The sequence below is a fragment of the Benincasa hispida genome, chromosome 1 (genome assembly GCF_027475165.1).
Source record: "Benincasa hispida cultivar pf3 chromosome 1, pf3_genome.v1.1, whole genome shotgun sequence".
Lineage (NCBI taxonomy): Eukaryota > Viridiplantae > Streptophyta > Magnoliopsida > Cucurbitales > Cucurbitaceae > Benincasa > Benincasa hispida.
In genome coordinates, this window is record NC_143478.1 from 98397053 (window position 1) to 98469141 (window position 72089).

Below are 72089 nucleotides of genomic sequence, written 5' to 3' on the forward strand. Positions count from 1 at the left end.
TTTAGAATTTCCGCTCTCATATGCTAGTCGTACGTTTTCAACCTCTTTCGGTAAAATTTCCTTCAATTCCTCTTCGAAAGCACCAATCTTTTGGAAGATTGAAGTGTTTGCATTCATTTCGTTATCACCATTTTCAAGTGCACGCTCAACGAGAATTTGTCTCAGCTTTTGCATGAGCGGGTAAGTAGCACTGCATGGATCATCGATGTATGCAAAAGTGTATTCTCGGTCAACAACTTTGAGCAAATCCTTCTCACCAAATCTTGATGGGTGAAGTGTGCCATTAGAAGATGTAGTCAACACTTTTTTTGCTACTTGGCTAACTGTGCTTTTTACGGTGCTCTTCAAGTTCTCCTCCAAATGCCTCAAGTCAATTGCTTGGCAAAGAGCAACTAAAAATGTGGAAGACATGAGTTTAAGAATATCAATGGCTTCAGCTGTTTTTCTTGAGGAAATTAAACCAAGAGAGTTAACATCTTGGTTGTGCTGCTCAGCGCTCTGGACATGAGTAGTCACTGGATTTGCAAGATATTGAAGTTCAGAGCAGTACGAAGCCATGGCAATTTCAGCACCTTTGAAGCCGTAATCCAAACTAGGGTTTCTACTTGCAGAGAGATTAGAAGGCAAACCATTATTGTAGAAATCATTGACTAATTCTGAAAATTGCGCAAACATGAGCTTTCCAATTGATGCAATGGCCAAACGAGTGTTGTCCATTGAAACTCCAATCGGTGTTCCTTGGAAATTTCCTCCATGTAATGCCTTGTTTCTTGAAACATCAATCAAAGGGTTGTCATTGACTGAATTAATTTCACGTTCGATCGACTTCGTGGAGAAACGAATCACTTCAATCAAGGGACCCAACCATTGAGGAGAAGTTCTAAGAGCATAACGATCTTGTTTGGGCTTTTGGAGAGGATCCATTTCATGCAATTTCTTAGCAGTTTTCATGTAGGAGCTTCCATCTAAAATATGCTCCATGATTGCAGCTGCTTCAATTTGACCAGGGTGGTGCTTCAACTTATGGGTCAAATAATCTGTGAATTCAGGCTTTCCTTGCATTACCTCAGCAAAAATGGCAGATAGAATTTCAGACAAAACAGCCAAAATATTTGCCTCAAAGAGAACGATGGAAGCCAATCCAGAACCGACAGCAGTGCCATTGACAAGAGCAAGACCTTCCTTAGGCTGCAACTCAAAAAACCCAGAATCAATACTAGCTTGTTCAAAAGCAGCCTTTGCATCAAGGGTTTCTCCATTAGGTCCGATAGCTTTCGAATTGTGACGACCGGTGAGCAACCCTGCAATATAAGATAAAGGAACCAAATCTCCAGAAGCTGTAATTGTTCCTCGAAGTGGCAAACACGGAGTGACGTTGTGGTTCAAGAGATTAGCAATTGCTTCCAAAATCTCGAATCTAATGCCGGAATAGCCTTGAAGGAGAGTGTTGATTCTCACCAACATGGCTGCTCTCGTGGCAGAGTGAGGTAATGTATGACTTGACTCACTGCCATTCCCAAAGATGCCAGAATTCAAAAACCGAATCAACTCCTTCTGAAGAGCCTCACCTTGATTGGTTCTTCTATGAGAAGTGGCACCAAACCCAGTAGTGACACCATAACTATCAGTGCCTTTGCTCATGCTTTCCATGACCCAATCACTACTAGCTTTGACACCAGCCCTAGCAGACTCGGCGAGCTCTACGATGACATCGTTATCACGAGTGGCAATGGCGGCGACTTGAGAAATGGTGAGAGTATTTCCTCCAAGCTTCACCAAAGGCCTCCGATACTCTTCCACCATCCGCTTTACCTCATCCAAATGACTTCCCTTCATGGACTCAGCCACCACACCCCAGTTGAGTGGATCCTGACCACTCGTGCACAAGCTCTCTAACGAACCATTTTGGCAAGCCATGGCAATATGAAAAAGGAAAAGAATGGACCAAAAGGGAGAGAATAGAAAGAATGAAATAATAATGAAGAGAAGAATTGAGTAAAATGAGAGTGCTTTGGTGAGAGTCCGAGTGGGAAGCTCCTTTAATAGGAAAAGCTTTGGTGTATGATTGTGTGTTGGGTGAAGGAAATTGGTGGAAACAACACACCACTAACAAGGAAGCAAAAATATAATTGGTAGTTGGGAAATTATTAATATATTTAAATTCTCTACTTTTTTTCCAATGGTCAAAATATATCGATTACACTTTTAATATTATACACTATTTTGGTGGCTGTTTTGGGCATCGTTTGTCTTTGTTGCCTTTGGAAGACCAAAATTTTTATCCAAATAATTAAAATATTTCCTCGATTCTGTTGTCTACCAATTTGTTGTCAATCCAAAACTGATCTTAGTTCAATGGTATTAACATGCGTTCCGATTCAAGAAGTTGTCAAAGGTTCAATCTCCTATCTTTATCATTGTTGTACTCAAAAACAAAATTGTAGTCATTTATGAATTTATGGTTACGTTTATATTGTCTAATCTTCTCTTGCTTTTTATCATGTTTAAAATTAAAATTTTTAATGGTAGTTGCCAATACATTAAAATAATTATTGGTTTTTAGAACAACAAATGTGGTAGGAGAGATTTGAACCTCCAATTTTAAGAGAGGTAGTACATTTTAATGATTATTGAGCTGTACTCCCTTTACATATTGAAATAATTATAGTTAATTACTTATACATTAAAATAATAATTAAAAATATAATTTTGATCTTTTTACTATGAATTTGTTCAATTTTCGACCCTATATTTTCAAATGTCGTATTTTAGTCCATGTACTTTTAAAAGAAAGTTACATTTAATCCTTCAATGTTAATTTTGATCGAAATAGATTAAATAATAATAATAACAACTTTCATACAAAAAAAAGTATAATATGAAAATATGTTTTCAAAATTTATAGTGAAAATGTTAATAAATAATGAAAAGAAAATCAACAATATATAAACAAGTAGTAAGGACTAAATTTAAGAATTATTCAAAGTACAAGAACTAAAATTGAACCAACTTCAAACTAGAGAGACCAAAAAGACATTTTAACATAAAATAATTATGGTTTTTAAGTACAACATTGTGGAGATGGGGATCGATTGATCTTTAATACGAAAGACTATGTCAACTACTTTCTGAGTCTATGCTAAAATAATTATGGTTAAGATTTAGGGATTGGCTATTTTATTATTATTATTTTTAAATAATGTTTTGCTTCTCTGCACTTTCTTATTTAATTTAATTTTTAAATATAATATTCTCTCTTCTAATTTTATATTAAAAGAATTACCTTTTTTTCCTTTACTTTTTTTTAACAAGTATTAAAATTGGAATTAAGCTCAACATTTCTAACCTACTTAATAGCTTCAAAAAAATGTTATGTAAATTTAAAAGATGTGCCACTGCTAATCAGTATACAAAATTTGAGTAATTGAATCAAAATAATGTATTTGAAAACAGACCAAATAAAATATATTCTTAAAACAGACCGTCAAATTAATGAAAGTCTCATATTAATACGTTAGTTTCATTAGTAGTAAAGGTATAAAATCGAGTCAAAGCAATTCAGTTCCACAGTAATTGATATGTACTTTTTTGAAGTCGGAAGTTCGATCTCTCATCTCATGATTTAAAAAAAAATGTAAAAAGAGGTGAAAACACTGTAATAATCCCGTGGAAATTGATCGAATGATAGTAATTATAAAATTAATCATCATTGTAATAAAAATTAGGAATCCAATTAATTATGTTGATCACCAACCCATCTCTCTCTCTTTCACCTTTCCTTTTTCTAAGTCATGATCTATTTTTTTATTAAGGAGCTAAATGGATTGAATTAATTAAAGTTATGTGGGTGTCCAAAATGATAGGCGATTCCATTCGTTCTTTATAATCAAAACTATACATATATCTAACACCTATATGAAGCATATCGGACTTTCACTCAACTCATTAAAAATATTAATTATAAAATTGGTCTTTTATTAGTTTAAACATTTTAAATTAGTCCTTGTGCTTTTAGTTGTAACTTAGTCTCATCATTTCGAAAATTTTAATTTGGCCTATATAGTTTAGTCAAATTTCACAATTTGTCCCACCATTGCCATATCATTGTCAGCTTTTTTCACGCGATAGTTTTTCATCGGAAAATTTTCACATATAAAAAAAATGTCAAACTATTTACAGAAATAGAAAAAAAGAAACAGTGATAAACATTGAAGAGCTGTTTGGGACTTTAAATTAAAATAGGATGTCTAGAGTTCATATGTCTGTATTTGAGGTGCGGAATTGAGTTCATATGTTTTGAGTATTTGGTATAGTTTTTTGAACTCTAAATAATCTACTTTTGTGATTACTATTTTTGTTTTGAAAATTTTTTATTCAATAATTCTACCTATCTTTGTTTGAATAAAATATGGATTGCAATTTTTTCTTTTAATTTTTAAAGTTTTTCTTTCGTTCTTTCTTTATATCTTTTTTTGGTAATGAACAACAATTAACTCGTTACATTTCTTAAAGAAATATGGTTAAATAAAATGAAAAACCAAAGAGAAATAAAAAAAATTTATCATCTTCTTCTTTTTCATGTTGTTGCTCTGTGCTTTTACTCTGTCACTATTTTTTTAATTGAATCTCCTTCATCATCTTAGCGGCCAATGGAATGTCACCACATTTTTTCAATAAATTCACTTTCAATTCCTCTAAATTTGGAGGATGATCAGATAACAATTTTTCAGTTTTCACTAATTTTTCTAGGAAATGTTCTACAAAAAAATCTTCATTTTATGGTTTTTTTTTGTTATATGTTACATACTTTTCAACTACATACATATTTTGCATCTAAATATTCTTAACATTCTTTTGATACGCAAATTCAATTAAATAAAAATATATTTTACAAATTTTTATATATAAATATTGCACTTAATGTAGACAAAATACTATTATTTATATAATCAACGTAGTATTAGTTGACAATAACATAGTTTAGGACTTCATAAGAAATAAAAGAAAATATGTGAGCTAACTCAAGCGTAGTAGTGTGTGTTGTATTAGTTAATATTTCTTTTTCTTTTTTCCTTTTTTTTAAGTAAGGTGAGAAAATCAAATCTCTGACCTCGAGTTCAAATTGATAGAACAAGCCTATGTCAATTGAAATATGCTCATTTTGACGTTTAATAATTAATTCGATTCTTTTAGCTAGATTCTTGTTTAAAGGCTAATTGAACCATTGTCGTATGTACTAAATTTAGTTTTAGTCTTTTCAAAACTAAAATAATTAAGGCCTGTTGGGTAATTTTTTATTTTTGAAAATTAAGTCTATTTCTTCACAATCTCTTATAATTATTTTCACCATTATTAAGTAAGAAAATTTAATTTTTAGTCAAATTTGTAAATTTCAAAAAACATGTTTTTAAAAACCTATAATTTTTTAGTTTTCAGAATTGACTTCGTGTTTTTTTTTAAACATCGGTAGAAATTATATAACAAAGCAAGAAATTTAATAGTAAAAGAAAGTTTTTATAGACTTAATTGGAACTAAAAAAAATATATATTTTTTAATCAATACTAATCTACAAAAACTTGCATAAAAAAATGAAATGTATGTGTATACATATATAGTACTACGAATATTGTGTTCACAAACAAGATTATTATTTTCATTTGAAGCTACATAGGACCTTTTAAGTCGTGTCCTTAGACAGGAAATTTGAAAAGTAATTAAAGGAGCTTGAATATAATGTTTTTTTAAAACTACTGCATGTAAGGGTATCTTTTACTATAAATATATATATAAATGAACCAAAAACCCTTTTTGTCTTGAAAAAAACAAAGCTGGAGTCAAGGAAATTCACGTTTGAATGAAGCACATCGATATTGACACAATGAAATAGTGGGATTATTATACATATTCTTACTTTGACCTTTTTATATTATAATTTCCACACCAAACTTCCCAGCTCTCTCCTTCCTCAGCTCTTCCTTAGTCCTTACCTAACCCACCCCACTTTTCCTTTGGTCACTCAAAACACTCCCTATTTAACCACAGCCTTCTTCCTATTTCACTTCAAAACTCAGGAGCAAAATCACCGATTCAAATCCGAACCCACAGATTCTTAACTCCCTCGACACACAAACATACACCATCTTCACTCTCATCCTTGTTTGTACAAATACAATATGGCCCAAAAGGTTTGTGCTGATCACCAAAATGGTTCACTGGAGAGCTTGTGCAGCAGCCATCGGGATCCACTCAACTGGGGTCTGGCGGCTGACTCCATGAAGGGAAGTCATTTGGATGAGGTGAAGCGGATGGTGGAAGAGTATCGAAGGCCTTTGGTTAAGCTTGGAGGACAGACTCTCACCATTTCTCAAGTCGCTGCTATTGCCATTCGTGATAATAATGTTGTCGTACAACTGGCCGAGTCTGCGAGGACTGGTGTTAAAGCCAGTAGTGATTGGGTCATGGACAGCATGAGCAAAGGTACTGACAGTTATGGTGTCACTACTGGCTTCGGTGCCACTTCTCATAGAAGGACCAATCAAGGTGGAGCTCTTCAGAAGGAGCTTATTCGATTCTTGAATTCTGGCATCTTCGGGAATGACACGGAATCAAGTCACACTTTGCCTCATTCTGCCACAAGAGCAGCCATGTTGGTGAGAATCAACACTCTGCTTCAAGGTTACTCTGGCATTAGATTCGAGATTTTGGAAGCAATTGCTAATCTCTTGAACCACAACGTTACTCCATGTTTGCCACTTCGAGGAACAATTACAGCTTCTGGGGATTTGGTTCCATTGTCTTATATTGCAGGGTTGCTTACTGGTCGTCACAATTCAAAAGCTATCGGACCCAATGGAGAAACCCTTGATGCAAAGGCTGCTTTTGAACAAGCTAGTATTAATTCTGGGTTCTTTGAGTTGCAACCTAAGGAAGGTCTTGCCCTTGTCAATGGCACTGCTGTTGGTTCTGGATTGGCTTCCATTGTTCTCTTCGAGGCAAATATTTTGGCTGTTTTGTCCGAAATTTTATCTGCCATTTTTGCCGAGGTTATGCAAGGAAAGCCTGAATTCACTGATCATTTGACCCATAAGTTGAAGCATCACCCTGGTCAAATTGAAGCAGCTGCAATCATGGAGCACATTTTGGATGGAAGCTCCTACATGAAAACTGCTAAGAAATTGCATGAAATGGATCCTCTCCAAAAGCCCAAACAAGATCGTTATGCTCTTAGAACTTCTCCTCAATGGTTGGGTCCTTTGATCGAAGTGATCCGTTTCTCTACCAAGTCGATCGAGCGCGAAATTAATTCAGTCAATGACAACCCTTTGATTGATGTTTCAAGAAATATGGCATTACATGGAGGCAATTTCCAAGGAACACCGATTGGAGTTTCAATGGACAACACTCGTTTGGCCATTGCATCGATTGGAAAGCTCATGTTTGCGCAATTTTCAGAATTAGTCAATGATTTCTACAATAACGGTTTGCCTTCTAATCTTTCTGCAAGTAAAAACCCAAGTTTGGATTATGGCTTCAAGGGTGCTGAGATTGCCATGGCTTCATACTGTTCTGAACTTCAATATCTTGCCAATCCAGTGACTAGTCATGTTCAGAGTGCTGAGCAGCACAATCAAGATGTTAACTCTCTTGGTTTAATTTCCTCAAGGAAAACAGCTGAAGTCATTGATATTCTTAAACTAATGTCTTCCACATTTTTAGTTGCTCTTTGTCAAGCAATTGACTTGAGACATTTGGAGGAAAACTTGAAGAGCACGGTCAAAAACACAGTTAGTCAAGTAGCAAAAAAAGTGTTGACTACATCTTCTAATGGCGCACTTCACCCATCAAGATTTTGTGAGAAAGATCTGCTCAAAGTTGTTGATCGAGAATATACTTTTGCATACATCGATGATCCATGCAGTGCTACTTACCCACTTATGCAAAAGTTGAGGCAAATCCTTGTTGAGCGTGCACTTGAAAATGGTGATAATGAATTGAATGCAAACTCATCAATCTTCCAAAAGATTGGTGCTTTCGAAGAGGAATTGAAGGCAGTTTTACCGAAGGAAGTTGAAAATGCAAGGCTGGCATATGAGAGTGGAAATTCTAAAATTAAAAATCAGATCAAGGATTGCAGATCCTACCCATTATACAGATTTGTGAGAGAGGAGTTGGGAACAAGATTACTAACCGGCGAAAAGGTGATATCTCCAGGAGAAGAGTGCGAGAAGGTATTCACAGCTTTATGCCAAGGAAAAATGATCGACCCTATCTTCGAATGTTTGAAAGAGTGGAATGGAGCACCAATTCCTATTTCTTAATAGCCTAATTAGCTTATGCAATTCGTTGAATTGGACCATGCCCTTCAAATTGTTGAAAGATATGATAACATGATTTGTGTTTGCTATTATTATTTTTGTACTTCTAAATCATTTTTAATCATAATTGATACAATCTTATCGATGATCCTATTAAATCTAGTATTATGTTGAAACCACTTCTCAATGCTTTTTATATACTCTTCCTATATTTATGTATAACTTTTTTTTGTAAATCTTTCTCATCCTAATATAAATGGGTGCTCACCGTACATCGAAATGCACAAAGAAGGCATTGGCAGTAAAACCCTTCAAAACACTTTATAGTTCACGACCAAATTATCCCCATGTGTAACTTTTATTTTTTAAATCACCACCGTAGTATATTTCAACTTAACTTGAAGTTGATTTCAAATAATTTTAAAGATCAATTAATAATTTTAAAATGATCGTCGCATATAATTTAGGTCTACACTAAAATTTTTGGGCAATAATTAAAATCTTCTAGATTTTTTTAGAAGTAAAACCAACTTAACAAGTATTGTCATATTAAGGATCTGTTCCAGATACCAGATGGATTTAATATGCATCCCACTGTATTTGAGAATAAGTCTCGCCTATATGATTATCTTTAAAAATCATCCATACACTAATTGTCCAATATTGGTATACTTCTTCAAATGTCGGTATTTTACAAAGTAGACGATTAGAGTGAATGCATACATGATTCTCAAAGGATTTTTTGACACAAAGTCTAAATAGTTGATAAACTTAGGTATTTAATTGATATAGTTATAATTAAGTTTTACACTAAACTTTTCCAAACGAAATGTAATCGATGGTGTAATTTGATATACTTATTTCAAGGTATGAATTGGTACAATTATTAATTCAGGGTTCAAATTGATACAACTCGGAAGTATAAATTGGTATTTTTCCAAAAAAAAAAAAAAAATATCAATAATGATGCTATTGATATAGAAAAGGTCTATTATATCAGTTGGATTGCTATTTGGTATACCAATAATAGTTACTGATATATTAATTTGCATGGCGTCAGTTTAAAAATTTGCATTTTTCTCAATTAAGACACGCTTGCAATTTCTCATGTTGTCTTTGAGTTATATCTGGAACCACCCCTTTATTAAATTTGATGATTAATTAGTTAAGGATAATTACAATTAATAGCATTTTTAGGAATAATAATTAAGTGTATAACATCATTTAAAAAAACTCAAGCCTAGCTCATTTGTTACCATTTGTTCTTTGGTTTTCAATAATAATGTATTGACAACCCCCATTAATTTTTTTTATTTTTTTTATTTTTTTTTATTTCAAATATGAGAGAGCAAGAGAAGATTACAAACAATATAAAATTGAGACTAAACTATACAAAATATCCCTAAATTTTTTACTTTGAGTAAAATATATCCTTAAATTTTTTAAAGTTTAAAAAGTACCCATAAACTTTTAAAAAGAGTTAAAAAAAAATAACCTTATCATTAATTTTAGATTGAAACATAAGTATTTTGTCTCAAAAATACCCATGCACAAAAATACTCTCAAACTTTCAAAAAATAATTAAAAAATACATTTACCATTATTTTTCCTTTATTGTCTCCTCTCTCTTCTTCAATACCCTCGTTCTCTTTTTTTTTTTTTTTTTTTTTTTAATTGTTTGACATTTATGTATCGAAAAAAATAGAAATAATAAAAGTACTAATTTAAATTAATGTATAAAGATTATACTAAGAAGAAAAAGAATAATGGAAGCAACAAGGGATCTTAGAAATTAAATATTTTAGTAACAGTGGTGTATCTTGCTATTTATGATTTTGGTATATTTTAAGGGGAGATTTTTATTTGGAATATTGTAAGGTTTTTGTGAGATTTTATGGTTTACCTTAAAATTTTGGTTGTTGAGAAAATTTGTATAAAAATTAGATAAATAGGGAAAAACAATGAGAGTATATATATTTGGAAAAAAAAAAAAAAAAAAGGACATCTATATCATTTGTTTTAAAATTGATTTTTTTTCAAACTCAAGAATAAAAAAAATAGAATTATTTTTTAAGGATAATTTTTTATCTTCTTTAAAGTTTAAGGATACTTTTTATGCTTTTGAAAATCTAGGAGTATTTTTGAAGCATAATATTAACCGTTTTCATCCAAAATTAATTGTACGGTATTTTCGGACTCTTAAATTTAAGCGTATTTTATAAATTTTCAAAAGTTTGAGGAATATTTTTAAACCAAATAAAAAATTGAAAGGACACTTTTTATAATTCAATAATAAATGAGTAGAAATTGGTAGAATAAGATAAGGAAAGGAAATGTTTTAATTATTTTGATAAAAATTTTGGTCTTCCAAGGCCAACAAAGACCAACAACGCCCAAACCAGCCGCCAAAAGAAGTCTATAATATTAAAACTGTATTTTTGACCATTGAAAAAAATGAGAGAATTAAAATATATAAATAATTTCCCAACCACCAATTATATTTGCTTCCTTGTTAGTGGTGTGCTGTTTCCACCAATTTTCCTTCACCTAACACACAATCACACACCAAAGCTTTTCCTATTTAAGGTGCTTCCCACTCGGACTCTCACCAAAACACTCATTTTTACTCGATTCTTCTCTTCATTATTATTTCATTCTTTCTATTCTCTCCCTTTTGGTCCATTCTTTTCCTTCTTCATATCGCCATGGCTCGCCAAAATGGTTCATTAGAGAACTTCTGCACAATCGGTCAGGATCCACTCAACTGGGGTGTGGCAGCTGAGTCCATGAAGGGAAGTCATTTGGATGAGGTGAAGCGAATGGTGGAAGAGTATCGCAAGCCTTTGGTGAAGCTTGGAGGACAAACTCTCACCATTTCTCAAGTCGCCGCCATTGCCACTCGTGATAACGATGTCATCGTAGAACTCGCCGAGTCTGCTAGGGCTGGTGTCAAAGCTAGTAGTGATTGGGTCATGGAAAGCATGAGCAAAGGCACTGATAGTTATGGTGTCACTACTGGGTTTGGTGCCACTTCTCATAGAAGAACCAATCAAGGTGGGGCTCTTCAGAAGGAGTTGATTCGGTTTTTGAATTCTGGTATCTTTGGGAATGGCAGTGAGTCAAGTCATACATTACCTCACTCTGCCACGAGAGCAGCCATGTTGGTGAGAATCAACACTCTCCTTCAAGGCTATTCCGGCATTAGATTCGAGATTTTGGAAGCAATTGCTAATCTCTTGAACCACAACGTCACTCCGTGTTTGCCACTTCGAGGAACAATTACAGCTTCTGGAGATTTGGTTCCTTTATCTTATATTGCAGGGTTGCTCACCGGTCGTCACAATTCGAAAGCTATCGGACCTAATGGAGAAACCCTTGATGCAAAGGCTGCTTTTGAACAAGCTAGTATTGATTCTGGGTTTTTTGAGTTGCAGCCTAAGGAAGGTCTTGCTCTTGTCAATGGCACTGCTGTCGGTTCTGGATTGGCTTCCATCGTTCTCTTTGAGGCAAATATTTTGGCTGTTTTGTCTGAAATTCTATCTGCCATTTTTGCTGAGGTAATGCAAGGAAAGCCTGAATTCACAGATTATTTGACCCATAAGTTGAAGCACCACCCTGGTCAAATTGAAGCAGCTGCAATCATGGAGCATATTTTAGATGGAAGCTCCTACATGAAAACTGCTAAGAAATTGCATGAAATGGATCCTCTCCAAAAGCCCAAACAAGATCGTTATGCTCTTAGAACTTCTCCTCAATGGTTGGGTCCCTTGATTGAAGTGATTCGTTTCTCCACGAAGTCGATCGAACGTGAAATTAATTCAGTCAATGACAACCCTTTGATTGATGTTTCAAGAAACAAGGCATTACATGGAGGAAATTTCCAAGGAACACCGATTGGAGTTTCAATGGACAACACTCGTTTGGCCATTGCATCAATTGGAAAGCTCATGTTTGCGCAATTTTCAGAATTAGTCAATGATTTCTACAATAATGGTTTGCCTTCTAATCTCTCTGCAAGTAGAAACCCTAGTTTGGATTACGGCTTCAAAGGTGCTGAAATTGCCATGGCTTCGTACTGCTCTGAACTTCAATATCTTGCAAATCCAGTGACTACTCATGTCCAGAGCGCTGAGCAGCACAACCAAGATGTTAACTCTCTTGGTTTAATTTCCTCAAGAAAAACAGCTGAAGCCATTGATATTCTTAAACTCATGTCTTCCACATTTTTAGTTGCTCTTTGCCAAGCAATTGACTTGAGGCATTTGGAGGAGAACTTGAAGAGCACCGTAAAAAGCACAGTTAGCCAAGTAGCAAAAAAAGTGTTGACTACATCTTCTAATGGCACACTTCACCCATCAAGATTTGGTGAGAAGGATTTGCTCAAAGTTGTTGACCGAGAATACACTTTTGCATACATCGATGATCCATGCAGTGCTACTTACCCGCTCATGCAAAAGCTGAGACAAATTCTCGTTGAGCGTGCACTTGAAAATGGTGATAACGAAATGAATGCAAACACTTCAATCTTCCAAAAGATTGGTGCTTTCGAAGAGGAATTGAAGGAAATTTTACCGAAAGAGGTTGAAAACGTACGACTAGCATATGAGAGCGGAAATTCTAAAATTAAAAATCAGATCAAGGATTGCAGATCCTACCCATTATACAAATTTGTGAGAGAGGAGTTAGGAACACGATTGCTAACTGGCGAAAAGGTGATATCTCCAGGAGAAGAGTGCGAGAAGGTATTTACAGCTTTATGTCAAGGAAAAATGATCGACTCTATCTTTGAATGCTTGAAGGAGTGGAATGGAGCACCAATTCCTATTTGCTAATAGTCTAATTCTTATACGATTCGTTGAATTGGCCGATGTACTTCAAATGGTTGAAAGATGTAATAACATTTGTATTCGCCTTTTTTTTTTTAATAAAAAACTTTTAAATCATTTTTAATCACAACTGATACCATCTTATCGATGATCCAAGGCACGTGTTTGTACTAAAATCCTTCAAAACAATTTATAGTTCGCGGCCAAATTATCTCCCTGTGTAACTTTTATTTTTTACATAATCCCTGTAGTATATTTCAACTTCATTTGAAGTTTGTTTGAAAAAAATTCAAAGATCAACTAATAATTACAAAATGATCGTGGCATATAATTTAAGCCAGACTAAAATTTTCGGGCAATAATTGAAAATTGATGGACATTGTTATAATTAGTTAATGAAATTTTCATTTTGACTTAATTATACTATTACTAACCATTTTTAATCACAATTTTTATATAGTAAAACAATATTTAGATGTCTATTATAAATATATATGTAAATATTGATACGAGAGTAGAAATTTAAAACAGAAATGAAAAAATAATTATAAAATAATATAAAGTTTAAGAATATTTTGAGGTGAAATGATGCGAAAATTATGAAAGTTTTGGATGGTAAAGAAAAAAGAACTCACATCCATTCATTTTTAGATGAAATGATGTGAAAATTTAATCAAAAAAAAGTTTGAATGAGATTAAAATAAATATAGGTTTTTTTTTTTTTGTGTTTTCTTCAAATTCAATTTATTTAGAAACGAAAGTCTTGGGCCGAAAATAAAGCTAAAAATGGAGAAAAGTTGAAAACTAGAAAAAAAGTAACACATAAAAAGGATTAATCATTTGTTTAAAATGACATTGGTGTGTGAAATTATAGAATTGTGTGTAATCAAGACTATAAAATTTAATAAACTTGGATTGAGCTAACGTAGTGAATTTAAAAAAATAGAAAATTTTCCATATGTCAAAATTTCATCGAAATGGGGGAAATTGGAATATTCTCAAAATTTCGAAATTTCTCGAAATTAGGGGAGAAACAAAATTTCCACATCAAACTTTCGAGCCCTTCGATAACTTGATGGAAATTTTAAACCATGGATGGCAGATGGATTTAATCTAAGAATCATCCCACTACACCTGAGAATAAGTCTCGTCTATACGATTACGTTTAAAAATCATCCATGCATTAATTATCAAACATTTGTATACTTCTTTTGATGTCAGTTTTACAAAATGGATTATTAGAGTAATTGCGTGTGCGATTCTCGAAGAAAATTTTAACTTATTGTCTAAATATTTGATTATTTATGAAAGTTTAGGGATTTAATTTATATTGTTATAATCAAATTTTACACGAGATTTTCCAGATGGAACATAATCATTGGTGTAATTTGATACACTTATTTCACGTTTGAAATTGATACAATTATTTGTTGAGAGGTTGAAATTGATACAACCTTTAAAATTTATGAGGGTATAAATTAATATATTTTTTTAAAAAAATATACCGATAATGATGTTAGTAATATACCAAAAGGTCTAGTATATCAATTTTATTTACTGATATATTAATGAAAAATACTTGGATGCAATTGGGTTGCATCCAATTAAAAAGTGTCACGTGGTATTTTTTTTTATTTTTTTAAACGGTTAAAAATAGCTATTTTTCTTGTATATATGAGAAGGGATAACATGGAGATTAGACGTAGGTCTGCACCTTGTATATTAATTTGCATGGACACACTTGTTTGAAGGTTATTCTGTATTTTTCTCAATTTGTAGACACACTTGCAATTTCTCATATTAATGGTTAGGTTAATAAATAATCACCCACCTCTATATAAATTAATCAAAATTATAGTAACAATAAAATTAAATCTTCATTACAATACAAATTAAAATAGAAATGCAAATCAGTTAAAGGTTTAGGTCACCAACCCCATCTCTTTCCCTCTCATATTTTTCATATTTTTGAAAGTGATGATATAATTTTGTATAGTATTGAATGGGTTAAATTAATTAAACTTATGAGGATGTTCAAGGAAGGTGCTTCAATCATACTCCACATTTCCACCACCACACATGCATTTTATTTAACTAACAAACAAAAATATTGGACTTTCACCAAATTCTTCAACTAAACAAAACAAAACTTGGTTGACGGAGTTTAAGTCATCAGAGTTTATGTCAACAGAGGTAGTTGATAGAGCTCGAAATTGGTTGTAAGAATTGGTCGTGCGAAGGTTGCTGAAGCACAGAGTTGGTCATCGAAATGGTTTTCGGAGTTCGGATTTCATCATCGAAGTTGTCATTGGAGGTGGTTGTTGGAGCCTGCAGTTAGTTCTCGGAATGTGATAGTGGACGATGGGTGAAGCCATTGAAAACGTTGGAAGAATGGAGAGTTGAAGTGAGTCAGTAAAATATACCTAGTCACCTCCACCAACATTTAAAATTGGTGGGCGAAACAATGAGTTGGTATATTATACCAACTCAAATCAACTCATATTGGTGAGCCAAACACCCCCGTAAAATCATCTTTTGCTATAATTTTGTCTCCACCAACATCCATCTCAGTAGATGATCTTTGTTTCCTTTTTTTTTTTAATTGAATTTTTGTCCATATTTTTCACTCAGCTCACGATGATTGTTTCTACCAAATTGTTACTCTTTAAAAATTGAAAGGAGGGAAAGGGAAGTTTTCATCCCTTTTCTAACCTTTTTGTTTTATTAGTTTTTGTTGAAGCAATATGGTACGTATAGTGTGACTATAAAGGTAAAATAGATATTATTAAAAATTTTAAAGAAAAAAATGGGGAATTAAAAATAATTCTCCCCTCACCCCTTTTATTATGGTAGAGATTGGTATGGTTAATAAATAATGACCCACCCGTATATAAATTAATCAAATTATAGCTAAGAATAAAATTAAATCTTCATTGCAATACAAATTAAATTAGAAAGGGACAGTTGCAAACATCAGACCCAAAATATTAGCATATATAACATAATGTAAAAAAAATTGCAAATATGGTCAAATTTAAATAGTCTATCATTGATAGACCATATTATTGGTAGTAGTCTATAAGTGATAGATAGACTTATCTATATTTGCAATTTTTTTAAATGGTTATTATTTCTAAAAAAAAGGTACTAATTGCAATTACCTTAGAAATTCAAATCAATTAAAGTTCACCAACCCCTATCTCTCTCTCATATTTTTCAAAGTTATGATATATTTTTGTTTAGTATTCAATGGGTTGAATTAATTAAACTTATGTGGTGTTCAAGGAATGTGCTTCGATTATACATTTAAGACATGTTTGGATTGATTTTTTAAATACTTAAATAAGTATTTATAAGTAAAAAAAATGTTTATAAATATTTAAAAAAGTGAATACAAACTCACTCTTATACTATCATCCATGCATTATTTAACTAACTAACAACATACAACATATTGGACTTTCACCGAATTCTTCCATTAATTCTCTTTTTTAATTTTAATTTTTATCTTATAATTTTTGTTTATACACTCTTTTGATATTTAAAAGTTTATATTTATTGCATATTTTGGCTACTACCCAAAGTTTCCTTTTTCTATTTGTTTGATTATTTGATGGGAAATGTGATAAATGTTTGAAACTATTAAGCTAGGTTAAAATTTATAATTAATTGAAAAATTATTGGTAAGCACTAAAAATGTTTTTAGGCAAGATTGGAAATAATTAAGTTTAAGTTCATGTTCGGGAATGATGGCTGAAATAATGATTTTAAAATAATAAATTTTGGAACAATTGGCTTAGTAAATTGATTTTTAGACAATCATATTAATAATGTTTGGTTCCAAATTTTAATTTTAAAGGCATATTTCGTATATTCACTACAAGAACTTTGGGCTTTAATGTCGATAGGAAAGAATGAAACCGGATGTACAACGTCGGTTTAAAGAAACGGATCTTTAATGTCAGTTTTAAACCAACATTGAAGATAGGCTACAATGTCGATTTAAAACCGACATTAAAGGTCTCCATTTATTTTTTTTACTTTATTAAAAAATATCTCTTTCATTTCACTACCAAACCTTCCCTCTACTTTCATTTCTCTCTTAGCGAACCCTGTCTTCTCCTTGGCCATACGAATCACCAACATTGTTCCGATTGTTGTCGTCACCAGCGCTGTTTGGGTCTCTATCATCATGGGCGTTCTTTCGTTGGTTGGTCATCGTCATGAGCGTTCTTCTAGTGGTTAGTCATCTTGTGGTCATTCTTCCAGTGGAGTTAAGCTCGCCTTGGATCTGTAGATTTAGTTGAGTTCTTCCGATGGGTCCGTGGTGGAGTTCTTCTAGTGGGTCAGTCGAGTTCAGCTCGTTGTCTGTCCATTCATTTTATTTTTATTCTAATGATTAAGTCTCTTGAAATTTTGAAAAGTTGGAATTAAATTAGTTGAAGAATATATACATGGGTTGTAGTCTTGCTTGGTGTGGTTCAAGTGTATATCAAAATCATTTTCTTTCAATTATATATAAACTAATTTGGTCTTATTTAGTTGATTAAGCTTGATTGGTGTCGTTCAAGTGTTATTTCATTCATTTTATTTTTATTCTAATAATTATTCATCTTGAAATTAGTTAATGTTGGAATGAAATTAGTTAAAAATTAGTTGTCCATGTTTGAAGTGTGTGAATGCAAAGACTCTAAATGTGAACACAATAAGAGATAACTTATTTTGTTTAATTGTACAGATCAAAGTTATCAGACATGGATTTTTCACGGTGAATAATTATCGATTAAGAAAAACAATGAAAATGTATCTACTAGTGAAAGAGACAAAGTTGATGAGCATGATGTTGATGTTGATGACACGATTGGAATGTTTGAGGCCGCACACAATTATTTTAATGAAAAAATTGATAATTTTGAAGAATTGATAGATGATGCAAAGAAACCATTGTACCCAAATTGTAAACCTTTGACCAAAATATCTACATTGGTAAAGTTATATAATTTGAAAGCTAAAATTTGGATGGAGCGATAAGAGTTTCACTGAGGTTTTGGAATTAATTTATGACATATTACCTAATCCTAATGAAATTCCAACTTCTACTTACGAAGCAAAAAAGATGTTGGGTACTCTTGAAATGAAGTACGAGAAGATTCATGTATGTAGCAACGATTTTTGCTTGTTTAGAAAAAAAAAAACTCTCTACTGCAAATGTATGTCCGATTTGTGGTACGTCAAGATAGAAGCTTCATAAAAAATTAAAGGAAAGGGCTAAACATGTCCCAGCAAAAGTCATGTGGTATTTCTCCCTAATTCCAAGATTTGAAAGAATGTTTCGAAGCAAATAACATCAAATTTATTGACGTGGCATGAAAAAAAATGAAGAAGAAGAAACAAATAGTTTATTAAAACATCCCAAAGATGCCTTATCGTGGAAAAAATAGACAATTTGTGGCTAGAGTTTGGGTTAAAACATAAAAATCTTCGTCTTGCTCTTTCTACAGATGGGGTAATTATAACTTTGTATTTAGTTTTATGGTATATTGCTATGTCTATTGTTATATTTCAGTTTTGAGTTCAGTGAATTTATAGGTGGAAGACAAAGATTGTTAGCTTGCCATGCAGAGTATAACAAGCACGCATTATAATAAACAATTTTTTTTATATATATTTTTTGTAAAAACAATAACGGACATTTCCTGACTCAACACGAGACATATAATGTTGTTTTTAACTTTTTGATCAATATTAAAAATGGATTGGACAGTTTAAAAAATGAGGCATTTAAAAAAAAAGGGACAATAATTGAAAAAAAATTATAATGGAAAATCGACACTGAAGATGGTGTACAATGTCAGTTTTAAACCGACGTTGAAGATGGTGTACAATGTCAGTTTAAAACCGACATTAAAGAACTTTTATAACACGATCTTCAATGTCGGTTGTCAACCAATATTAAAGCCTTTTAATGTCAGTTTTAAACCAACATTAAAGAGCTTTTATAACACGATCTTCAATGTCGGTTGTCAACCAACATTAAAGCCTTTTAATGTCAGTTTTAAATCGACATTAAAACTCAGAATTCTTGTAGTAATTTGAAAGTATTTTTAAATTACTATATTTGGTTTCGATGATTTTAGAACTTACCTAATCCCTAAAAATTAATAACTTTATTATTTTTAAAAAAAAAAAACGATCCATACATAAGTGAATCAAATTTTAATGAAAAAAAATGTAGCCAAATTTTGTGGGAATCACCCCACTAAAAGAACTTTTCAATAGATTATTAAAAAAAAAAAATCAATTCTAATTTATTTTATATTTTTGTAAAATCAGTTTTAACATTTTTCAAACATCAAATCTTAAAATTAAGGAAAAATAACTTTTTGATCCTTAGGTTTTGAGTTTAATTTCTATTTAATTTTCTAGATTTTTGGTTAAAAATATAAAATCTTAAAACTCATGGATCAAATTGAAACAGTAACACCCTAGGCCTAGGATTCAGAAACCGAATGACCCCGACATTCAGCTATGTCATCCTTACTTGCCTTGAATGTTTCTAGAAGAGGAAGTTGTCCCTACAAACCAACACGGGTCATTTCAACATGCTTTGTCCTCACTCACATGCATCATATGAAAATTCCCAAGAGGTTACCCAACTTAAGATTGCTCTAAGCTAAGCACGCTTAACTTTGGGGTTTTTATGATTGAGCCATCGTAAAAGAAGGTACACCTTGTTGGTATAGGTAGTAACTTTCAATTCTTTTAAGCCTTTCTTAATCATACTTTCATGTCCTTAGGATCCTTCTCATTCAGATGTGATATCGGTTCATTCATGTACCCTTCCTGAACTCGGGTCGTTACATGCCCACTAGCTTCCGCTTGGTTCGTCCCCGAACCACATCTTACTAGGAGAAGTTTTGCTCTGATACCAACTATAACGACCCGACCCCCTAGGATTTAAGTTAGGCCGTTACTAAAATACATGCATACATGGCACTTAAAACGACACTCCTTTATGTTGAAATAAATGCTAAATAGATAAGGAAGTTCAAAAGTCCTTTATTAAATGCAAACGTCGAAAACAAGATTAGGGTACCCATAAATCATAAAGATTAATAAATAAATATGAAAAACAATTCTTCAAGTTCAAACATCAAAACTAACATTAAGGGAAATATGAAAAGAACTTTAAATCTCTTTATGGTGAATCCCAAAGGAGACACAAACTGGTGAATCCCGAAGGAAACACAAACTGGTGAATCCCGAAGGAAACACAAAATTTAATGGGCATCTAACTAATCAGTAAGGACAATCACACGATCTCAAAATCAAAATCACCACCGTACGAATCTATGACATACATATAATCCTCGATACCATGGCTCTACCACATACACATATACCTCAACAGTATGTTCTACAACATTCAAGTATACATTAACATCATAGTTCTACAACATACATGTATGCCTCAACATCATCAGATCACATACAATCGTATGGAAACACAAACAATCTCATACTAGCATTCAAGTATCTATGTGTATATTTAAACAATTCAGATCTCGTGGCAGAACATATTTTGGTTCAGATCATACTATAATTTATCATGCTAACATTTGCCATAACATACACTTATCATGCTAGCATACAACTAAAGCCTGGCCCATGGGCAGTTCCAGTATTAAGATTACTTACCTTAATCAAAATTCCACAGATAAAATAAGACAACCAAACGATGACCACGATTTGAAGTAACGACCCTAACATATGAATACAACCATTAAATTTCAGTCCAACAATAATTGCAAAATCTCATATTCAAGTCCACAATACCCAAAAGCTTACCCAAAGAACTTGATCAACAACCACTCCTAAGATTTGACTCCAAAATCTCCTGCTAACAGATTTTAAATCCCAATGGATGACGACTTGGAACCTTAAAGATACAAGGGTTAAGTCAAAATTAATTCAGTAATCGAAGCGTGCCCACAAACCAACAATAAGGACCATAACTCTTACCAACACTCTTGCCGAACGATATTGAATCCGCTGGACAGTCGCTGCTATGATTTTCCTAGTTCAAATCTGAAATTAAATAATGCGACTAATTTAATCCTTAATCCAACTTAGTGGGCATCCAAAGTCTTTCAAGAAACCCAACCACCAAAAGTAGATCTTACCAAAAACTAAAAGTCAAGTTGCTGGAAGACGGCGCGAAACGCGGTGGTCAGAAGGATGGATCGGCGATGTCTCAGACGGCTCTCCTGCTGGGTGCGACAGGTGGTGGAAAAACTGGCTGGACGTGCAGTGGCGAGGTCGGGTCTGGGCAGTAAGGGATGCGGCTGCGAAGTTCAGATATGAGCAGTGAGGGAGGCAGCGGCGGCGTTCGGATCTGAGCAGTAAGGGAGGCAGAGGCGGCGTTTGGACCTAGGCAGTGAAGGAGGTGGCGGCAACACATGAATGGTAGGAAGATATTTTGGGGGAAAGAGAGATCTCGTGCGTGAGGGAGAAGGGGTGGGTCTTCTTTTTATTTTAAAAAATAATAATAATAATAATAACAAAAAAAGAAAATAGTATAATTATAATTAAATCATTTCCTAATTCCACTCTATACTATTTAATTCCTTTCCTTTTCTAAAGAAAATTAATTCCTGCCATTAATTTTCAAATTGGATTTAAAAATTGAATAATTTTCACGCCAACACTTAAATTCTCGCACTTACTTCAAATCTAAAATTCCAAAAATGCCCTGGACAATTACTGAATTTCCAAATAATAAAGTTACTGAAAATTACATTATTATTAAAAAAAAATGTGCGGGGTGTTACAGAAACAAAACATAAATCTCAAAGGTAAAATTATAACGTTTTGAAACTTAGAGACTAAATTGAAACAAAACTCAAAACTTAAGAACTAAATAGAAAGTAGAGTCAAAACCTAAAAACTAAAAAGCTATTATTCCCTAAAATAAATCCATTTTAATGATGACAAAAATAAATTTTGCAATATCAAAGTCAATAATCACTCCCAAACAAACTTTGTTTCTTTAATAAAAAGGAAAAAAAAAACTTGCTATAAAAGAAATTGATAGGAGGCTGTGACCACCAAACATAAAAAGAATAGTCCCGATGAAGTTAATATTAGCAATTATTATTCTTACTTTGACCCTTTTATAATTTCCACACCAAACTTCGACAGCTATCTCCTTCCTCAATCCTTCCTTTAGTCCTTCACCTAACGCAACCCACTCTTCCCTATTTAATCATAAAGCTTCTCATTTTCTCTTCACAACTCAGCTAGAATTAAACCAATATACTCAAACCAAAACCCACACATATTCTTAATAATAATGTCCACTCTGATCATTCCAAACTTTGTTCAGATTCAAATGGCCCAAAATTGTTCAATGGTGGGCTTGTGCAGCAACCATCAGGATCCACTCAACTGGGTATGGCGGCTGACTCCATGAAGGGAAGTCATTTGGATGAGGTGAAGCAAATGGTGGAAGATTATCGAAGGCCTTTGGTGAAGCTTGGAGGAGAGAGTTGCACCATTTCTCAAGTCTCTGTCATTCTCATCGTGACAACGATGCCACAGTTCAACTGTCCAAGTCTGCGAGGGCCGGTGTTAAAGGTAGCAGCGACTGGGTTATGAAAAGCATGAGCAAAGGTATCGACAGTTATGGTTTCACTACTGGATTCAGTGCCACTTCTCATAGAAGAACCAATCAAGGTGAAGTTCTTCAAAAGGAGCTTATTCGATTCTTGAAGTCTAGCATCTTTGGAAATGGTCCTGAGTCGAGTAACATTTTACCTCATTCTGCCACAAGAACGGCCATGTTGGTGAGAATCAACACTCTCCTTCAATGCTAGTATAGTATTAGATTCGAGATTTTGGAAGCCATGGCTAATCTCTTGAACCACAACGTCACTCCGTGTTTGCCACTTCGAGGAACAATTATAGCTTCGAGATATTTGGTTCCTTTGTCTTATATTGCAGGGTTGCTCATTGGTCGAAAAATTCAAAAGTAATTGGACCCAATGGAGAAACCCTTGATGCAAAGGTTGCTTTTGAACAAGTTGGTATTGATTCTGGGTTGTTTGTATTGTAACCTAAGGAAGGTCTTGCTCTTGTAAATGGCACCACGGTCTGTTCTGGGCTGGCTTCTATTGTTCTATTCGAGGTAAATATTTTGGTTGTTTTGTCTGAAACTCTATCTGTCATTTTCGCCGAGGTGATGCAAGGAAAGTCTAAATTCACCGACCATTTGACCCATAAGTTGAAGCACCACCCTGGACAAATTGAAGTAGCTGTAATCATGGAGCACATTTTAGATGGAAGCTCCTATATGAAAACTACTAAGAAATTGCATTAAATGGACTCTCTCCAAAAACTCAAACAAGATCGTTATGCTCTTAGAACTTCTCCTCAATGGTTGGGTCCCTTGATTAAAGTGATTCATTTCTCCACGAAGTCGATCGAACGTGAAATTAATTCAGTCAATGACAACCCTTTGATTGATATTTCAAGAAACAAAGCATTGTAGGAAGGCAATTTCCAAGGAACACCAATTGGAGTTTCAATGGACAACACTCTTGGCCATTGTAACGATTGGAAAGCTCATGTTTGCGCAATTTTCGGAATTAATCAATGATTTCTACGAGAACGGTTTACCTTCTAATCTCTCTGAAAGTAGAAACTCTAGTTTGAATTATGGCTTCAAAGGCTTCGAAATTGCTATGGCTTCATACTGCTCTGAACTTCAATAACTTGCAAATCTAGTGACTAGTCATGTCTAGAGCATTGAGTAGCACAACCAAGATGTTAACTCTCTTGATTTAATTTCCTCGAGAAAAATAGCTGAAGCCATTGATATTCTTAATTTCATGTCTTCCACATTTTTAGTCGCTCTTTGCCAAGCAATTGGCTTAAGGCATTTGGAGGAAAACTTGAAGAGCACTGTTAAAAGCACAGTAAGCCAAGTAGCAAAAAAGGTGTTGACCACATCTTCTAATGGCACACTTCACCTGACAAGATTTTATGAGAAAAAGCTACTGAAAGTTATTGATAGAGAATATACCTTTACATTCATTGATGATCCATGCAGTACTACTACAAAAATTAAGGCAAGTTTTAGTTGAGCATGTACTTGAAAATGATGGTAATAATGAAGTGAACTCAAACACTTCAATATTCCAAAAGATTAGTGTGTTTGAAAAAGAATTAATGCCAATTTTACGAAAGAAGCTTGAAAAGATAAGGTTGGAGTATGAGAATGAAAATTCTAAGATTGAAAATAAATCAAGGACTGTAGATCTTATTCATTATAGAGATTTGTAAGAGAGTAGTTGGTAACAAGAATGCTAACGAGAAAAAAGGTGATATCTTCTAGAGAAGAATGTGAAAAGGTATTTACAACTTTATGTCTAGGAAAAATTGTTATGAGATATATGATAGCATTTGTATCTCATTTTTATTTTCTTATCCGATTCTTTTTAATAATTGATTTCATTTTATGTAATTTTATTGGTATTATATAGTGTTGAAATATGTTAAATTAGCCCTAAGGGCATTTTTGTCTTTTTACTATATTTGCTAAATTAGGGTTTCACATTATTCTATTTATATCTAGGGTTGGGTGTATTATAAATTGGAGATAAAAAATAATAAGTTCTTTTCTACCGTGGTTTTTCTTCCCTGAATTAGGGTTTTCCACGTAAACTCTTTGTGTTATCTTCTTTCCCTATTTCAATATGGTATCAGAGCAAGGTGATGAAACCCTAGCCCCGGTAGAAGAAACTCAGTCATCAAACTTGATAGGTGAAGGTACGCTGAATAATGAGGCTGTGATTCAAGCAGCGGTTGACCGCTATCTCCGAACCATCATCCCAGGTGGTGGAATAGCTCCAACGTCCCAACTGAACACTATTGATCGGATTCTTCCAACCGAACAGCAGGTGGTGGTGGGAGGTCACGCCTTCCAGCCGACGCACGCGATCGGGTCACAACCAATCGGACCCTCGGCTTCGCACACAACCGCCTCCGCCTCACACGTTCTCCAGCCCGCGCACGCGATCGGTCTACATCCGGTAGGTATCTCGGCGTCGCACAGAATCGCGTCTTCATCAGACGATCATGGGCTCGTTCCAGCTGCCGGGTCGGGTCAGATCGGCACGATTTCTTCCGCTTCGCAGCCGATCGCCGAGCCGTTCGTCCAATACCCACCATCACAGTAGTCTGGGAGCAGCACTGGTCACGGGTTGCCGAACTTTGCCGCTGGTGGAGTTCCGGCAGTAGCTTCTTCACAGTATCATGGTGGACCGCCTCTTCCTCATGTATATCCGGTTCAGCCCCAGTTTCGAATGGGTGAGTCCATTGAAGAAAATCCCATGGTATTTAGACAGGAAAATTCTAGATCTGAATCTCATGGCGAACTCCAACAACAATTAGCTAGTCTTCAGCAACAGATGGTCGCCCTGGGAGCCCGATTGAATGGCCATGGTTCTTCCCCGATGTATTCAGAAAATACGGTATCAATGTTTCCTACTCCAACTTCTAATCTTTTATCTAGAACAATTGGAAATTCTGCAGGAATGATCACGGGAGAGAAGTTGAATGGGCAAAATTACTTCTCTTGGTCCCAAACCATTAAAATGGTTCTTGAGGGACGCCATAAGTTTGGATATTTAACTGGAGAGATACCACGATCGAATCTTGGGGATCCTCAAGAGCGTGTCTGGAAGGTAGAGGATTCTTTGCTCCGCTCAATGTTAATTAGTAGTATGGAACCACAAATCGGGAAACCCTTACTCTATTCAGCCACTGCCCGAGATATTTGGGATGCAGTCCGAAGGTTATATTCGAGGCGTCAGAACGCATCCTGCCTGTATACTCTACGTAAACAGGTTCACGAATGAAAACAAGGGAGCATGGATGTAACGTCATACTTCAGCAAGATGTCATTGTTATGGCAAGAAATGGATCTATGTCGGGAGATCATCTGGACCTGCCCACAAGATGGAATTCAATACTCCAAGATAGAAGAGGTTGAGCGTGTGTATGATTTTCTTGCTGGGCTACACCCCAAATTTGATACAGTTCGCAGTAGAATACTGAGGCAGAAACCAATTCCATCTCTCATGGAGGTATGTTCAGAAGTTAGATTGGAAGAAGATAGATCGAGTGCAATGAATGGGCCAAGTGTTACTACTATAGAGTCAGCTGCCTTCGGGGTGAAGTCCGCTGGAGCTGATGGTGACAAGCAGAATAGTAAAACAACCCCAGTTTGTGAGCATTGTAAAAAACAGTGGCATACGAAGGATTAGTGCTGGAATTTGCATGGTCGTCCTCCAAATGGTAAACGTCGACCTCCGAATGACAAGTCGAAATCTGGTCGTGCTCTAGTGGGTGAATCAGTTGAGGGGACTGCACAACCTCAGGCACACTTGACTAATCCTGGGGATTCAGGTACCGTAGGAATCGGAACAGTTGCTCAATCAGGTAACCATCAATCCTTGAGTTTCCTTGCTGAGGGGAATGAGTTATGGATTCTAGATTCAAGAGCAACTGATCACTTGACTGGCTCATCCGACCGATTTCTCTTATACTATCCAAGTGCTAGAAATGAGAGGATTCGAATTGCGGATGGGTCCTTCGCTCCTGTTGCTGGAAAAGGCAGACTGTCACCATTTCATGGATTAACTCTGCAAAATGTCTTACATGTGCCCAAAATTTCTTACAATTTATTATCAATAAGCAAAATAACAAAAGATTTGAACTGTAGAGTTGTCTTCTCACTAGATACTGCTTTGTTTCAGGACTTGAGCTCGGGGAGGACGATTGGCACTGCCCGATATGACAGAGGCCTATATTTCCTTTCTACAGATGTTTCCTCCAGAAGCTTGTTTAGGACTAGTCTTTTATCTTCATTTGCTATATCTGAAACAGATTATTTATTGTGGCATTTTCGTCTTGGACATCCTAGTTTTCAATATATGCGGTATTTGTTTCCTCATTTATTCCATAATGTGAATGTTTCTTCATTATCTTGTGATGTCTGTATACGTGCTAAACAACCTCGCGTGTCATTTGTTTCTCAACCCTATAAGCCTACCCAGTCTTTCCACCTGGTTCATAGTGATGTTTGGGGTCCCTCGAGCATCACTACCCCGTCTGGTAAACGGTAGTTTGTAACTTTCATTGATGACCATACCCGACTTACATGGGTATATCTCCTTGCTGATAAGTCCGAGGTTTTATCTACCTTCAAACAGTTCTATACCACTGTATTAACACAGTTTAACACAAAGATTGTCATTCTCCGAAGTGACAATGGTCGTGAATTTGTCAACCACACCTTCCAGGAATTCCTAGTGTCAAAAGGGTCATCCATCAAAACTCGTGTGCCTATACTCCACAACAAAATGGGGTAGCTGAACGGAAAAATCGCCATCTTATTGAAGTTGCTCGTTCCTTGATAATTCCAGCGTCTTTTCCTTCGTACCTATGGGGAGATACGATTCTTACCGCAGCTCATCTAATTATAGAATGCCTTCCCGAGTTCTAAAGTTTCAAACCCCTCTTGAGTGCTTCAAAGAGTCATATCAGTCTACCCGTCTTATTCCTGAGGTTCCTCTTCGTGTGTTTGGGTGTACAGCCTTTGTTCATACTCATGGTCCACACCGGACTAAGTTTGCTCCACGAGCTAAAACATGTGTGTTTGTCGGGTATCCCCTTCATCAGTGAGGTTATAAATGCTTTCATCCATCTTCCAGAAAATATTTTGTCACTATGGATGTCACATTCCTTGAAGACAAACCGTTCTTTCCCGTTAGTCATCTTCAGAGGGAGACCACGAATGAAGAGACTAACAATTCCACGTATTCCATACCCATTAGCCTCAACCTTGAGCCTAGTCCCAATATTCAGCTTAGTCCCACTATTCCTGGACCTAGTCTACCTAGTCTTGAACCTAATTCTGCTCCTGTTGTTCCTGTGTCGGTTCTTCCTACTAAATAAGTGCCCTGGATAACGTATTATAGGAGGAATCTCAGAAAGAAAATTCAGGAAACCTCTGGTGTTCCATCGGAAAGTGTCCAAGCGTCAGAACCAGCACAAGTTCAAGATCCCGTTGTTTCAAAGGAGAGTCTTGAAGAAAAGTCTGGGAACATAGAAAATGACGAAATGAGCTCAGAGAAGGTTGAAATGTCAGGAAGGGATGAGATGCTTAAAAATCCTCAAGAGGATGCAGAATTGTCTCAAAAGTCCGATACTGAAGAGAGACAGACAAAAACTGACAACTATGATACTACTCTGGATATGCCAATTGCTCTGAGAAAGGGAACTAGGTCATGTACAAAATACCCTTTGCATAGCTTTCTGACCTATAGTAACTTATCTCCTGTTTTTAAGGCTTTTACTACTCAGCTAGATGCTCTAACAATACCTACCAGTGTACATGCGGCCATGGAAGTTCCCGAATGGAAAGCAGCAGTAATGGAGGAAATGAGAGCTCTTGAGGCAAATAAGACTTGGGAGTTAGTAGCTCTCCCTAGAGGTCACAAAACAGTTGGTTGCAAATGGGTGTTCACAGTGAAGTATAAGTCTGACGGAACACTTGAGAGGTATAAAGCCCGGTTAGTTGCTAAAGGATTCACTCAGACGTATGGGATTGATTATTCAGAAACCTTTTCCCCAGTGGCTAAGTTAAACACGATTCGTGTTCTTCTGTCTATCGCCGTGAATAAATATTGGCCCCTACATCAACTAGATGTAAAGAACGCATTCCTAAATGGTGAGTTGGAAGAGGAAGTTTATATGAGTCCACCTTCAGGTTTTGAAGCTAAGTTTGGGAATCATGTTTGCAAACTCAGGAAGTCTTTATATGGGTTGAAGCAGTCTCCTAGGGCGTGGTTTGACAGGTTCACCGTGTTTGTTAAGTCCCAAGGGTTTGTTCAGGGACATTCTGATCATACCTTGTTTACCAAAAAATCACCCTTAGGAATGATTGTTGTGTTGGTAGTGTATGTTGATGACATCATTCTATCAGGGGATGATACAGCAGAAATTGCTAAGCTAAAACAAAGGATGGCAAGTGAATTTGAAATTAAGGATCTTGGCAGTTTAAGTTATTTTCTAGGGATGGAAGTGGCAAGATCAAAAGCAGGAATATCTATTTCTCAGCGGAAGTACACTATGGACTTGTTAAAAGAAACAGGAATGACCGGATGCAAACCTATTGACACTCCTATTGAGGTCAATAGCAAACTGAAAAATGTTTTGGAAGGAGTTCCTGTGAATAAGGAGAGGTATCAACGCCTAGTAGGAAAACTGATTTACTTGTCTCATACTAGACCTGACATCTCCTATGTTGTGAGTGTAGTAAGTCAGTTCATACAGAGTCCATATGAGGAGCACATGGAAGCTGTGACTCGAATTTTGAGATATTTAAAGTCCACCCCTGGAAAAGGGCTTTGTATTTAGGAAACATGACACACGAAGTATCGAGGCATATACTGACTCAGATTGGGCCGGATCTATGACTGATAGAAGGTCAACCTCAGGGTACTGTACCTTTGTATGGGGAAATTTGGTAACTTGGCGGAGTAAAAAACAGGGTGTAGTGGCCAGAAGTAGTGCTGAGGCAGAGTATAGAGCTATGAATCTGGGAGTGTGTGAAGAAATCTGGTTACAGAAGGTGTTATCTGATCTTCACGAGAGTAGTCCTGGGCCTATGAAGCTGTATTGTGATAATAAGGCTGGCATCAGTATTGCAAATAATCCCGTACAACATGATAGAACCAAACATGTTGAAATTGATAGGCACTTTATTAAAGAAAAGTTAGACCGCGGAGCTATTTGTATTCCCTATGTACCTTCAGTCCAACAGATTGCCGATGTTTTTACGAAAGGGTTATCGAGACAGACGTTTGAAACTTGTATTAGCAAGTTGGGCCTTGCCGATATCTATGCCCCAACTTGAGGGGGAGTGTTGAAATATGTTAAATTAGCCCTAAGGGCATTTTTGTCTTTTTACTATATTTGCTAAATTAGGGTTTCACATTATTCTATTTATATCTAGGGTTGGGTCTATTGTAAATTGGAGATAAAAAATAATATGTTCTTTTCTACCGTGGTTTTTCTTCCCTGAATTAGGGTTTTCCACGTAAACTTCTTGTGTTGTCTTCTTTCCTTATTTCAATATATAGTATTTGAGGTATATAGTTCACGAAATCGTACTATAAGACATGTCCTATATTGTTTTGAATGAGTGCTTTCTTGGCATGTGTCTATAAGTAAATTCACTCGGCCGTACGGCCATTTCAATTGATTGGATCTTAACAATGCATTGAAATCTGAATGGAGATAAATAGAAAATGATAACGAGCATAATCCATTGGTATAAAGGTTCGAATCATTTATCCCCATAATTAATATCTATTACTTTCTTCTAAGAATTAAAATTATTCTTTTTAAAAAAATAAAAATAAAAATTCTAATGAAATTTTCACTACAAGAATTTTGGGCTTTAATATCGGTTAGAAAAAGTGAAACCGGATGTATAATGTCGGTTTTATGTTTTTAAAAAAAGAGGATCTTTAAAGATCCGCTTTTCTTTAAAAAAAAAAAAAAACCCATTCTCCCCCCATTTTTTTTTTCATTTCCCACTCCCTCTCCCCCTCTCCATTTTCTTTTCTAAACCCTATTTTCCTCATCAGCCGCCTCCTCCCTCCCATTACCAGCCATAAGTCATAACATTGTTGTTAACACTTTTAAAACCGAATGAATAACATCGTTATTTTTGTTTTTTAGTTTTTAGATTTTGGTTTTGAGCTAAGAACCGAATGAATAAGTTCAATTTTTGCAATAATAAAATTGATGTGTCAATCTATATTTTCTAAAGAACGAGAAAGCTTTTTTAACGACTTTTACAATAAGTTTTTATTCTCATGCAGAAGTATGACTCTTTAACCTTTTGAAAGACAATTAATCATGCATTCTAGTCCAGATTTAAACTTCACTTTTTTCAAGCCAAAATTTAAATCATACAAGATACTTCAATGGCCAAAAGAATAAAATATATGCTCACGTAACATATGAATAAACTTGCTAATAGTATATTAAGAATAAATTGTTAATTCAACCAAAGATAATTGTCCAATCAACTTAAGAAAAAAGAAAAAGTCTAAAAATTGAGTTCAAATCACTCAATACACCATGGAAACATGAATTCATCCAAGAAAAATTATTAAACAAAAAGTACGTGCAAAGTAAAAGGTAAAGAAAGAACACTCTGTCACGTGTCAATATTTATTTTCATCGTGATATGTTGCAATCTCGAGTCTTAAATCTCTTCTATATTTTTTTTCCTATCAATTTGACATACTTCAATTTTATAGGATCCTAACTGAGTGATGGAACATTAAAGTTCTACCACCTAAACGTTGTCCTTTAGAAGGCTTGGCTACATGATTTTATGAGTTGGTTCTCCTTTGCTCCAAATACTCTTAATTCTCATATTAATCATTCACCACTAATTGTTTCTTATTGGCTTCCTTTTCTTTTGTTATTTTAGTTCTCCGGAGGATGAGGGCATTCACCTATTGCCTAGGCATTCTCAAATTCCATGAGTACATAAATATACATGATAACATTAATGTCAACTGTTATCAATGTCAACTCGCTACATTAGATTTTAACTCAATCAACAACTCACTCTAATAAAGAGAAGCAAATGGTTCAATGGTGGGCTTATGCAGCAACCATCAGGATCCACTCAACTGGGTATGGCGGCTGACTTCATGAAGGGAAGTCATTTGGATGAGGTGAAGCAAATGGTGGAAGATTATCGAAGGCCTTTGGTGAAGCTTGGAGGAGAGACTTACACCATTTCTCAAGTCGTTGTCATTCTCACTCGTGACAACGATGCCATAGTTCAACTGTCCAAATCTTCGAAGGTCGGTGTTAAAGCTAGCAGTGACTGGGTTATGAAAAGCATGAGCAAAGGTATCAACAGTTATGGTATCACTACTGGATTCGGTGCCACTTCTCATAGAAGGACCAATCAAGGTGGAGTTCTTCAGAAGGAGCTTATTCGATTCTTGAAGTCTAGCATCTTTGGAAATGGTCCTGAGTCGAGTAACATTTTACCTCATTCTGCCACAAGAACGGCCATGTTGGTGAGAATCAACACTCTCCTTCAATGCTAGTATGGTATTAGATTCGAGATTTTGGAAGCCATTGCTAATCTCTTGAACCACAACATCACTCCGTGTTTGCCACTTCGAGGAACAATTATAGCTTCGAGTGATTTGGTTCCTTTGTCTTATATTGCAGGGTTACTCATTGGTTGCCAAATTCAAAAGTAATCGGACCCAATGGAGAAACCCTTAATGCAAAGGTTGCTTTTGAACAAGTTGGTATTGATTCTGGGTTCTTTGTATTGTAACCTAAGGAAGGTCTTGCTCTTGTAAATGGCACCACGGTCGGTTCTGGGTTGGCTTCTATTGTTCTATTCGAGGCAAATATTTTGGTTGTTTTGTCTGAAACTCTATTTGTCATTTTCGCCGAGGTGATGCAAGGAAAGCCTAAATTCACCGACCATTTGACCCATAAGTTGAAGCACCACCCTGGTCAAATTGAAGTAGCTGTAATCATGGAGCACATTTTAGATGGAAGCTCCTATATGAAAACTACTAAGAAATTGCATTAAATGGACCCTCTCCAAAAACCCAAACAAGATCGTTATGCTCTTAGAACTTCTCCTCAATGGTTGGGTCCCTTGATTAAAGTGATTTATTTCTCCACGAAGTCGATCGAACGTGAAATTAATTCAGTCAATGACAATCCTTTGATTGATATTTCAAGAAACAAAGCATTATAGGAAGGCAATTTCCAAGGAACACCAATTGGAGTTTCAATGGACAACACTCTTGGCCATTGTAACGATTGGAAAGCTCATGTTTGCGCAATTTTCGGAATTAATCAATGATTTCTACAATAACGGTTTACCTTCTAATCTCTCTGTAAGTAGAAACTCCAGTTTGGATTATGGCTTCAAAGGCTTCGAAATTGCCATGGCTTCATACTGCTCTGAACTTCAATATCTTGCAAATCTAGTGACTAGTCATGTCTAGAGCATTGAGTAGCACAACCAAGATGTTAACTCTCTTGATTTAATTTCCTCGAGAAAAATAGCTGAAGCCATTGATATTCTTAATCTCATGTCTTCCACATTTTTAGTCGCTCTTTGCCAAGCAATTGACTTAAGGCATTTGGAGGAAACCTTGAAGAGCACTGTTAAAAGCACAGTAAGCCAAGTAGCAAAAAAGGTGTTGACCACATCTTCTAATGGCGCACTTCACCTGTCAAGATTTTATGAGAAAAAGCTACTGAAAGTTATTGATAGAGAATATACCTTTACATTCATTGATGATCCATGCAGTACTACTACAAAAATTAAGGCAAGTTTTAGTTGAGCATGCACTTGAAAATGATGGTAATAATGAAGTGAACTCAAAACACTTCAATATTCCAAAAGATTAGTGTGTTTGAAAAAGAATTAATGCCAATTTTACGAAAGGAGCTTGAAAAGATAAGGTTGGAGTATGAGAATGAAAATTCTAAGATTGAAAATAAATTAAGGACTGTAGATCTTATTCATTATATAGATTTGTAAGAGAGTAGTTGGTAACAAGAATGCTAACGAGAAAAAGGTGATATCTTCTAGAGAAGAATGTGAAAAGGTATTTACAACTTTATGTCAAGGAAAAATTGTTATGAGATATATGATAGCATTTGTATCTCATTTTTATTTTCTTATCCGATTCTTTTTAATAATTGATTTCATTTTATGTAATTTTATTGGTATTATATAGTATTTGAGGTATATAGTTCACCAAATCGTACTATAAGACATGTCATATATTGTTTTGAATGAGTGATTTCTTGGCATGTGTCTATAAGTAAATTCACTCGGCCGTACGGCCATTTCAATTGATTGGATCTTAACAATGCATTGAAATCTCAATGGAGATAAATAGAAAATGATAACGAGCATAATCCATTGGTATAAAGGTTCGAATCATTTATCTCCATAATTAATATCTATTACTTCTTTTAAGAATTAAAATTATTCTTTTTATAAAAATAAAAATAAAAATTCTAATGAAATTTTCACTACAAGAATTTTGGGCTTTAATATCGGTTGGAAAAAGTGAAACCGGATGTATAATGTCGGTTTTATGTTTTTAAAAAAAGCGGATCTTTAAAGATCCGCTTTTCTTTAAAAAAAAAAAAAAACCCATTCTCCCCCCATTTTTTTTTTCATTTCCCACTCCCTCTCCCCCTCTCCATTTTCTTTTCTAAACCCTATTTTCCCCATCAGCCGCCTCCTCCCTCCCATTACCAGCCATAAGTCATAACATTGTTGTTAACACTTTTAAAACCGAATGAATAACATCGTTATTTTTGTTTTTTAGTTTTTAGATTTTGGTTTTGAGCTAAGAACCGAATGAATAAGTTCAATTTTCGCAATAATAAAATTGATGTGTCAATCTATATTTTCTAAAGAACGAGAAACTTTTTTAACGACTTTTACAATAAGTTTTTATTCTCATGCAGAAGTATGACTCTTTAACCTTTTGAAAGACAATTAATCATGCATTCTAGTCCAGATTTAAACTTCACTTTTTTCAAGCCAAAATTTAAATCATACAAGATACTTCAATGGCCAAAAGAATAAAATATATGCTCACGTAACATATGAATAAACTTGCTAATAGTATATTAAGAATAAATTGTTAATTCAACCAAAGATAATTGTCCAATCAACTTAAGAAAAAAGAAAAAGTCTAAAAATTGAGTTCAAATCACTCAATACACCATGGAAACATGAATTCATCCAAGAAAAATTATTAAACAAAAAGTACGTGCAAAGTAAAAGGTAAAGAAAGAACACTCTGTCACGTGTCAATATTTATTTTCATCGTGATATGTTGCAATCTCGAGTCTTAAATCTCTTCTATATTTTTTTTCCTATCAATTTGACATACTTCAATTTTATAGGATCCTAACTGAGTGATGGAACATTAAAGTTCTACCACCTAAACGTTGTCCTTTAGAAGGCTTGGCTACATGATTTTATGAGTTGGTTCTCCTTTGCTCCAAATACTCTTAATTCTCATATTAATCATTCACCACTAATTGTTTCTTATTGGCTTCCTTTTCTTTTGTTTTTTTAGTTCTCCGGAGGATGAAGGCATTCACCTGTTGCCTAGGCATTCTCAAATTCCATGAGTATGATAACATTCATGTCAACTCGCTACATTAGATTTTAGTTCAATCAACAATTCACTCTAATAAAGAAAAATAAATGATTCAGTTATAATATCGTGATTCAGTCTCTAATATTTTAAACCTAGCTTGCATATAAAGATTGGCGTGGGAATTCATTGTTGCTTTATTTTGGTACCATGTAAAGTGCAAGTGTACGTTGTCAAGTTTTAGTCTAATGAATTGAATTTGAGCATCGTCTTTAAGATTAAGTTTCTAATTTTGACTAATTACCATAGCTACTTACACGAACTTCTATTTTATTTAGAGAACTTAACCGAAGTGTTTGGTTTATATTAAAATTGCACCTATTCTTACCTAGTGGAAAAAATAATTAGAGAGATGTCTTAGGAAATTGATTTCATGCATTCGATCATAAACTTAACCAATTAAGAAACTACTTTTAACATGCAATAAAAATAAGCCAAAAAATTATTATGCTAATCAACTTTCTTTCGTGAGCTCAGCTAAATCTCTTATTAGTTTGTAAATCAACCTCTTGGTCTATTTTCTACAAACTAATAAGACACATTTAGAACTTCTTTTTACAACTTCTATTAGAACAACCTCGCTCTCATTGCAAATTAATTTTAATAGTCATGCATCCTATAATCTAATCCAAATTTTACTCTCTCGAACTAAAATAATTGAAATCAATAAAAAAATTAATCTTGTCCAAGTTGCACAAATAATTTGTTACAATATAGAAAGCCTCAAAATTAAATCAAGAATAAGAAATATGACTCAAAATATTAAGAATTGAGTTGTCAAAATCACCATATAAAACAACTTGTCTAAAAAACCTAATGGATTATTGTTCAGTTTTTATTGAAATATGGTATGATGCATGTTTGAAAGCCAATGTTGTTGATAGAATGTGTGATATAATTTTTTGGATGAATTAAGTGTATTTCTATCTTTGTCAATCTCTCTCATTCTTTTGTAATTCTTCATTGGCCACCCACTCATAATAAATGTGAGCCTTCATCCTATAATGGAATTAACCTTATGTTTGCTTATATAGTTTTTGTTTAATATCAACTTATTCGTGCAAGGGATTTTCTTATAATGAAAACTTGTTATTTAAATACATGTTTAGAGGTGATTTTAAAATAACTAAAATTACTTTTGTTGTAACGTATGAATTTAGAAGGGATATGAATGAATCGAGATCACATCTTGAGAGAGATCCTTAAGATATGAAAGATGGTTAAGAAAGGCTTAAAACAATTGAAAGTTACTATCTATACCAATCAAGGTACACCTTTTTTTTTTTTTGTGGCTCAATCAACTCCAAAGTTAAGCATGTTTAGCTTTGAGCAATTCTATGTTAGGTGACCTTGATGGAAATTTCCTAGGAAGTATCTGAATGAGGACAAAACATCCTTAAAAGGAATCGTGTTGGTTTTTGGGAATAGTCTTCACTCCATTGAAAATTGGCTTTAACTAAAAACAAGCTTGGTGACCTCATTTCCATAAAATCAATACTAATCGTAACTTTATTTCATATTTAAAATGGATTCTACTAATATTAAATTACCTAAACAACAAGGGGAGTTTGCGGCAGCAAGCAAGCGCTGCAACACTGTCCTGTAGCATTGCAACACTACGAAGAAGTGAGGCACGCAAAAAGACGAGGTGTTGCCTACTCGAGGGCCCTTTAGGGCATGGCGTCATGGCACTGTCCCTAAGGGTCGCGGTGCTACACAATTTCTATGAATATTCATATTCAATTTTAGGTTTAAGGAGGAGAGTTTAGCCAACTTTTAAAGCACTAGGCTCAGTTTTAGGCATTATTGGCCAAAATCCATGAGATTTGTTCATATTTCGAGTTGTAATATTTATTTTGGCACGAGATTCATGTATTGATGAACAACTAAAGGCCCAAACATTGATTTTGAGGTTTGTTGGGCAATTTTCTATGGTTTAATGAGATTTTATTGTATCGTTCTGGAGGTTTTTTTTTTTTTTTTTGTTTATTCTTGCTTTCTATTCTTTGATTGAACTTCTAGGATGAGCTATTAGATTTAATTGACAATTAAATCGTTAACATTTGTATGTTTGTTCGCCCTAAAGGAATTAGATTTCTTGTGGAAGTACGTGAACATCGTACAATTCGAAATTCAATTTGAAGAACTGTAAAATGCAGAGTAACAGACATGCTAGAAAATTACAGGATAAACATTGCAGAAACCTAAGCATGCTTTCTATTGAGAATTTGAGAAAGAGAGAACTTACCCTTGACGGAAAACCTCTTTACACAAATCCTTTTGAAGTGTAACGAACATTGGAACTCTACTTGCCTCTCTATGAACAATGAAAGACTTTCAATAGGGATACCACAAAAAATGATCATCCTCGTTATTCTTTGGGAAAAAAAAAAAAAGGAATCGGATGTGTGGGCTAAAAGATCTTTTTGGTAGAAGGAATTTGCAAGAGAGAATTCTATTGGAGGAAGATAGAGTTTTTACAGTCTGCTATCACTTCTGTGTTCTATGTCCTGTGTTTTCCCAAAACACAGATAATAAAGAAGAGTGAGGAAGACGGAGTTACAATAACTCTCTCTCACGTTCTGTTGAATTAACTCCCCTGTCATAGGAAGTTAACTTTAATTTTAATAATATTATATTATAATTAATATTAATAATATAATATTTATATAATATGGTTAACTAACTATTTGATAGACCATATTATAAGCATTATAATTACATTAAAATGAAACTCTCTCTTATAACCTACAGTTTTAATATGAATTCTATTCACATTAAATTTTATCTTATAGTATTTATATAAATAATATTTGAATCTCATTCAAATATTTATCTCTGGCATATTATATAGTTCTAATTATAAATCATATTTATAATTAACTATATATATTATAACGTATCAATATATATTATATTTTATATTAATCATATTAATATAATTAATTAAATATTCTTATTTAGTTTTCTATTCCTAAAAACTCAAGCCTAGCTCATTTGTTACCCTTTGTTCTTTGGTTTTCAATAATAATGTAATGACAACCCCCAGTAATATTTTTTATTTTTTATTTTTTTATTTCAAACATGATAGGGCAAGAAAAGATTTCAAACGATATAAAACTGAGACTAAACTATCCAAAATATCTCTAAATTTTTTACTTTGACTAAAATGTATCCTTAAATTATCGAAAGTTTAAAAAGCACTCTTAAACTTTCAAAAAGAGTTAAAAAAAAATATCCTTATTGTTAAATTTAGATAGAAATCATCAGTATTTATGGTTAAAAATACCCATGCACAAAAATACTCTCAAACTTTCAAAAAATAATTAAAAAATACATTTACCATTATTTTTTCTTTATTGTCTCCTCTCTCTTCTTCAATACCCTCGTTCTCTCTTTCTTTTCTTTTCTTTTCTTTTTTTAATTGTTTGACATTTGTTTATCGAAAAAAAATAGAAATAATAAAAGTACTAATTTAAATTAATGTATATAGATTATACTAAGAAGAAAAAGAATAATAGAAGCAACAAGAGATCTTAGAACTTAAATATTTTAGTAAGGTTGGTCTATCTTGCTATTTATGATTTTGGTATATTTTAAGGGGAGATTTTTATTTGGAATATTGTAAGGTTTTTGTGAGATTTTATGGTTTACCTTAAAATTTTGGTTGTTGAGAAAATTTGTATAAAAATTAGATAAATAGGGAAAAACAATGAGAGTATATATATTTGGAAAAAAAAAAAAAAAAGGACATCTATATCATTTGTTTTAAAATTGATTTTTTTTCAAACTCAAGAATAAAAAAAATAGAATTAGTTTTTAAGCATAATTTTTTATCTTCTTTAAAGTTTAAGGATACTTTTTATGCTTTTGAAAATCTAGGAGTATTTTTGAAGCATAATATTAACCGTTTTCATCCAAAATTAATTGTACGGTATTTTCGGACTCTTAAATTTAAGCGTATTTTATAAATTTTCAAAAGTTTGAGGAATATTTTTAAACCAAATAAAAAATTGAAAGGACACTTTTTATAATTCAATAATAAATGAGTAGAAATTGGTAGAATAAGATAAGGAAGGAAATGTTTTAATTATTTTGATAAAAATTTTGGTCTTCCAAGGCCAACAAAGACCAACAACGCCCAAACCAGCCGCCAAAAGAAGTCTATAATATTAAAACTGTATTTTTGACCATTGAAAAAAATGAGAGAATTAAAATATATAAATAATTTCCCAACCACCAATTATATTTGCTTCCTTGTTAGTGGTGTGCTGTTTCCACCAATTTTCCTTCACCTAACACACAATCACACACCAAAGCTTTTCCTATTTAAGGTGCTTCCCACTCGGACTCTCACTAAAACACTCATTTTTACTCGATTCTTCTCTTCATTATTATTTCATTCTTTCTATTCTCTCCCTTTTGGTCCATTCTTTTCCTTCTTCATATCGCCATGGCTCGCCAAAATGGTTCATTAGAGAACTTCTGCACAATCGGTCAGGATCCACTCAACTGGGGTGTGGCAGCTGAGTCCATGAAGGGAAGTCATTTGGATGAGGTGAAGCGAATGGTGGAAGAGTATCGCAAGCCTTTGGTGAAGCTTGGAGGACAAACTCTCACCATTTCTCAAGTCGCCGCCATTGCCACTCGTGATAACGATGTCATCGTAGAACTCGCCGAGTCTGCTAGGGCTGGTGTCAAAGCTAGTAGTGATTGGGTCATGGAAAGCATGAGCAAAGGCACTGATAGTTATGGTGTCACTACTGGGTTTGGTGCCACTTCTCATAGAAGAACCAATCAAGGTGGGGCTCTTCAGAAGGAGTTGATTCGGTTTTTGAATTCTGGTATCTTTGGGAATGGCAGTGAGTCAAGTCATACATTACCTCACTCTGCCACGAGAGCAGCCATGTTGGTGAGAATCAACACTCTCCTTCAAGGCTATTCCGGCATTAGATTCGAGATTTTGGAAGCAATTGCTAATCTCTTGAACCACAACGTCACTCCGTGTTTGCCACTTCGAGGAACAATTACAGCTTCTGGAGATTTGGTTCCTTTATCTTATATTGCAGGGTTGCTCACCGGTCGTCACAATTCGAAAGCTATCGGACCTAATGGAGAAACCCTTGATGCAAAGGCTGCTTTTGAACAAGCTAGTATTGATTCTGGGTTTTTTGAGTTGCAGCCTAAGGAAGGTCTTGCTCTTGTCAATGGCACTGCTGTCGGTTCTGGATTGGCTTCCATCGTTCTCTTTGAGGCAAATATTTTGGCTGTTTTGTCTGAAATTCTATCTGCCATTTTTGCTGAGGTAATGCAAGGAAAGCCTGAATTCACAGATTATTTGACCCATAAGTTGAAGCACCACCCTGGTCAAATTGAAGCAGCTGCAATCATGGAGCATATTTTAGATGGAAGCTCCTACATGAAAACTGCTAAGAAATTGCATGAAATGGATCCTCTCCAAAAGCCCAAACAAGATCGTTATGCTCTTAGAACTTCTCCTCAATGGTTGGGTCCCTTGATTGAAGTGATTCGTTTCTCCACGAAGTCGATCGAACGTGAAATTAATTCAGTCAATGACAACCCTTTGATTGATGTTTCAAGAAACAAGGCATTACATGGAGGAAATTTCCAAGGAACACCGATTGGAGTTTCAATGGACAACACTCGTTTGGCCATTGCATCAATTGGAAAGCTCATGTTTGCGCAATTTTCAGAATTAGTCAATGATTTCTACAATAATGGTTTGCCTTCTAATCTCTCTGCAAGTAGAAACCCTAGTTTGGATTACGGCTTCAAAGGTGCTGAAATTGCCATGGCTTCGTACTGCTCTGAACTTCAATATCTTGCAAATCCAGTGACTACTCATGTCCAGAGCGCTGAGCAGCACAACCAAGATGTTAACTCTCTTGGTTTAATTTCCTCAAGAAAAACAGCTGAAGCCATTGATATTCTTAAACTCATGTCTTCCACATTTTTAGTTGCTCTTTGCCAAGCAATTGACTTGAGGCATTTGGAGGAGAACTTGAAGAGCACCGTAAAAAGCACAGTTAGCCAAGTAGCAAAAAAATTGTTGACTACATCTTCTAATGGCACACTTCACCCATCAAGATTTTGTGAGAAGGATTTGCTCAAAGTTGTTGACCGAGAATACACTTTTGCATACATCGATGATCCATGCAGTGCTACTTACCCGCTCATGCAAAAGCTGAGACAAATTCTCGTTGAGCGTGCACTTGAAAATGATGATAACGAAATGAATGCAAACACTTCAATCTTCCAAAAGATTGGTGCTTTCGAAGAGGAATTGAAGGAAATTTTACCGAAAGAGGTTGAAAACGTACGACTAGCATATGAGAGCGGAAATTCTAAAATTAAAAATCAGATCAAGGATTGCAGATCCTACCCATTATACAAATTTGTGAGAGAGGAGTTAGGAACACGATTGCTAACTGGCGAAAAGGTGATATCTCCAGGAGAAGAGTGCGAGAAGGTATTTACAGCTTTATGTCAAGGAAAAATGATCGACTCTATCTTTGAATGCTTGAAGGAGTGGAATGGAGCACCAATTCCTATTTGCTAATAGTCTAATTCTTATATGATTCGTTGAATTGGCCGATGTACTTCAAATGGTTGAAAGATGTAATAACATTTGTATTCGCCTTTTTTTTTTTAATAAAAAACTTTTAAATCATTTTTAATCACAACTGATACCATCTTATCGATGATCCAAGGCACGTGTTTGTAGTAAAACCCTTCAAAACAATTTATAGTTCGCGGCCAAATTATCTCCCTGTGTAACTTTTATTTTTTACATAATCCCTGTAGTATATTTCAACTTCATTTGAAGTTTGTTTGAAAAAAATTCAAAGATCAACTAATAATTACAAAATGATCGTGGCATATAATTTAAGCCAGACTAAAAATTTTGGGCAATAATTGAAAATTGATGGACGTTGTTATAATTAGTTAATGAAATTTTCATTGTGACTTAATTATACTATTACTAACCATTTTTAATCACAATTTTTATATAGTAAAACAATATTTAGATGTCTATTATAAATATATATGTAAATATTGATACGAGAGTAGAAATTTAAAACAGAAATGAAAAAAATAATATAAAGTTTAAGAATATTTTGAGGTGAAATGATGCGAAAATTATGAAAGTTTTGGATGGTAAAGAAAAAAGAACTCACATCCATTCATTTTAAGATGAAATGATGTGAAAATTTAATCAAAAAAAGTTTGAATGAGATTAAAATAAATATAGGTTTTTTTTGTGTTTTCTTCAAATTCAATTTATTTAGAAATGAAAGTCTTGGGCCAAAAATAAAGCTAAAGATTGAGAAAAGTTGAAAACTAGAAAAAAGTAGCACATAAAAAGGATTAATCATTTGTTTAAAATGACATTGGTGTGCGAAATTAAAGAATTGTGTGTAATCAAGACCATAAAATTTAATAAACTTGGATTGAGCTAACGTAGTTAATTTAAAAAAATAGAAAATTTTCCATATGTCAAAATTTCATCGAAATGGGGGAAATTGGAATATTCTCAAAATTTCGAAATTTCTCGAAATTAGGGGAGAAACAAAATTTCCACATCAAACTTTCGAGCCCTTCGATAACTCGATGGAAATTTTAAACCATGGATCGCAGATGGATTTAATCTAAAAATCATCCCACTACACCTGAGAATAAGTCTCGTCTATACGATTACGTTTAAAAATCATCCATGCATTAATTATCAAACATTTGTATACTTCTTTTGATGTCGGTTTTACAAAATGGATTATTAGAGTAATTGCGTGTGCGATTCTCGAAGAAAATTTTAACTTATTGTCTAAATATTTGATTATTTATGAAAGTTTAGGGATTTAATTTATATTGTTATAATCAAATTTTACACGAGATTTTCCAGATGAAACATTATCATTGGTGTAATTTGATACACTTATTTCAAGTTTGAAATTGATACAATTATTTGTTGAGAGGTTGAAATTGATACAACCTTTAAAATTTATGAGGGTATAAATTAATATATTTTTTAAAAAAAATATACCGACACTGATGTTAGTAATATACCAAAAGGTCTAGTATATCAATTTTATTTATTGATATATTAATGAAAAATACTTGGATGCAATTGGGTTGCATCCAATTAAAAAGTGTCACGTGGTATTTTTTTTTTTTTTTTTTTAAACGGTTAAAAATAACTATTTTTCTTGTATATATGAGAAGGGATAACATGAAGATTAGACGTAGGTCTGCACCTTGTATATTAATTTGCATGGACACACTTGTTTGAAGGTTATTTTGTATTTTTCTCAATGTGTAGACACACTTACAATTTCTCATATTGATGGTTAGGTTAATAAATAATCACCCACCTCTATATAAATTAATCGAAATTATAGTAACAATAAAATTAAATCTTCATTATAATACAAATTAAAATAGAAATGCAAATCAGTTAAAAGGTTTAGGTCACCAACCCCATCTCTTTCCCTCTCATATTTGTCATATTTTTGAAAGTGATGATATAATTTTGTATAGTATTGAATGGGTTAAATTAATTAAACTTATGAGGATGTTCAAGGAAGGTGCTTCAATCATACTCCGCATTTCCACCACCATACATGCATTTTATTTAACTAACAAACAAAAATATTGGACTTTCACCAAATTCTTCAACTAAACAAAACAAAACGTTCACACATGGAAATCATACTCTCAAATAAAGAAATAAAAATTAACAATGCATTTTGTGGTAGGTTTTGGAATGCCTTCTTCACCTAATCTTCTACTTGCATGAACAAAAATAATTATCTTTTCTTATTTTTATTTAAACACTATTTTCTATTTAAAAGTTTATATCTATTGCATATTTTGGTTGCTACCCAAAGTTCTCTTTTCTAAAATTTTACATTATCAATCCATGAATAAATAGTTTAATAAAAATTAAAGTTGACATAGATATACCATTTGTTTGATCATTTGATGGAAAAATGTGATAAATGTTTGAAACTATTATGCTAGGTTAAAATTTAGGTCTTCTGAACCTATTTAGAATTTTGTTAAATAATTAATTGAAAATTTATTTGCACTACAAGAATTTGGGTTAATTCCGACGCTGGAGGCCGTTAGTAGATGCTCAAAAGACCGTCGGGACAACCTTTCCCCGACGGTTGGGAAGTCGTCAACAAGACCGTCGTGGAAACTTTTCCTCATGGTTTGGAAGCTCTGCGTAGGGAAAAATAATTATCTCGACGGATAAGGATGGGCCTTTTACCTTGACCCTGAAAAAAGCCGTCGGGAGAAAGAGACAACCCCCTGTTGGATTTTATGTCCTAAAACTCATGATTTGTAAACATTAGAACTTATTCTGAGAATTCAATAAAGTTGTTATTGAATATATTGTTTTTAGAAATCCAATAAACCTAAGTCCCTTGACTATTATATGAGTATTTGAACTTTATGTGGAGACATACAAGTGGATCAGGTTCAAGTAAATAGTCAAAATGATCTATAGTATATGAATAAAGTTGGGTACCTTATTCTAGTAATACTATTGGATGTGACCTACTATGTAGTTGTTACAAAGAGTGGTAAAGTGCTACAAACGAAGTGATCCTAATTCGTTCATGTTGGGACATGAGGAGTGGGGTTGTCCTGTGCAAATAAGTTTTGTACAAAATCGGACCACGAAACCAGTCACTCTTACTTTATAATGTTGTTTACTGTTTAAGACCGACTATTTCAAAGCGATGACCTAGGTAACTTGACCTTAATCCTGAGCTAACTATGAACTCCTGTTTATTCGGGATTATCCTTTGATCTGCAAACGGTGAGAGTAGACCAACTACCTCTGCTCAATAAGCTTACCATTTTAAAGATAAGCCCGGATGAATAGCTGGAACATAAGGTGCAAGAGGGAATTCACTCCTACCCGATTAGGGTTAGTAGAGAGGTTGTTCCCTTCAAGTGCTGATTCTAGGTCTTGAACAAGAGGCCTCACCTTCTCATTGCCCCGAGAAGGATTCAATTTGTTGATTTGATCACAAATCAATTGTTCATTATGGGATCAGTAGGACTTAAGGAACAAAAGGTAATTTCAGGGGTAAAACAGAGATTCGATTATGGTGTCACTAGTGGTTTCGGTGCCACTTCTCATAGAAGGACCAATCAAGGTGGAGCTCTTTAGAAGGAGCTTATTCGATTCTTGAATTCTAGCATCTTTGGAAATTGTGCTGAGTCGAGTCACATTTTACCTCATTCTGCCACAAGAGCGGCCATGTTGGTGAGAATCAACACTCTCCTTCAAGGCTACTCCGGTATTAGATTCGAGATTTTGGAAGACATTGCTATTCTCTTGAAGCACAACGTCACTCTCGGTTTGCCACTTCAAGGAATAATTACAGCTTCTAGGGATTTGGTTCCTTTATCTTATATTGTAAGGTTGCTCACCAGTCGTCACAATTCGAAAGTTATCGGACCCAATGGAGAAACCCTTAAAGGCTGCTTTTGAACAAGCTAATATTGATTTTGGATTTTTTGAGTTGCAGCTTGAGGAAGGTCTTGCTCTTGTCAATGGCACTGATATTGGTTCTAGATTGGCTTCCTTCGTTCTCTTTGAGGTAAATATTTTGATTGTTTTGTCTAAAATTTTATCTGCCATTTTTGCTAAGGTGATGCAAGGAAAGCCTAACTTCATTGATTATTTGACCCATAAGTTGAAGCACCACCCTGGTCAAATTGAAGCACCTACAATCATAGAGCACATTTTAGATGGAAGCTCCTACAAGAAAACTGCTAAGAAATTTCATGAAATAGATCCTCTCCAAAAGCCCAAAAAAATTGTTTGTGTCTCTGTCATCATGGGCGTTCTTTCGTTGGTTGGTCATCGTCGTGAGCGTTCTTCTGGTGGTTAGTCATCTCGTGGGCATTCTTCCAGTGGAGTTAAGCTCATCTTGGATCTGTAGATTTAGTTGAGTTCTTCCGATGGGTCAGTGGTGGAGTTCTTCTGGTGGGTCAATCGAGTTCAACTCGTTATCCGTCCATTCATTTTATTTTTATTCTAATGATTAAGCTTCTTAAAATTTTGAAATGTTGGAATTAAATTAGTTGAAGAATATATACAGGGTTTGTAGTCTTGCTTGGTGTGGTTCACGTGTATATCAAAATCATTTTCTTTCAATTATATATAAACTAATTTGGTCTTACTTGGTTGACTAAGCTTGATTGGTGTCGCTCAAGTGTTATTTCATTCATTTTATTTTTATTCTAATAATTAAGCTTCTTGAGATTTGTTAATGTTGGAATGAAATTAGTTAAAAAATATGTACTTGGTTGATAGTCCTACTTGGTGTGGTTCAAGAGTATATTAGAACCAATTTGTTAATGTTTTAGGTCTTATTGTTGATTATGGTTAAATTTACAAGCTTAAGGTTACATAATTTTTCCTTGTTATTGTTTCTCTTTTTTGTACGTTAAGTTGCATATTTTACAATCATGATAAGTCATGAATGAAAATGAATAAAATGTCAGCTGAGTATTGTTTAGGGGTTGAGATGTTTATTAAAAATGGTCTACAGCATTCAAATATATTGAATGCCATGAGTTGTCCATGTTTGAAGTGTGTGAATGCAAAGACTCTAAATGTGAACACAATAAGAGATCACTTATTTTTTTTAATTGTATAGATCAAAGTTATTAGACATGGATTTTTCACGGTGAATAATTACCGATTAAGAGAAACAATGAAAATGTATCTACTAGTGAAAGAGACAAAGTTGATGAGCATGATGTTGATGTTGATGACACGATTGGAATGTTTGAGGCCGCACACAACTATTTTAATAAAAAATTCGGTAATTTTGAAGAATTGATAGATGATGCAAAGAAACCATTATACCTGAATTGTAAAACTTTGACCAAAATATCTACATTGGTAAAGTTATATAATTTAAAAGCTAAATTTGGATGGAGCGATAAGAGTTTCACTGAGGTTTTGGAATTAATTTATGACATATTACCTAGTCCTAATGAAATTCCAACTTCTACTTATGAAGCAAAAAAGATGTTGGGTACTCTTGAAATGAAGTATGAGAAGATTCATGCATGTAGCAACGATTGTTGCTTGTTTAAAAAAAAAAACTCTCTACTGCAAATGTATGTCTGATTTATGGTACGTCAAGATGGAAGCTTCATAAAAAATTAAAGGAAAGGGCTAAAAATGTCCTAGCAAAAGTCTGGTATTTCTCCCTTATTCCAAGATTTGAAAGAATGTTTAGAAGCAAATAACATCAAGTTTATTGACGTGGCATGAAAAAAAAAAGAAACAAATAGTTTATTAAAACATCCCAAAGATGCCCTATCATGAAAAAAATAGACAATTTGTGACTAGAGTTTGGGTTAAAACATAAAAATCTTCGTCTTGCTCTTTCTATAGATGGGGTAATTATAACTTTGTATTTAGTTTTGTGGTAGAGTATATTATTATGTCTATTGTTATATTTCAGGTTTGAGTTCAGTGAATTTATAAGTGGAAGACAAAGATTGTTAGCTTGCGATGCAGAGTATAACAAGCACGCATTATAATAAACAATTTTTTTATATTTTTTAATAAAAATAATGACGGACATTTCCTGACCCAACACGAGACATATAATGTCGTTTTTAACTTTTCGATCAACATTAAAAATGGATTGGACAATTTAAAAAATGAGGCATTTAAGAAAAATGGACAATGATTGAAAAAAATATAATGGGAAACTGGCACTGAAGATGGTATACAATGTCAGTTTTAAACCGACGTTGAAGATGGTGTACAATGTCAGTTTAAAACCGACATTAAAGAGCTTTTATAACACGATCTTCAATGTCGGTTATCAACCAATATTAAAGCCTTTTAATGTCAGTTTTAAACCGACATTAAAGAGCTTTTATAACACGATCTTCAATATCGATTGTCGACCAACATTAAAGCCTTTTAATGTCAGTTTTAAACCGATATTAAAGCCTAGATTTCTTGTAGTGATTTGAAAGTATTTTTAAATTACCAGATTTGGTTTCGATGATTTTAGAACTTACCTAATCCCTAAAAATTAATAATTTTTTTTTCTAAATGATGCATACATAAGTGAATCAAATTTTAATGAAAAAAAAAGTTGGCAAATTTTGTGGGGTGATTCTAAGTCAATCACCCCACTAAAAGCACTTTTCAATAGATTATTAAAAAAAAAATCAATTCTAATTTATTTTATATTTTTGTAAAATCAGTTTTAACATTTTTCAAACATCAAATCTTAAAATTAAGGAAAAATCACTTTTTGATCCTTAGGTTTTGAGTTTAATTTCTATTTAATTTTCTAGATTTTTGGTTAAAAATATAAAATCTTAGAACTCATAGAGCAAATTAAAACAATAACACCCCAGGCCCAGGATTCGAAATCCGGATGGCCCCGACATTCGACTATGTCATCCTTAACTCACATGCATCATAGGAAAATTTCGAGTTCTTATGTTTGAGCCACCGAAAAGGAAGGTGCACCTAATCTTTCAAGAAACCCAACCACCAAAAGTAGATCTTACCAAAAACTAAAAGTCAAGCTGCTGGAAGACGGCGCGGTGCGCGGTGGTCAGAGGGCTGGATCGGCGGCGATTGCGACGGGCAGTAGAAAAACCGGCTGGGCGTGCGGCGGAGAGGTCGGATCTGGGCAGTAAGGGATGCGGCGGCGACGTTCGGATATGAGCAGTGAGGGAGGCGGCAGCGGCGGCGGCGTTCGGATCTGAGCAGTGAGGGAGGCAGAGGCGGCGTTTGGATTTGGGCAGTGAGGGAGGCGGCGGCTACGCGTGAATGGTAGGAAGAAATTTTGGGGGAGAGAGAGATCTCGTGCGTGAGGAAGAGGGGGTGGGTTTTCTTTTTATTTTAAAATAATAATAATAAAAAAAAAAGGAAAATAGTATAATTATAATTAAATCATTTCCTTATTCCACTCTATACTATTTAATTCCTTTCCTTTTCTAAAGAAAATTAATTCATGCCATTAATTTTTAAATTGGATTTAAAAATTGAATAATTTTCACGCCAACACTTAAATTCTCGCACTTACTTCAAATCCAAAATTCCAAAAATGCCTCCAACTAAGGACAATTACTAAATTTTCAAATAATAAAGTTACTGAAAATTACATTATTATTAAATAAAAATGTGCGGGGTGTTACAGAAACAAAACATAAATTTCAAAGGTAAAATTATAACATTTTGAAACTTAGAGACTAAATTGAAACAAAACTCAAAACTTAAGGACTAAATAGAAAGTAGAGTCAAAACCTAAAAACTAAAAAGCTATTATTCCCTAAAATAAATCCATTTTAATGATGACAAAAATAAATTTAGCAATATTAAAGTCAATAATCACTCCCAAACAAACTTTGTTTCTTTAATAAAAAGGGGAAAAAAAACATGGTATAAAAGAAATTGAGAGGAGGCCGTGACCACCAAACATAAAAAGAATAGTCCCGATGAAGTTAATATTAGCAATTATTATTCTTACTTTGACCCTTTTATAATTTCCATACCAAACTTCGACAGCTATCTCCTTCCTCAATCCTTCCTTTAGTCCTTCACTTAACCCAACCCACTATTCCCTATTTAAGCACAAAGCTTCTCATTTTCTCTTCACAACTCAGCTAGAATTAAACCAATATACTCAAACCAAAACCCACACATATTCTTAATTCTAATGTCCACTCTGATCATTCCATACTTTTTTCAGATTCATATGGCCCAAAATTGTTCAATGGTGGGCTTATGCAGCAACCATCAGGATCCACTCAATTGGGTATGGCGGCTGACTCCATGAAGGGAAGTCATTTGGATGAGGTGAAGCAAACGGTAGAAGATTATCGAAGGCCTTTGGTGAAGCTTGGAGGAGAGACTTTCACCATTTCTCAAGTCGCTGTTATTCTCACTCGTGACAACGATGTCATAGTTCAACTGTCCAAATCTTCGAGGGCCGGTGTTAAAGCTAGCAGCGACTGGGTTATGAAAAGCATGAGCAAAGGTATCAACAGTTATGGTATCACTACTGGATTCGGTGCCACTTCTCATAAAAGGAAAAATCAAGGTGGAGTTCTTCAAAAGAAGCTTATTCGATTCTTGAAGTCTGGCATCTTTGGAAATGGTCCTAAGTCGAGTAACATTTTACCTCATTCTGCCACAAGAACGGCCATGTTGGTGAGAATCAACACTCCCCTTCAATGCTACTATGGTATTAGATTCGAGATTTTGGAAGCCATTGCTAATCTCTTGAACCACAACGTCACTCCGTATTTGCCACTTCGAGGAACAATTATAGCTTCAAGAGATTTGGTTCCTCTGTCTTATATTGCAGGGTTGCTCATTGGTCGCCAAATTCAAAAGTAATTGGACCCAATGGAGAAACCCTTGATTCAAAGGTTGCTTTTGAACAAGTTGGTATTGATTATGGGTTCTTTGTATTGCAACATAAGGAAGGTCTTGATCTTGTAAATGGCACCGCGGTCGGTTTTGGGTTGGCTTCTATTGTTCTATTCGAGGCAAATATTTTGGTTATTTTGTCTGAAACTCCATCTGTCATTTTCGCCGAGGTGATGCAAGGAAAGCCTAAATTCACCGACCATTTGACCCATAAGTTGAGGCACCACCCTGGTCAAATTGAAGTAGCTGTAATCATGGAGCACATTTTAGATGGAAGTTCCTATATGAAAACTACTAAGAAATTGCATTAAATGGATTCTCTCCAAAAACCCAAACAAGATCGTTATGCTCCTAGAACATCTCCTCAATGGTTGGGTCCCTTGATTAAAGTGATTCATTTCTCCACGAAGTCGATCGAACGTAAAATTAATTCAGTCAATGACAACCCTTTGATTGATGTTTCAAGAAACAAAGCATTATAGGAAGGCAATTTCCAAGGAACACCTATTGGAGTTTCAATGGACAACATTCTTGGCCATTGTAATGATTGGAAAGCTCATGTTTGTGCAATTTTCGGAATTAATCAATGATTTCTACAATAACGGTTTACCTTCTAATCTCTCTGTAAGTAGAAACTCCAGTTTGGATTATGGCTTCAAAGGCTTCGAAATTGCCATGGCTTCATACTGCTCTGAACTTCAATATCTTGGAAATCTAGTGACTAGTCATGTCCAAAGCATTGAGTAGCACAACCAAGATGTTAACTCTCTTGATTTAATTTCCTCGAGAAAAATAGCTGAAGCCATTGAGATTCTTAATCTCATATCTTCCACATTTTTAGTCGCTCTTTGCCAAGCAATTGACTTAAGGCATTTGGAGGAAAGCTTGAAGAGCACTGTTAAAAGCACAGTAAGCCAAGTAGCAAAAAAGGTGTTGACCACATCTTCTAATGGCGCACTTCACCTGTCAAGATTTTATGAGAAAAAGCTACTGAAAGTTATTGATCGAGAATATACCTTTACATTCATTGATGATCCATGGAGTACTACTGCAAAAATTAAGGCAAGTTTTGGTTGAGCATACACTTGAAAATGATGGTAATAATGAAGTGAACTCAAACACTTCAATATTCCAAAAGATTAGTGTGTTTGAAAAAGAATTAATGCCAATTTTACGAAAGGAGCTTGAAAAGATAATGTTGGAGTATGAGAATGAAAATTCTAAGATTGAAAATCAAATCAAAGACTATAGATCTTATTCATTATATAGATTTGTAAGAGAGTAGTTGGTAACAAGAATGCTAACGAGAAAAAGGTGATATCTTCTAGAGAAGAATGTGAAAAGGTATTTACAACTTTATGTCAAGGAAAAATTGTTATGAGATATATGATAACATCTGTATCTCATTTTTATTTTCTTATCCGATTCTTTTTAATAATTGATTTCATTTTTTTTAATTTTATTGGTATTATATAGTATTTGAGGTATATAGTTCACGAAATCGTACTATAAGACATGTCATATATTGTTTTGAATGAGTGATTTCTTGGCATGTGTCTATAAGTAAATTCACTCGGCCGTACGGCCATTTCAATTGATTGGATCTTAACAATGCATTGAAATCTCAATGGAGATAAATAGAAAATGATAACGAGCATAATCCATTGGTATAAAGGTTTGAATCATTTATCTCCATAATTAATATCTATTACTTTCTTCTAAGAATTAAAATTATTCTTTTTAAAAAAATAAAAATAAAAATTCTAATGAAATTTTCACTACAAGAATTTTGGGTTTTAATGTTGGTTGGAAAAAGTAAAACCGGATGTATAATGTCGGTTTTATGTTTTTAAAAAAAATGGATCTTTACAGATCCGCTTTTCTTTAAAAAAAAAAACAAAACAAAACCCATTCTCCCCCCATTTTTTTTCATTTCCCGCTCCCGCTCCCGCTCCCCCTCTCCATTTTCTTTTCCAAACCCTATTTTCCCCATCAGCCGCCTCTTCCCTCCCATTACCAGCCATAAGTCATAACATTGTTATTAACACTTTTAAAACCGAATGAATAACATTGTTATTTTTGTTTTTTAGTTTTTAGATTTTGGTTTTGAGCTAAGAACCGAATGAATAAGTTCAATTTTCGCAATAATAAAATTGATGTGTCAATCTATATTTTCTAAAGAACGAGAAACCTTTTTTAACGACTTTTACAATAAGTTTTTATTCTCATGCAAAAGCTTGACTCTTTAACCTTTTGAAAGACAATTAATCATGCATTCTAGTCCAGATTTAAACTTCACTTTTTTCAAGCCAAAATTTAAATCATACAAGATACTTCAATGGCCAAAAGAATAAAATATATGCTCACGTAACATATGAATAAAATTGCTAATAGTATATTAAGAATAAATTGTTAATTCAACCAAAGATAATTGTCCAATCAACTTAAGAAAAAAGAAAAAGTCTAAAAATTGAGTTCAAATCACTCAATACACCATGGAAACATGAATTCATCCAAGAAAAATTATTAAACAAAAAGTACGTGCAAAGTAAAAGGTAAAGAAAGAACACTCTGTCACGTGTCAATATTTATTTTCATCGTGATATGTTGCAATCTCGAGTCTTAAATCTCTTCTATATTTTTTTTCCTATCAATTTGACATACTTCAATTTTATAGGATCCTAACTGAGTGATGGAACATTAAAGTTCTACCACCTAAACGTTGTCCTTTAGAAGGCTTGGCTACATGATTTTATGAGTTGGTTCTCCTTTGCTCCAAATACTCTTAATTCTCATATTAATCATTCACCACTAATTGTTTCTTATTGGCTTCCTTTTCTTTTGTTATTTTAGTTCTCCGGAGGATGAGGGCATTCACCTATTGCCTAGGCATTCTCAAATTCCATGAGTACATAAATATACATGATAACATTAATGTCAACTCGCTACATTAGATTTTAACTCAATCAACAACTCACTCTAATAAAGAGAAGCAAATGGTTCAGTTACAATATCCTAATAGGAATGTTTAGCCATTAACATCACAAGTTGGTATCAAATAACTCAATTTTAATAGTACTATTGAAGTTTGCACAATTATCGAGAAACTTCATCTTTCTCTCTCTATTTTAAACATTTATCGAAAAAATTTATCTTACAACTCTGCATCTCAAACACAAATTTCTTAACTCCAATATATTATCTCTAGACTTCATAAGTGAACTCAGTATCCAAAACACCCCAATGATATAGCAATAATCTATGACCTTTTGTCATCGTGATATTTGGCTTGAGGTTGTTTGACTATGGATGTACCCTTTTAAAAACCTAGCTTACATCTAAAGATTGGTGTGGGAATTCATTGTGGCTTGATTTCGGTACCATGTAAAGTACAAGGGTTCGTTGTCAAGTTTTAGTCTAGTGAATTGAATTTGAGCATCGTCTTTAAGATTAAGTTTCTAATTTGGCTAATTACCATAGCTACTTACACGAACTTCTATTTTATTTAGAGAACTTAACCGAAGTGTTTGGTTTATATTAAAATTGCACCTATTCTTACCTAGTGGAAAAAATAATTAGAGAGATGTCTTAGGAAGTTGATTTCATGCATTGGATCATAAACTTAACCAATTAAGAAACTACTTTTAACATGCAATAAAAATAAGCCAAAAAATTACTATGCTAATCAACTTTCTTTCGTGAGCTCAGCTAAATCTCTTATTAGTTTGTAAATCAACCTCTTGGTCTATTTTCTACGAACTAAAAGACACATTTAGAACTTCTTTTTACAACTTCTATTAGAACAACCTCGCTCTCATTGCAAATTAATTTTAATAGTGATGCATCCTATAATCTAATCCAAATTTTACTCTCTCGAACTAAAATAATTGAAATCAATAAAAAAATTAATCTTGTCCAAGTTGCACAAATAATTTGTTGCAATATAGAAAGCCTCAAAATTAAATAAAGAATAAGAAATATGACTCAAAATATTAAGAATTGAGTTGTGCCACTCAAAATCACCATATAAAACAAATTGTCTAAAAAACATAAAGGATTATTGTTCAGTTTTTATGGAAATATGATATGATGCATGTTTGAAAGCCAATGTTGTTGATAGAATGTGTGATATAATTTTTTGGATGAGTTAAATGTATTTCTATCTTTGTCAATTTCTCTCTCATTCTTTTGTAATTCTTCATTGGCCACCCACTCATAATAATGTGAGCCTTCATCCTATAATGGAATTAACCTTATGTTTGCTTATATAGTTTTTTGTTTAATATCAACTTATTCATGCAAGGGATTTTCTTATAATGAAAACTTGTTGCTATTTAAATAAAGGATTGCTATTTTCTTATAATGGAGTGATTTTAAAATAACTAAAATTACCTTTGTTATTGTTAAGGATATTAAGGATGTCAACATATAAAGTCTTGCCTATCTACCAAAAGAATAGGACTTACCAAAGGAATAGGTTGGTTACCACCAAATCTCTAACCATTTATATTTGTTGAGTTATTTTTGCGTTCCCAAATTAGGGATTCCATATTGTATAAATACATCACCTATGTACATTTCAAATACAAGAAATCATAAAGGAAAACTTGGCTTGGCACTGTCGTTTACTGCCTATCTCTTGAAGTTGTCGTCTACCTCCCGCAGACGTTATCATCTACCTCCACAAACGCAATCGTTTACCTTGTCTAAGTGCTGTCGTCCGCAGCGTGAGTCAAGCCATATCCTTCAACCTCTCATTTCTAACTTGGTATCAGAACAAATAATGACCAACGTCAATCAAGGAAACCTAGAAGCCACCCTCGGCACAACCAACTTCAGCGGCCCACCCTTGAACCAACTCCTCAATCAGATAACCTCCATTAAACTTGATCACAACAATTTCCTCCTATGGAAAAATCTAGCGCTTCCAATCCTTCAGAGTTATCGACTCGAAGGACACCTGACCGGACAAAAAGTTTGTCCCCCAATGTTTCTGCAACCTGCAGTCGCTAAGAGCATATCGACTCGATTAACTGGAGTAGGAGCTGCTCCACGCAACACAAAAGGAAGTTTCGACAGTGGTGCTTCCAGCTCGTCGACGCACTTGAGGTAAAACCTCAATATGAAGCGTGAATGGATGTAGATCAACTTCTCCTCGGCTTGATGTATAACTCCATGACACCAGAGGTTGCCATTCAAATGATGGGATGTGAATGTGCAAAGGATCTATGGAACAACATTCAAAAACTCTTTGGTGTTCAGTCTAGGGGTGAAGAAGATTATCTGAGACGTGTTTCAAACAACTAGAAAAGGTAATTTGAAAATGGAAGAGTACCTTCGAACTATGAAAATGAATGCTGACAATCTCGAGCAAGTTGATAGTCCTGTGCCACCAAGAGCTCTTGTTTCATAGGTACTACAAGGACTTGATGGAGAATACAATGCCATCATGGCTACAATCCAAGGGAGAGCAGACATGTCGTGGCTTGATATGCAATCAGAACTTCTCTTGTATGAAAGGAGATTGGAACATCAGTCAAACCAAAAGATGACAGTAGACTTCAACCAAGTCAGTAATGCATCAGTGAATATGACAAACAGTAGACATGTCAACCAAAACAACAAGTCCAATAGCAGCAATCAATCTAGTGGGGGAGGACAACGAGGTGGTGGTGGCCATGGCAGAGGTCGAGGCAGGGGAAGAAACAACAACAAACCTGTGTGTCAAGTCTGAGGGAAGGTGGGACACATAGCGTTTTACTGCTTCAACAGGTATAATAGAGATTTTGTTCCCAATTCTCCTCAAAACAAGGGACAACCCTTCCCCAACAATCAGACCAAAAACACACAACCTCACCCAATAGCCCTAGCCACTGCTTATGGGAGTAACCCCTTTCTGACAAGACAAGAAAACATGACTGATGCAAATTGGTATGCTGACAGTAGTGCCTCCAATCATGTTACCTCAGAGTTCAACAATCTTGGCAATCCGACTGAATACTCAGGTACTGAAGCAGTCACTATAGCTAATGGTAATACTCTAGAAATTTCTCATGTTGGAACTGCATGTCTGTCTAGTGATGCCTACAATTTGAAACTGAATGATATGTTATGTGTGCCTGCAATAGCAAAAAATTTGGTTAGTATATCTAAGCTAACAAAAGACAATAACGTGTTTATTGAATTTCACACAGATTACTATCTTGTTAAGGAAAAAGGTACGGGACAAACGATAATGAAGGGAATGCTTAAAGATGGACTGTATCAGTTAGAGGGTGCAGAAATCAACTCAAAGTCAGTAGGAAACAGGTGCCATCGCAACTAGTGTACAAGAATAAAGATCTGTCTGCTCTTAGCATATCTTTGAAGCATAGGGTGTCTAAGATTACATGGCATAGAAGGCTTGGCCATCCTTCGTAAAAAACACTAGAGTTTATTATCAAAAGCTGTAATCTCCCTATGTTATTTAATGAAGAGCTTAACTTTTGTGATTCTTATAGCTATGGAAAATCGCATTCTTTAGCCTTCCCTAACTCTAACTCAAGAGCATCTGCAACCTTTGAACTTATACACAATTATTTGTGGGGTCCAGCTCCTCTCTTGTCAACAGATGGGTACAAATATTATGCTATCTTTGTTGATGATCATAGTAGGTACACATGGATCTATCCTTTGAGGTTAAAAAGTGACACACTGGCAGCTTTTCAACACTTTCTCACCATGGTACAAACTCAGTTCAATACACTGATCAAGTTCCTACAGTCGGATAATGGTGGAGAATTTTTCAAAATACACAAAGTCTATCATCAGCTTGGCATTGCTTCCAGATACACTTGTCCATATACGTCAGTACAAAATGGAAGGGCTGAGAGGAAGCACATACACATAGTTGAGACAGGGATAACCCTACTAGCCCAAGCACATCTTCCCTTACATCATTGGTGGGATGCATTCTTATACTCAATTCTACTGATTAATGGCATTCCTACCCCTATCCTAAATAGACAGTCTCCAATGGAAGTGATGTTAAAAAGAAGCTTAGGTTCGAGGAGCTTCGAATATTTGGGTGTGCATGTTTCCCTTGCTTGAGACCGTACAATTCAGATAAGTTGAGCTATCGCACAGAGAAGTGCATCTATCTCGGTCCGGCTGTGAATCATAAAGGCTACAAATGCCTCAACCCCAGTGGTAGGCTATTCATCTCTCAGAATGTTGTGTTTGATGAAACAGACTTTTCTTGTCAGGTGTCTCCTTCAGCTTGCAGACCAACCAAGCAAGCAGTTGCCGTCCACCCGGTTTCTTGGGTATCCCTCAGTCAAGTCACACTGCATAGTGACTCCATGCCCTCTACGTCCACAACCTCACTTTCACCAACTGTCAGAACAACCCACACCCAATCACCAGCTAATACCTCTACAGATAGCCCAACCTTCCAACCTTCTTCCTCTGATCGTCTACCCACTAATTGTATACCCAACGATTGTTTACCCTCATTGTCTAGGGACCAACCCACTGATCGTCTACCTATCAATTGCTTACCCAGTAATCGCTCACCCAACGATCATTCACCAACCGATAATTTACCCAACGATCGTTTACCCACCATCCACTTACCCACCGATCGTATACCCATCGATCGTGTACCCTCCGATTGTTTATCACTTGATTCACCATCGCCTACCGCCAAACCCACCGATAGTTCACCTTCATCGTCCCCTGTCTAGTCTTCACCCGATACTATCCTATACCCTGTGCCCGTGTCTATTCATCCCATGATTACATGAGGAAAGGTAGGCATCTTCAAACCCAGAATATTGTCCTCCCGAACCCAAAAAGACTGGTCTCTAACCGAACCTACCCAAGTTAGTGATGCGCTCAAAACCACGCAGTGGAACAAAGCAATGAGTGATGAATTTCAAGCACTAATGAACAATCAGACCTGGACTTTGGTTCCTCCATCATCGTCAATGAACATTGTTGGCAATAAATGGGTATTCAGAATCAAATGAAGTCCTAATGGCTCCATTCTACGCTACAAGGCACGCCTCGTAGCAAAAGGCTTCCAACAAAACCCGGGCATCGATTTCTTTGAGAAGTTTAGTCCAGTGATCAAGGCATCCACCATCCAGATCGTCATTAGCCTTGCGGTATCCAAAGGGTGGCAGCTGAGACAGTTAGATTTCAATAACGCCTTTCTTAATGGCGCCCTCGATGAAGAAGTTTACATGCATCAACTACAGGGATTTATTGATCCTCAACTACCAAATCATGTTTGTCGCTTACACAAGGCTATATATGGCCTCAAACAAGCGCCAAGGGCCTAGAACAACACACTGAAAACAACATTATGTAGCTGGGGCTTTCAGAATGCTAAGTCTGATACATCTCTCTTCATATATCGGAGCACTTCTACCTTGATACTCTTACTAGTATATGTTGATGATGTAATTATCACCGACATCGATCAGCAGGCAATCAACAAGCTTGTAACAGCCTTGGACTCCAAATTTGCTCTAAAAGATCTTGGCCACCTTAATTACTTCCTTGGAGTCCAACTGCACAATGTCCCCAATGGAGTTTTACTAAATTAGGAAAAGTATATCGAGGACCTACTTCACCGCCTTGACCTTAGAGATCTAAAACCGGTACCCTCTCCAAGTGTTCTAAACAAGCAACTCTCTATCTTCGATGGCACTTCTCTTGACAATCCCTATATCTATCAAAGCACGATTGGCGCCCTACAGTACTTAACCACCATGAGACCTAACATTACATATGTAGTTAATCATCTAAGCCATTACTTAAAGAAACCTACAGACATTGAATGGCAAGCGGTGAAGAGAGTTCTAAGATATGTCAATAACACTTGAAACTTTGGCCTCTATATTCAACATGGGTTCGACCTCTCTGTTTCGGCCTTCTTCGATGCCGATTGGGCAGCTAATATAGACGATCGAAAATCAATTGCTGTTTATTGCATCTTTCTTGGAGGTAATCTTGTCTCCTGGTCCTCCAAGATATAATCCGTTGTCGCCCGGTCTAACACAGAGTCTGAATATAGAGCACTCGCTCATGCCTCTGCAGAAATCATCTAGGTGCAACAACTATTGTCTGAGATTGGTGTCAAACATAAGTTGGCTCCAGTCTTATGGTGTGACAACCTCAGTGCCGGTGTTTTAGCGTCAATCCGGTGTTTCATGCGCGGACCAAGCACTATGAGATTAACATTCACTTCGTTCGTGATCAAGTCCTCCGTGGTCAGCTTGATGTTCGTTATGTCCCATTCTCCGACTAAATCGCTGATTGCCTCACCAAGCCCTTAACACACTCACAGTTCTTCCACCTTCGATCCAAACTCGGTGTAGTAGAACTACCGTCTCGTTTGAGGGGGCATGTTAAGGATATTAAAGATGCCAACATATAAAGTCTTGCCTATCTACCAAAAGAATAGGACTTACCAAAGGAATAGGTTGGTTACTGTAAGGATACAAAATGTATGTTGTGATGTGTATGTTATGTATCGCTTATGCACACTACTGATGTATGAATGGATGATACAAGCTCATGTCCCCGGCAACGGCGCCATAAACTTGTAACGAAAATTTGTGTATTTCTTTTATTATGAATGCACTGTGATGATAGATAATTCAAGTTCATGTTGCCATAAACTTGATGACATAAAATTTAATCTTTTATCTTTATCTAACTCTAACGCATGGTTCATGAATGAAATGAATGATGTGCTAAATATGCGCTCAAGTGTTTTGCGATAAAGACATTTTCATGCGATACTATATTCTAAGTATATGCGTTGATAATGATATGCTTGTAGTATGCGATGAAGTAGTGCGTGTCGCAAGTTTCCTTGCGCTGAAACCAAGTATAATTCCAACGCAAGTTTCTCAGAATGATCCGAGGTCGAACACGGGGATTGTTTTCGTTAATGCGATACTTATGTGATACATGCAACCGGTTTTAACAATGAATAAAGAATGTTGGTTTATAAAGAAATATAAATTGCGATTAAAGTAAAAATGCATTGATAAAGTAAAATCCTGAGCAACTATGATACACGATACAAGATACATGATACATGGTACTGAGGTCAAGAACTGACTGTGAAGTTGTACAAATGAATCGATCTATGTGATGGCAAGTCTTATGAATGAAGCAGAAAGAGAAAGAGTAAAGAGTAAAAACATCGCAAGTTTGTCAATTGCATTAAGGACGCAACTAAGGTTCCGTTTTCCCTTGGCGTACAACTCTCGGTGATCGGCCGCGTTCCCATATCTCTATGATGAAATAGGGATGAACGTGATGAACGCAAGGTTGTTTCCATCTCTGGAAATACTCCTCGCTTTAGTTAACGCATTTTTTCAACCTTCTCTCGATAGGCGGAATAGGCGGAATAGCATGTTCACTTCTGCTCTCACAGGTGAAGATGCCATCGAGCATGGTTTAGCAAACTTTATTAATTCCTTAACACAATTTAACTCACTCATTTAATTCTCGCTATTTACCCTAGAGATTAAGAATATATCATGGAGAAAATGGATTATGAATATATGGAAAAAGACAGAGAGACGATAATGGTGACGATGATAATATTTAATTCTAAAATTAAGCGTTTAATACATATTGTGAATGAAGAATTACAGAAGATGAACACAGAAGATGAAATAGAAGATAGAAACAAATACGAAAAGAGTGTCAACGTCTTGACACAGATCCCGATCGGAGATTTGTGCTTGCCGGTGTATGGATGTCGTAGAGAGGAAAGCTTCCCTCTCAGGCTTGCTTTCCCGATAGAATTGACCTTTGCACAGAGCTTCAACTACGGGAATCGGAAGAATTCTCTGCTCAGAGACTCACCTCTCGGCCTTGTTTCGCCGTTCTCCCGGATCTACTCTCGACAGTCGCTTCAGACCAGCCTCTCCCTCGGAATCAGTATATGCACGTCTTCATATATACATGTATATCTTTCAGACAGTTTGAAGAAGCTATTTATAGGTGAGACCTTGGCTCTTTGAATTTATGGTCCCCACTGTATAGTTATTGTAGTTCCTGAAATGGCAGAATGGAAAATTCCTTCTGTTACGCAATCAATTCGTCAGAAATGCACAACTAAAAGTTGTACACTTGTCAGAATCCTCCGCAAATGCGTTGCTCTTCACATCTTCAATCAATCGTTGTATGCGGTGTTGTTTTTTATTACTGCATGAAGTTGAAATTGCGTTGATCGCTAAGCTCAAGATCGATTGTCACATACGTCGTCATTGCGTTGATCATCTTTTCGTCTTGATTGATGGGCACAATATGACGTAGATGCGTTGTTTGTTTTGTCTTTGAGCCATGAACGCATGCGGTGACTTATTTCCTGCAAACTGAAACTGAAACATTCTATTCTACCATCGCAATGGTGTTAATGGGTGTATTTACGACATTTCGTAATTTTTCGTATTTCTTAGCCAATTTGTATACTATCAACGCAACTTTCCTTTCTTTTTGCTACAATATCTAAATAAAACAGTATAAATAACTTGTATTTCTACAAGTTATCAGTTACCACCAAATCTCTAACCATTTGTATTTATTGAGTTATTATTGCATTCCCAAATTAGGGATTCCATATTGTATAAATACATCACCTATGTACATTTCAAATACAAGAAATCATAAAGGAAAACTTGGCTTGCCACTGCCGTTTACCACCTATCTCTTGAAGCTGTCGTCAACCTCCCGCAGACGTTATTGTCTACCTCCACAAACGCTATCGTTTACCTTGTCTAAGTGCTGTCGTCCGCAGCGTGAGTTAAGCCATATCCTTCAACCTCTCATTTCTAACTGTTGTAAAGTCCGAATTTAGAAGGGAAATGAATGAATCGAGATCACATCTTGAGTGAGATCCTTAAGATATGAAAGATGGTTAAGAAAGGCTTAAAACAATTGAAAGTTACTATCTATACCAATTAAGATGCACCTTTTTTTTTTTTTTTTGTGGCTCAATCACAGGAACTCCAAAGTTAAGCATGTTTAACTTGAAGCAATTCTATGTTAGGTGACCTTGATGGAAATTTCCTAGGAAGTATCTCAATGAGGACAAAACATCCTTAAAAGGAATCGTGTTGGTTTTGGGGATAGTCTTCACTCCATTGAAAATTGGCTTTAACTAAAAACAAGCTTGGTGACCTCATTTCCATAAAATCAATATTAATCGTAACTTTATTTCATATTTAAAATGGATTCTACTAATATTAAATTACCTAAACAACAAGGGGAGTTTGAGGCAGCAAGCAAGCGTTGCAACACTGTCCTATAGCATTGCAACACTACGAAGTAGACTTTAGCTAACTTTTAAAGCACTAGGCTCAGTTTTAGCCATTCTTGACCAAAACTCATGAGATTTGTTCATATTTCGAGTTGTAATATTTATTTTGGCATGAGATTCATGTATTGATGAACAACTAAAGGCCCAAACATTGATTTTGAGGTTTGTTGGGCAATTTTCTATGGTTTGATGAGATTTTGTTGTATCGTTGTTGAGTTTGTTTTGTTTATTCTTGCTTTCTATTCTTTTATTGAACTTCTAGGATGAGCTAGCAGATTTAATTGACAACTAAATCGTTAACATTTGTATGTTTGTTCGCCCTAAAGGAATTAGATTTCTTGTGGAAGTACGTGAACATCGTACAATTCGAAATTCAATTTGAAAAACTGTAAAATGCAGAGAAACAGACATGCTAGAAAATTACAGGATAAACATTGCAGAAACCTAAGCATGCTTGCTACTGAGAATTTGAGAAAAAGAGAACTTACCCTTGACGGAAAACCTCTTTACACAAATCCTTTTGAAGTGTAACGAACATTGGAACTCTACTTGCCTCTCTATGAACAATGAAAGACTTTCAATAGGGATACCACAAAAAATGATCATCCTTGTTATTCTTTGGAAAAAAAGGAATTAGATGTGTGGACTAAAAGATCTTTTTGGTAGAAGGAATTTTCAAGAGAGAATTCTTTTGGAGGAAGACTGAGTTTTTACAGTCTGCTATCACTTTTGTGTTCTATATCCTGTGTTTTTGTAAAACACAGATAATAGAGAAGAGTGAGGGAGACAGAGTTACAATAACTCTTTCTCACATTCTGCTGAATTAACTCCCCTGTCATGGGAAGTTAACTTTAATTTTAATAATATTATATTATAATTAATATTAATAATATAATATTTATATGATATGGTTAACTAACTATTTGATAGACCATATTATAAGCATTATAATTACATTAAAATGAAACTCTCTCTTATAACCTACAGTTTTAATATGAATTCTATTCATATTAAATTTTAACCTATAGTATTTATATAAATAATATTTGAATCTCATTTAAATATTTATCTCTTGCATATTATATAGTTCTAATTATAAATCATATTTATAATTAACTAAATATTATAACGTATCAATATATATTATACTTCATATTAATCATATTAATATAATTAATAATTTGAATTCTCTTAAATAATTTGAACAGTTCAAATTATTCGAAAAACAATTATTCCTTATTTTTACCCTTAGTGAGCTACCAATGATACGAGATTAATCAATTAAACGCTTTAATTAGATTAATCAACATTCATTAACTATGGTCATCCTAATGAAATGTTAGTCTCTTCAAGTAACGGTGTTATAAAAAGAAACCAATCATTTCATAACCCAATCTTGTATAAACGCTTTATATAGGATACCTCCACTCACATGCATCCACATGAACAATATGGATCATATTGTCTGTTACACTTATAACTCATGTAATAGTTACAAAGTGGGTTGTATTTGTAGTGTCACCAGGATAAGGCACCCAACCTTATCCATCTACTGCAAACCATTTAGGTTATTGTTTAAACATGATCCACTTGTATGTCTACCACATATTGTTCACGTTACATTAAACAACTTTGGATCTTAGTTTATCGGATTGAGTTAATGAAATCTAAATGTTAAATAAAAAACTTCTTATTTTATTAAATAAATAATTTGTATTTACAAATTACAAACTATAAGATCCATGGGATTTAGGACACTAAATCTAATAATCTCCCACTTGTCCTAAAGCGAGTGGAGTGTACAGTACAATACAATAAACTAGAGCATACTCCATACCCCATAATACCCCCATTTGTCCTAGACAAGATGATGCATATCCCATAGACCTAGACTCTCCAGGTGATCCTAAAAAAAAATTAGTTGTGATAACCTTCGTAAATAGATCAGTAATATTGTGCTTCGAAGAGATTTTTGTGACGATCACATCTCCCTGTTGCACAATCTCCCTAATGAGATGATACTTGCGCTTGATGTGCTTTCCTCATTGTGGATTCAAGGCTCCTCGAAGTTTGCCACAATACCACTATTATCACAATAAAGGGTAATGGGCAGTGACATGTTTGGAACTACTTCCAAATCTATCAGAAATTTCCTGAGCTATACAGTTTCTTTAGCGGCTTCTCAAGCAGCTACATACTTTACCTCCATGGTAGAGCCAACAATACAATCTTGCTTGATGGTACGCCATACTATAGCCTCTGCGTTAAGAGTGAACACTGATCCTGATGTGGATTTCCTAGAATCTTTGTCAGTTTGAAAATCAAAATTAGTGTATCTTGTAAGCATTAAATCCTTAGCACCATATACAAGCATATAGTTTCACATTCTCCTAAGGTACTTGAGAATAGTTTTAACCATCGTCCAATGATCAAATCTTGGATTGGATTGATATCTATTGATATTCTCACTGCATAGTAAATGTTTGGTCTAGTACACAACATGACATACATTAGGCTACTCACGGCAGGTATATAGGAAATTCGTCTCATTTCCTCAACCTCTTGAAGTGTCTTAGGACATTGTTCCTTAGACAAGATAATTCCATGCTTGAAAGGTAATAAACCTTTATGGAATTCTGCATCGAATACCTCACAAGCATTTTGTTAATATATGATGCTTGAGACAAGGCCAGTCTTTTATTCTTACGATCCCTAATGATTTGGATCCCTAAAACAAACCGTGTCTCACCCTAAATTTTTCATTTAGAAATGAGCATCTAGCCATTCCTCAATATTAGTCAGTAAACCTACATCATTTTCAATAAGTAGGATATCATCCACATATAACACCAAGAAAGCTACCAAATTGTTAATGATCTTCTTGTAAACACAAGGTTCATCATCATTCTGATCAAAGCCATAAGATTTGTCCGCAGTATCAAATTTTATATTTCAAGATCGAGATGCTTATTTCAGTCCATAAATAGACCTATTAAGCTTACCTTTTGCTCTAGACCTTGTTCAACGAATCCTTCTGGTTAAAACATATAGATAGTCTCATCAAGATTACCATTAAAAAAGGAAGTCTTCACGTTTATCTGTCATATTTCATAGTCATAATATATGGCAATGGACAAAAGAATACGAATAGATTTAAGCATGGCAATAGGATTGAAAGTTTCTTTATAGTCCATTTCCTTAACCTTGGTATAACCATTTGTCATTAATCTAGCTTTAAAGATTTGCATCTTTCCATTTACATCTCTTTTTCTCTTGTAAATTCACTTGAAACCTATAAGTTTTGCTCCATTGAGTTGATATACAAGGTCTTTGTCACACCACACCCCAGATCACCCTCTTAGCCTAGAGAAGGGCGTGACTGCAGTAGTTATCAACCCTTAGGCTGACACTTACTGCCTAAAAACTCTTGCGGAATAACTCTGATACCAAATACAAATTATATGCAACGAAATGGCTGTAGGCCCACAATTTATTAACTTAGAAACTTAATATGTTTAGAGTCATTACAACACTAGATTTACAGGTCCCAAAACCCACAAACCCTAGTCTCTATATGAACAATAGTAACATGTGTACAATATTAACCGTAACCACCTAGCAAATGGTTACAAGTCTTTTGGTCCTTTAGTGGCAGAGCAGATACTGAGCTATCTTCAAAGGATTTGACTGCTACCTGTGGATGAGGGGGGGGGGAGAACAAAATCATTTGAAAACGGGGTGAGCTTATGCTCAGGTGTGATCGAGAAAACATAGTTAATTCTCATGCATAATTTCATAAAATAGTTTTATCTAAAATATAAACTTTTGCAGCATAAATATTTTCCAAGCGTAAATTATATAAAGTTGTTTTAAACATAAAATAGTAAAATCATTTCTCAAATCAAAGTACTGTATAACTGGTAAAATAATCCCAACACCAACTACTAGTCCAGAGAGAACCCTTTTGCTCAATCTCTGACTTTATTCACCTGTGGCCACATTAGGTACTACTGCTCAGATACCTTCTCCTTGTACTTCAGTATCGAGCTATTAGGATACCTTCTCTAACGTACTTCAGTATCTCGTTGGCTTGGTACCTTCTCAAACGTACTTCAGTACCAATAGATACCTTCTCCTTGTACTTCAGTATCTAGTTGGGTGGATGCCTTCTCCTTGTACTTCGACATCGCATTTTACCAAAATTATTTATAAACAAATTTTCTCTTTAAAGCATGTACAGTATAACACATATACAATATGGCTTTAAAGATGATAACGCATGCTGGATAAAATCAATACATATACATATGTAAATAGTTTTTCAACAATATGCATGCGTTCAAATCACAATTCAAACTTACTTGGAAACCACTTTAGAAAACTAGTAGGCATGAGAATATTTTTCGCAAACATGCTTTCTATAAAACGTTTGTAATCAAAACAGTTTAAAAACATTTTAGTTCGAAAACATTTTAGCCACTCACCTCAACTCTTAGGAACTTTTCACTCTAGTAGCTCCTCGAGTCCCTTTTTCACCCCTAGAATCCATATTCAAATTACAACTTAGATTACTTATAGTTCATAACCTTATTTGGAAATACTTCCTTCTACAAACTTATTCTAAAATGTCTTAGGAATCTTACCTTGAAATTTCAGCTCAGAATTTTTCGTGGTTTGGCCAGAATCTTAAAATCTTCAAGACTGGCTCAGACTGATTCGACAGTCTGACCCTTCTGCCTTCTTCTCAACCTCCAGCCTAGTTCATTTGATCCTTTTCCTCCGGCAGCCCTATTCTCAAAACTAGACTTTCAGAGCTTTCAGTTGGATTTAGAATCACTCCAAACACACGAGTAGATTAGAAGATCTCCTCGTCCAAAGTTGACACATTCCTCTGAACCCTCACTGCCCTCTACTTTCTCTACGAAATATATGATTTTTGTGTGATTTGAAAATGAAATCCAAACTCCCTATTTATAGGCATTCAAATTGCTCATGCGATTGATAGCACCTACTTGGCTACATAGCCAAATGTTTAATCCTCACTTTATCAACGTAAGCTAACTTCACCTTGGTTCAATGTGTTCTTCCCAAACACATCCAACATAATTTCTTAGGGTTTAAGAATTTCTCTTAATTGGACACCTAAATTTTAATTGATGTTTTCCCTTACGTCTTCAAGCTTTGTTTGTATTCAAATTAGGGTTTTTAAATGCATAATCCACCCCAACGCGTCCAAATACTTCGCCCAAAAGCTTGCTCGGCCGTTCAATGCATAGGCGAGGCGTGGGCGTGACATTCGAATCGGACAAAGAAAGGCTAAGGCATAGGCACTCTCGCTCTTTCCGCTCTTTGTATTGTCGCTCTCTCCACTCTCAGCAGTGTTGCTCTCTCCCACTTTCTTGCTGGTCTCGCTCTCTTCACTCTCGCTCTCTCCAGCAATCTCGTTGGTCTTGCTATCTCCAATTTCGCTCTCTCCAGCTTTAACTTTTCTCTCCACTCTTGCTCTCTCCAGCTTTCTCGCTGGTCTCGCTCTCTCCCATCTTCTATCCAATCTCGCTCTCTCTCATTTCCTCTCCAATCTCGCTGGTCTCGATCTCGCCGATCTCACTCTCAACGATCTTAACGATCTCGCTCTTAGCTACTGTGAATTGTTTGTCTCCGTGCAACTTCTACACATTTTTTCCAGATTTTCCCCAAAATAATTTCCCATATTTTTCTCAGTTCTTCAATCCTTTCTTCATCCATAACGCATTTCACATAACTTCTCTATACTTAGTCGAAATTTCCCAAACTCAATTTCCATATTTTTCTTTTTCAAATCCCCATCCCTTCTTCACCATTTCATACTAACTTTCTCATCAACCTACTCAACTTATTTATACAAATTTAAATAGGGACACACAATTAAGTGGAAAATTAAGACAATTTAAATAAGAAAACACACTTAAGTGTAAAATTGGGATTCGGGGTTCACAGTCTTAGACATAATTGAAGTACATAGACTCCATTTTTAGATTTATGCCTCTAATCCATTTATCTTTGTCCACGTCAACCATTGTTTGCTTGTAGGTCAATGGATCATCCACGTCATCATTTAGTATGACGACTTGAGTTTTAATTAAACCCAAATAGCAAGCAGGTTGGGTAATAACCCTCCCACTACATTAAGGCTCCTTTTACTCTTGAGATGAATGTGCTTGACTAGATCAAGCAACATCAACAACTTTTTGTTGAAGTGCTTACATCTTCAACAACTCTTTTTGAAGTTTCAATAGTCAGAGAAAATGGTCATCATGCATCTTTGGAACATTCCCGATGCATTGCACAACCCAAAAGGGCATGCATTGGAACGCAAACATTCTAAAGGGATACGTGAAGTTTTTTTCTCTTAGTCTTCTGAAGCGATTAGAATTTGGTTGTATCCAAAGTATCCATCTAAGAAGCAATAAAACTCTGTACCAGCCAGTCTGTCAAGCATTTGATCAATGAAAGGAAGGGGGAAATTGTCCTTCTTGGTCGACGCATTTAGCTTCCTACAGCCCATGCATATGCGCCACCCAATAACAGTTATGGATGGTATTAGTTCGTTGTTACTGTTGACTACAACAGTGGTGCCTTCTTTTTTTGGCACGCATTGGACTAGGCTTACCAGACTATCATCAGAAATGGGGTAGATTACCCACACGTTGAGCCACTTGATAATTTCCTTCTTTACCACTTCTTTCATGATAGGGTTGAGCCTATGTTGTGGCTCAATAAATTAAGTTTTTCCTTCCTCCAATATAATCTTGTGCATACAATGTGATGGGTTTATTCCTCGGATGTCAGTCAATGTCCAACCAATTGCATGCATATGTTTTTTCAATATCTGCAAAAAATAATGCTCGTTAGACTGAGAGAGAATAGTTGAAATTATGATAGGTAACGTATTGTTAGTTCCAAGAAAAGCGTATTTTAAGTGGTCAGGAAGAGGTTTTAGTTCGAGCGTTGGTGGCTCTTCCAATTATGGGAGCGTTAGTTTTGTCTGCTGCTCATCCAGACTTAGCGGCTCAAATCTTCTTGTATCCTTTCTCAATGCGTGGACCTCATAGACTTGGTTCGTTTCCAGGTTTTTTTCTTCAGGCAATTGAATCGAATCAATAAGTTGACAAGGCTCCGCATCATCTAGGAACTTTAATGCGTTCATCACATTAAATTTAACTTTTTGATTGTCCACACCATGGTAAGTTCTTCTTTATGCACATCTATCAAAACTTTTTCGATAGCCAGAAATGGGCATCTAAGGATGATTGGGACATCCCGATCAGCTTCATAGTCTATGATGATACAGCCCGCCAAAAATATAAACTTATCAACCTTTACTAAAACATCTTCAACCTTTCCTTCAGGATATGTGATAGACCTATCAGTGAGTTGAAGTGTTACAGAGGTGGGTCTAACTTCTTTAATTCCAAGCTTCTTGAAAATTAAAAGGGGCATGAGATTAATACTAACTTCTAGATCGCACAATGTGTGCCCACATCTATTCCCCCAATTGAGCAACGTATCGTGAAACTATCGGGGAATGTTGTTGTTGATTAACGCATTACATTTCTTTGTTAACACCACGGCTTCCGACTCACTAATCTTTCTTTTCTTTGTTAAAACATCCTTCAAGAATTTTACATAACTTGGCATTTGTTCTAACACTTCTATGAGTGGAATATTGATATGTAATTGCTTAAAGACTTCAAGGAAGCGTTTGAATTGTTTTTCGTCACTCTTTTTTTGTAGGCATTGGGGAAATTGTGCATTCAGACGCACCTCATTTTCCCCAAGTTAGATGTGCTTAATTGTGAATGACTTACAAAGTCAGGTGCTCTTACAAAGTCAGGTTCTATTAAAGATCTAATGCTGAGGTGGTTACTGCTGCGTATGTTGGAATCCAAGCGACGAACCTACCTAGGCTGCTAATGCGTTCTAGGATGATGTTGCTTCATCTGGTGACCTCCCCAAGAAAAATTAGGATGATTTCTCCATCCAGGGTTGTATGTATTTGAGAGTGGGTTGTTTTTTATGAAACAGACAGACTGTGGGTTCTGTAGGCAGTCATTGTAGGTATGTGGTTCTCCACAAGCTACACAGCTAACCATGGGTTGATTGAATGCGTCCACCTAGTGCACACTTTGTGTATGTGTTTCTTTTTCCATCGATAAATTTTTCAACAAATTTTTCATTTCAGCCACTTATGCAGAGTGGTTACCGCATTGGTGTCAATTGTATTCTAAGAACACATTCTACCATCTGTTTTGGAGTCGTTGGCATCATCAACCCACTCCATATTATGTTTGGCGATACAGTCTAGAATTTTCTTGGCTTCATTGTATGATTTATCCATTATGCTACCAGTTGCGGCTGCATCTACTACCATTTGGGAGGGTCTGTTCAAGCCTCCGTAGAAAGTTTCCATCTGAACGGTCAAGGGTAGTCCGTGGTTGGGACAATTCTTGACCAACCCCTTGAATCTCTCCTATGTGGCGCTTAACATTTCATACTCTCCTTGCTCAAAGTTCATGATTTCTCGACGGTTTCTTGCGTTGACCATGGGAGGAAAAATTTTCTACATGAATTTTTCCACCAGTTTATCCCACGTGGTTATCTCACCAGGCTCTAGAGAGCTCGCCCATTGTTTGGCATCATCACGTAGTGAGTATGGGAATAAGAACAGACGCTTCTGGTGTGATTCTAGGAATCACAAATGAGTTACATGTTTCCAAGAAGTGTTTCATATGTGCATGGGGATCTTTGCCATGGGCAAGTCCAAATTGTCCTGTTATTTGCAGCATTTGGAG

General features: G+C 35.0%; 4 protein-coding genes and 4 pseudogenes across 5 annotated transcripts in view; 7 read left to right on the plus strand and 1 right to left on the minus strand.

Moving 5' to 3' along the window:
* Positions 1-2011, minus strand: part of LOC150038896 (phenylalanine ammonia-lyase-like) — a 2344-nt gene extending 333 nt beyond the window's left edge. The window contains exon 1 of the mRNA XM_090315762.1: positions 1-2011. This exon is cut by the window's left edge and continues 333 nt beyond it. Coding sequence (XP_090171888.1) covers positions 1-1917 — 1917 coding nt within the window. The 5' untranslated portion in view covers positions 1918-2011.
* Positions 2012-6059: 4048 nt separating this feature from the next.
* On the plus strand, positions 6060-8474 carry LOC120068936 (phenylalanine ammonia-lyase-like). Its single transcript, XM_090315764.1, has one exon. It carries the CDS (start codon positions 6175-6177, stop codon positions 8317-8319), a length of 2145 nt encoding a protein of 714 aa, XP_090171890.1. The 5' UTR covers positions 6060-6174; the 3' UTR covers positions 8320-8474.
* Positions 8475-10913: 2439 nt separating this feature from the next.
* LOC150038897 (phenylalanine ammonia-lyase-like) lies at positions 10914-13272 on the plus strand. The gene has a single exon (XM_090315765.1). The coding sequence runs from the start codon at positions 11022-11024 to the stop codon at positions 13146-13148; it is 2127 nt and encodes a 708-aa protein (XP_090171891.1). The 5' UTR covers positions 10914-11021; the 3' UTR covers positions 13149-13272.
* A 9222-nt stretch (positions 13273-22494) lies between these two features.
* Positions 22495-23944, plus strand: LOC150038898 (phenylalanine ammonia-lyase-like; annotated as a pseudogene).
* A 2130-nt stretch (positions 23945-26074) lies between these two features.
* Positions 26075-35441, plus strand: LOC150038899 (phenylalanine ammonia-lyase-like; annotated as a pseudogene).
* A 4390-nt stretch (positions 35442-39831) lies between these two features.
* On the plus strand, positions 39832-42171 carry LOC150038900 (phenylalanine ammonia-lyase-like). The gene has a single exon (XM_090307821.1). The coding sequence runs from the start codon at positions 39921-39923 to the stop codon at positions 42045-42047; it is 2127 nt and encodes a 708-aa protein (XP_090163947.1). The 5' UTR covers positions 39832-39920; the 3' UTR covers positions 42048-42171.
* Positions 42172-43647: 1476 nt separating this feature from the next.
* LOC150038901 (phenylalanine ammonia-lyase 1-like) lies at positions 43648-46398 on the plus strand (annotated as a pseudogene). The gene has a single exon (XR_016530261.1). The product of XR_016530261.1 is annotated as a phenylalanine ammonia-lyase 1-like (transcript).
* Positions 46399-50271: 3873 nt separating this feature from the next.
* LOC120080487 (phenylalanine ammonia-lyase-like) lies at positions 50272-56043 on the plus strand (annotated as a pseudogene).
* Positions 56044-72089: the final 16046 nt, after the last annotated feature.

Bases quoted from the DNA above. Each gene is read 5' to 3' on its own strand.
- LOC120068936 (XM_090315764.1), top strand. From the start codon at position 6,175: ATGGCCCAAAAGGTTTGTGCTGATCACCAAAATGGTTCACTGGAGAGC.
- LOC150038897 (XM_090315765.1), top strand. From the start codon at position 11,022: ATGGCTCGCCAAAATGGTTCATTAGAGAACTTCTGCACAATCGGTCAG.
- LOC150038900 (XM_090307821.1), top strand. From the start codon at position 39,921: ATGGCTCGCCAAAATGGTTCATTAGAGAACTTCTGCACAATCGGTCAG.